The 72,089-nt window shown below is 39.4% G+C and overlaps 1 long non-coding RNA gene across 1 annotated transcript; it reads left to right on the top strand.

Annotated features, from left to right (window-relative positions):
• The first annotated feature begins 25,462 nt into the window (after positions 1-25,462).
• Positions 25,463-69,353, top strand: LOC129533028 (uncharacterized). Its single transcript, XR_010133238.1, has 4 exons — positions 25,463-25,516; positions 41,574-41,826; positions 43,334-43,428; positions 69,044-69,353. It is a non-coding gene; the product is annotated as an uncharacterized lncRNA (long non-coding RNA).
• The last annotated feature ends 2,736 nt before the right edge of the window (positions 69,354-72,089 follow it).

Genomic DNA, 72,089 nt, shown 5'->3' with positions numbered 1-72,089 from the left:
GACTTTAAACCAACAAAGATCAAAAGAGACAAAGAAGGCCATTACATAATGGTAAAGGGATCAATTCAACAAGAGGAGCTAACTATCCTAAATATATATGCACCCAATACAGGAGCACCCAGATTCATAAAGCAAGTCCTGAGTGACCTACAAAGAGACTTAGACTCCCACACATTAATAATGGGAGACTTTAACACCCCACTGTCAACATTAGACAGATCAACGAGACAGAAAGTCAACAAGGATACCCAGGAATTGAACTCAGCTCTGCACCAAGTGGACCTAATAGACATCTACAGAACTCTCCACCCCAAATCAACAGAATATACATTTTTTTCAGCACCACACCACACCTATTCCAAAATTGACCACATACTTGGAAGTAAAGCTCTCCTCAGCAAATGTAAAAGAACAGAAATTATAACAAACTATCTCTCAGACCACAGTGCAATCAAACTAGAACTCAGGATTAAAAATCTCACTCAAAGCCGCTCAACTACATGGAAACTGAACAACCTGCTCCTGAATGACTACTGGGTACATAACGAAATGAAGGCAGAAATAAAGATGTTCTTTGAAGCCAACGAGAACAAAGACACAACATACCAGAATCTCTGGGATGCATTCAAAGCAGTGTGTAGAGGGAAATTTATAGCACTAAATGCCCACAAGAGAAAGCAGGAAAGATCCAAAATTGACACCCTAACATCACAATTAAAAGAACTAGAAAAGCAAGAGCAAACACATTCAAAAGCTAGCAGAAGGCAAGAAATAACTAAAATCAGAGCAGAACTGAAGGAAATAGAGACACAAAAAACCCTTCAAAAAATCAATGAATCCAGGAGCTGGTTTTTTGAAAGGATCAACAAAATTGATAGACCGCTAGCAAGACTAATAAAGAAAAAAAGAGAGAAGAATCAAATAGACACAATGCAAAATGATAAAGGGGATATCACCACCGATCCCACAGAAATACAAACTACCATCAGAGAATACTACAAACACCTCTACGCAAATAAACTAGAAAATCTAGAAGAAATGGATACATTCCTTGACACATACACTCTCCCAAGACTAAACCAGGAAGAAGTTGAATCTCTGAATAGACCAATAACAGGAGCTGAAATTGTGGCAATAATCAATAGTTTACCAACCAAAAAGAGTCCAGGACCAGATGGATTCACAGCCGAATTCTACCAGAGGTATAAGGAGGAACTGGTACCATTCCTTCTGAAACTATTCCAATCAATAGAAAAAGAGGGAATCCTCCCTAACTCATTTTATGAGGCCAGCATCATTCTGATACCAAAGCCTGGCAGAGACACAACCAAAAAAGAGAATTTTAGACCAATATCCTTGATGAACATTGATGCAAAAATCCTCAATAAAATACTGGCAAACCGAATCCAGCAGCACATCAAAAAGCTTATCCACCACGATCAAGTGGGCTTCATCCCTGGGATGCAAGGCTGGTTCAATATACGCAAATCAATAAATGTAATCCAGCATATAAACAGAGCCAAAGACAAAAATCACATGATTATCTCAATAGATGCAGAAAAAGCCTTTGACAAAATTCAACAACCCTTCATGCTAAAAACTCTCAATAAATTAGGTATTGATGGGACGTATTTCAAAATAATAAGAGCTATCTATGACAAACCGACAGCCAATATCATACTGAATGGGCAAAAACTGGAAGCATTCCCTTTGAAAACTGGCACAAGACAGGGATGCCCTCTCTCACCGCTCCTATTCAACATAGTGTTGGAAGTTCTGGCCAGGGCAATCAGGCAGGAGAAGGAAATAAAGGGTATTCAATTAGGAAAAGAGGAAGTCAAATTGTCCCTGTTTGCAGACGACATGATTTTTTATCTAGAAAACCCCATTGTCTCAGCCCAAAATCTCCTTAAGCTGATAAGCAACTTCAGCAAAGTCTCAGGATACAAAATCAATGTACAAAAATCACAAGCATTCTTATACACCAACAACAGACAAACAGAGAGCCAAATCATGAGTGAACTCCCATTCACAGTTGCTTCAAAGAGAATAAAATACCTAGGAATCCAACTTACAAGGGATGTGAAGGACCTCTTCAAGGAGAACTACAAACCACTGCTCAAGGAAATAAAAGAGGATACAAACAATTGGAAGAACATTCCATGCTCATGGGTAGGAAGAATCAATATCGTGAAAATGGCCATACTGCCCAAGGTCATTTACAGATTCAATGCCATCCCCATCAAGCTACCAATGACTTTCTTCACAGAATTGGAAAAAACTACTTTAAAGTTCATATGGAACCAAAAAAGAGCCCGCATCGCCAAGTCAATCCTAAGCCAAAAGAACAAAGCTGGAGGCATCACACTACCTGACTTCAAACTATACTACAAGGCTACAGTAACCAAAACAGCATGGTACTGGTACCAAAACAGAGATATAGATCAATGGAACAGAACAGAGCCCTCAGAAATAACGCCGCATACCTACAACTATCTGATCTTTGACAAACCTGAGAAAAACATGCAATGGGGAAAGGATTCCCTATTTAATAAATGGTGCTGGGAAAACTGGCTAGCCATATGGAGAAAGCTGAAACTGGATCCCTTCCTTACACCTTATACAAAAATCAATTCAAGATGGATTAAAGATTTAAACGTTAGACCTAAAAGCATAAAAACCCTAGAAGAAAACCTAGGCATTACCATTCAGGACATAGGCGTGGGCAAGGACTTCATGTCCAAAACACCAAAAGCAATGGCAACAAAAGACAAAATTGACAAATGGGATCTAATTAAACTAAAGAGCTTCTGCACAGCAAAAGAAACTACCATCAGAGTGAACAGGCAACCTACAACATGGGAGAAAATTTTCGCAACCTACTCATCTGACAAAGGGCTAATATCCAGAATCTACAATGAACTCAAACAAATTTACAAGAAAAAAACAAACAACTCCATCAAAAAGTGGGCGAAGGACATGAACAGACACTTCACAAAAGAAGACATTTATGCAGCCAAAAAACACATGAAAAAATGCTCATCATCACTGGCCATCAGAGAAATGCAAATCAAAACCACTATGAGATATCATCTCACACCAGTTAGAATGGCAATCATTAAAAAGTCAGGAAACAACGGGTGCTGGAGAGGATGTGGAGAAATAGGAACACTTTTACACTGTTGGTGGGACTGTAAACTAGTTCAACCATTGTGGAAGTCGGTGTGGCGATTCCTCAGGGATCTAGAACTAGAAATACCATTTGACCCAGCCATCCCATTACTGGGTATATACCCAAAGGACTATAAATCATGCTGCTATAAAGACACATGCACACGTATGTTTATTGTGGCATTATTCACAATAGCAAAGACTTGGAACCAACCCAAATGTCCAACAAGGATAGACTGGATTAAGAAAATGTGGCACATATACACCATGGAATACTATGCAGCCATAAAAAATGATGAGTTCATGTCCTTTGTAGGGACATGGATGAAACTGGAAACCATCATTCTCAGTAAACTATCGCAAGAACAAAAAACCAAACACCGCATATTCTCACTCATAGGTGGGAATTGAACAATGAGATCACATGGACACAGGAAGGGGAATATCACACTCTGGGGACTGTTGTGGGGTGGGGGGAGGGGGGAGGGATAGCATTGGGAGATATACCTAATGCTAGATGACGAGTTAGTGGGTGCAGCACACCAGAATGGCACATGTATACATATGTAACTAACCTGCACAATGTGCACATGTACCCTAAAACTTAAAGTATAATAAAAAAAAAATAAAAAAAAAATAAAAAAAGAAAATGTGGCACATATACACCATGGAATACTATACAGCCATAAAAAAGGATGAGTTCATATCCTTTGCAGGGACATGGATGAAGCTAGAAACCATCATTCTGAGAAAACTATCGCAAGGACAGAAAACCAAACACTGCCTGTTCTCACTCATAGGTGGGAATTGAACACTGAGAACACTTGGACACAGGAAGGGGAACATCACACACTGGGCCTGTTGTGGGGTGGGGGGAGGGGGAGGGATAGCATTAGGAGATATACCTAATGTAAATAACGAGTTAATGGATGCAGCACACCAACATGGCACATGTATACATATGTAACAAACCTGCACATTGTGCACATGTACCCTAGAACTTAAAGTATAATAATAAAAAAAAAGAGATAATTTAGGGTATCTGGCAGAAAAAATTTCTAAGCAGCAAACCATTCAAGCTGTGACTTGGGTGCTCTTAAAAGCATTCATTTTTTATTCATTCACAAAGATATGGTTTGGAATTGGAAGTTATGTTTAAAAGAAAGCAAAGTATAAAATTTCAGAAAATTTGCAGCCTAACAATGCAATAGAAAAAAAAATTTCTAAGGAGAAATTCAAGCTGGCTGCAGAAATTTGCATAAGTCACAAGAAGCCAAATGTTAACCACAAAAACAATGGATAAAATGTCTCCAGGGCATGTCAAAGGTCTGCATGGCAGCCCCTCCCATCACAGGCCAAAATGCCTAGGGGGAAAAATGGTTTTGTGTGCTGGCCCCAGGGCCTGGCTGCTTTGTGCAGTCCTAGGGCATGGTGCCCCATGTCCCAGCCATGGCTAAAAGGGGCCAACATAAAGCTCAGGCAATTGCTCCAAAGGATGTGAGCCCCAAGACTTGGTGGCTTACATGTGGTGTTGGGCCTGCAGGTGCACAGAAGTAAAGAATTAAAATTTGAAAACCTCTGACTACATTTCAGATAATGTGCAGAAATGCCTGGATGTCCAGGCAGAAGTTTGCTGCAGGGGCAGAACCTTCATGTAGAACCTCTGCTAGGGCAGTGCAGAAGGGAAATGGAGTTGGAACTACCACACAGAGTCCCCACTGGGGCATTGCCTAGTGGAACTGTGAGAAAAGTGCCACTGTGCTCCAGACCCCAAAATGGTAAATCCATCAACAATTTGCACTGTGCACCTGAAAAAGCCGTAAACACTCAAAGCAGCCTATGAAAGCAGCCAGGAGGGGTGCTGTACCCTGCAAAGCCACAGGGGTGGAGCTTCCAAAGGCTGTGGAAGCCCACCTCTTGCATCAGTGTAATCTGAATGTAAGACATAAAGTCAAAGAAAATGATTTTAAAACTTTAAAGTTTAATAACTGCCATATTGGATTTTGGACTTGCATGGGGCCTATAGTCCCTTTGTTTTGGCCAATTTCTCCCATTTGGAATGGGTGTATTTACCCAATGCTTGTACCCCATTGTATCTAGAAAGTAACTAACTTGTTTTTAATTTTCTAGGGTCATAGGCAAAAGGGACTTGCTTGTCCCAAATAAGACTTTAAACTTGAACTTGTAAGTTAATGCCAGAATAAGTTAAGATTTTGGGGGACTTTTGGAAGGGCATAGTTGTGTTTTAAATTGTAAAAACATAAAATTTGGGAGGGGTCAGGGGTGGTATAATATGTTTTGGCTGTATCCCCACCCAAATCTCATCTTAAATTATAGTTCCCATTAATCCCCATGTGTCATGGGAGGGACTAGGTGAAGACAATTGAGTCTTGGGGGCAGTTTCCCCCATCGTGTTCTTGTGACAGTAAATTCTCATGAGATCTAACGGTTTTATAAGGGGCTTCCCCCTTTGCTAGGCACTCCTTCTTCTCTCTTGCCTGCTGCCATGTAAAATGTGCCTTTGCTCCTCCTTTACCTTCCACCATGATTGTGAGGTCTCCCTAGCTGTGTGGAACTGTAAGCCCATTAAACCTCCTTTTCTTTATATTACCCAGTCTTGGGTGTTTTTTCATAGCATTATACAAATAAACTAATACAGTATGGTTACTTGTACCAGAGCCATTTATTAAAATCCTATGTTTCCTAAAAAATTAAATGACTATCATTGGCATATATTAAATTTTTTTAATGTGCACTGGTGTCTAGATATGGCATATTTATTTTATTCTACCAAGCTGATTATTATAGTTTTATACTACATCTTGTTGTCTGGTAAGACCAATACTTTCCCAATATGTTCTTTTAGAAACTTTTCTTGAACATCTTCAAATAGTTATTCTTTTTTAGAAATTGAAGATGATTTTAACTGCACCTGCCACCACCAATAACCTACAAAACAACTTGGATTCTAACTGAGGTTGCATAAAGTCTATGTATCAATATTGAGATAATTTATTTCTATTAAATGTAGTCTTTATGTCCAAGAATGTTTATTTCCATTTGTTTATATATTTTTAATGTACTTTAATATGTTTTTATAATTTTATTCATATAATCCTGTGTCTATATTATTATATTTACTTCTATGTTTTCTAAAATAGGTTTTTATCACTATTGGGAATGAAATATTTTTCCATATCAATTTTTGATTGTTTATTACTAGACAGAAAAAAGGTATTAATTTAGGAATACTTTTATTATTTATTTTGATTTTTCTCTACAGTTTCTAGATTTTATAGGTATAAAGCCAAAGCATGGAAAAAATGTAGTTTTTGTAAAGCCTTTTTTGTTTGGTCTTTCTTCCTTAAAAATGAAGTCACAGCTAAAAATTTTCTTCTGACTCCCATTGTTTTTCAAAATTAGGGTGCTCCTATTTATTGCTCTCTTGATATAATTTCCAGTTTGAGTTCCTCTTTGATTCAAGAATTCTCTAGTAGCATGTTTCTTTATATTCATATAGTTAAGATTTTGGTGAGAGCCTCGTTCATTATTTGCTTCTAATTTTATTGGATTATGCTACTCAAATGTAAGCTATAAAAACCCTCTTTTTTAGCTCTTAATATTTTCTTTGTGATTAAGCACACAACTGATTATTTTCCACAGACAATATAGAAAAATGTAAATTTCTGCTGGAAGGAAACTCAGTTCCTCTACGTTTTTGCTTAATGTTTCTGGCTATCAAAACCATCCTATTCTAAAAGAAGTATGTTAAAGCCTTTAATTATCATGTTATTTTCACTACATTTTCCTTGTTTTGCTGACAGCTCAATTCAATGTATTTAGTTTCCATATTGCATGCTATAACCAGGTTTATGACATACATGACATAAATTCCACAAATCGTGCCTTTTATCATTAAATACTGTTACTCTTCATATGATTTAATAAACTGGGATTTTGAAGAGCTACTCAATAAATAGCATCTCTCTGCCCCATGTAAATAGAACAAGGTGAGAAATAAAAGCTAATGAATGGTATCCATGGCAGGAACGCTGTGATAATTTGTAGATCCCAATGTGAAAATGAAAATGTGAGCCCCCTTGTTTAATGGCCATTAAGAATTTCAAGATAATGACAGCAGAGCATTATGCCAATTCAAGGGATTTTTAAAGTATGGAACCCTGTGTGATTAGTTAGATTATAAACCCATGCAGCTGGCGCAGGATATGGAAGTCTAAATATTAATTTTGTTACTAATAAATCCAATATAGCAGAATGTATGAGAGCTAAATTGTCCTGCTAACTGCAAGTTAGATTTATAGTTAGCAGGCCAATTTGGTTGGCCTGCTTATGACTGATCAATACCACATTTTTGGTAGTCTAAGTGTAGTGTTTAAAAAGTCAGTAATTTGTCAGACACAGTGTCTCACGCCTATAATCCTAGCATTTTGGGAGGACAAGGCAGGTGGATCACTTGAGCTCAGGAGTTCGAGGCCAGTCTGGTCAACATGGTGAAACCCAGTCTCTACCAAAAATACAAAACTTACCTGGGCATGGTGGCATGTGTCTGTAGTCCCAGCTACTTGGGAGGCTGAGGTGGGAGGATCAATTGAGCCTGGGCGGTTGAGGCTGTAGTGAGCCAAGATCACATAACTGCACTCCAGCCTGGACAACAGAGTGAGGCCATGTCTCAAAAAAAACAGTCGATAATTTAAAAATCTGGTTGTATGTAATATTAAGTTAAATGATGGCATCTCATAGGTAATTTTGTATATGGAAGAAAATTCTGAATAATATCATTGAGCCTCCTTTTCCATAGTTTTAGCATATTTCACTTTCTCTTAACTTTTTCAAAAAGATTTGTGGATGAGTCATGGAGGATAAATGTCCCAGAAGATTCTCTCCTCTTCCTTCTGCAAACTTTAGGAACAACACAAGCATTGGCCATGTGCACTATCTCACACCACACTGGAACTGGACTTTAACCCTGACCTAAAGAGGCCACCCCAAGTGATGAGAAAGAGACTGTTCTTTACAGCAATTTTATTCTTGGCTTTTCTTCTGAGGAGACGCAAGTGAAGTACATAATTAGTGTCAACGATGATGGCATGTGTTTATTTTTTCATGATGTGGACACCCAACTTCTGGGACCAGCTCTGAGGTCAGTGCTTGAGAGACCACCCAAATGGTTTCATTTTTTTGCCGTCTTTGTTGTCCTATAAGATTAAGAACTAAAAAAGTTACGATCATGACATGCTGGAAATAAGGCATGTTACAAAGAGGATAAAATATAGTTCTGTGATACACCAACTGTGCATGACGCATTCCAATTCCTCACATTGAACAAACTACCAGTAGCAATATGCTATGAATAGATTCAGATATAGATATAGCCTTGAGATTTGCAGAAGCCAATCAGCTATCCTAATATTATTAAGAGTTGTGTGCTCCAATAAGTCAGGGGGAAGAAAGGAAAGTATTAGGAATCCTGTTAAAGTCTTTAGCCAGTGGATGGGAAGACAATCAATGATGGTGGTCCCATAAGATTACAAAAGAGCTGAAAAACTCCTACCACCTAGTGACATCATTGCTATCATAATGCACAACTCATTACCCTTTCTATGTTTAGAATGTTTGGATACACAAATACTTACCATTATGTTACAATTGTCTACAGTATTTACAGTAACATGCTGATCAGATTTATAGCCTGGGAGCAATAGGCTATACCACATAGCCTCGGTATGTAGTAGGCTATACCATCTAGGTTTGTAAAAAATACACTCTATGATGTTCACACAATGACCAAATCACCTAACAGTGCATTTATCAGAATGTATCCCTGTCATTAAGATACCATATATATCTTAATAGCCAATGACATGCAAACTTCAATTCAGTATGTAGTCACTGTGTGAGGGTTACAGACTATAATTTTATTTGAAATTTAGGAATAAAATGACTCAAATTTGACGGAATAGGTAATGTAACTAACTTTTCCTTTATGTTCAGAGTCACTGATAGGGCAACTATAAAGGACGTCACCATGTTCCATCAGTCTTAAACGTGATCTGGTGGCAACCTGACTGATGTTGCTGGTACTTAAAAAACAAACGAAAAACAAATCGGCATGCTAAGAATATTTTCATGGGAAAAAAAACCCAATATTATTTGGGGTGCATAATTGTTTTCTTAATGAGTATGCACATTTTAAATTTGTGAAAATTTAAATATTAAGTATAGAAATTGTAAAGTCAATTACTCATGTTTTGAATTGAGGTAGCAGCATATTTGGCATTCTAAATACTTAGAAAGTATAAGAGATTATTCTACTAGCACAGCAAATCAGCCTTGTATTTCAATATGAAGAATCAGCTTTTGGTTGTTGATTAGTTGTATCTTATGCTTGTTTTCTGTTTCATTGATTTCTATTCTTAACTTTATTATTTCCTTCCTTCTATTTCTTTAGACTCAATTTTATGTTCATTTTCCATCTTCTTGAAATGGATGATTAGATCTTCAATTTTCAGCCTTTCTTGATTTCTACCATATATATTTAAGGTTATAAATTTTAGTCTAAACACGGCTTTATATATGTATCATAAGTTTTGATAAATAGCATTTTTATTATTTTTTAGTTTACAATTTTTGATTTGTTTTAATTTTTTGACATGTATTATTTAGAAGTGTATTGCTTCCTTTTTAAACATATGATCATTTTTCAGTTTTCTTTTTGTTTTTGTTTATAGCTAATTTCTACCATGATCAGAAATGTTAATTTTGATAAATGATTCATGTGCACTTGATATGATTGTCTCTTTTAGAGTTATTGGGTGCAGTGCTTTATGTATACCAATTAGGCCAAGTTTATTACTCATGCTGTTCAAATATTCTAAATCCTTATTTTTTTCTATATGCTCTTTAAGCTATGGAGAGAGTTGTGTTAAAATCTCCTACTAAGAATATGAATTCATTTATTTCTCTTTCATATTCTGCAATTTTAAAATTCATATTATTTCAGGTTAAGTTACTAAGTCTATAAAAATTTAGAATTGCTGCATTTTCCTAATAGGTTGGTCCTTTTAGTATTATAAAAATATTCCTCTCTATAACTAGTAATGGTTTTTAACTTAAGGTCTACTTTGATATTAGTACTGCTATACCAGCTTCCTTTGAGTTAGGTTGGCATTATTTATATTTTCCAAACTTTTACTTTCAACATTTTATTTTATTTTATGTCTTCCCCTCCTTGATCTTCACTCTCAGTTCATGAGAGTTTTACTTTGCACAGAAAAAATGAAGCACTCAGAAGAAAACTGGCACAGACTTCCAATACCACACCAGCCCATACACTAGCATGTGTGCCCACGCATTCTTCCTTTCCATATGCTGCTATATATATTTATTTAAAGACAGGGTCTCTCTCTGTCCTGCAGGCTAGAGTGCAGTGGCACAATCATGGCTCAGTGTAGCCTCAACCTCCTGGGCCCAAGTGATCCTCCCACCTCAGCCTCCTGAGTAGCTAGGGCTACAGGCATGTGCCACTGTGTCAGGCTTCTATACGTCACTGGAGATGAACTTTTTGTGACGCTGTATAAGGCACACTATTATCCACCTACTCTTGGCTGCTCCAGGCACCACTCCAGCAATCCTTACCTGTCTCCTAATTCAAGAATTTCCCACTCTGCTAGATGATCCTGATGGCAGCTACCGGCCATCTGATACAGCCACTGCCATCACACCACGACTGCACAGAAAGCACAGGGAGGAGGCAAACAGCACCGCCCTACCCTCCAACCCCCTCCACCTGTGGGGAGAAGAAAGGAAGATCAGATTGTTACTGTGTCTATGTGGAAAAGGAAGACATAAGAAACTCCATTTTGATCTGTATTAAGAAAAATTGTTTTGCTTTGAGATGCTGTTAATCTGTAACTTTAGCCCCAATCCTGTGTTCACAGAAACATGTGCTGTATTGATCCAAAGTTTAAGGGATTTAGGGCTGTGCAGGATGTGCCTTGTTAACAATATGTTTGCAGGCAGTATGCCTGGCAGATGTCATCGCCATTCTCCATTCTCTATTAACCAAGGGCACAATGCACTGTGGAAAGCCGCAGGGACCTCTGCCCAAGAAAGCCTGGGTATTGTCCAAGGTTTCCCTTCACTGAGACAGCCTGAGATATGCCCTCATGGGAAAGGAAAGACTTTACATCCCCCAGCCCAACACCTGTAAAGGGTCTGTGCTGAGGAGGAGTAGTGAAAGAGGGAGGCCTCTTTGCAGTTGAGATAAGAGGAAGGCTTCAGTCTCCTGCTCGTCCCTGGGGATGAAATGTCTAGGTGTAAAGCCGACCATTCCCATTCGTTCTATTCTGAGATAGGAGAAAACTGCCCTGTGGCTGGTGGCAAGATATGCTGGCAGCAATACTGCTCTGTTACTCTTTGCTACACTGAGATGTTTGTGTAAAGTGAAACCTAAATCTGGCCTACATGCACATCTAGACACAGTACCTTTCCTTGAACTTATTCATGATACAGATTCCTTTGCTCACATGTTTCCCTGCTGACCTTCTCCCCACCTGTTGACCTGCTACACTCCCCTCGCCAAGATAGTAAAAATAATGATCAATAAATACTGAGGGAACTCAGAGACCAGTGCTGGTGCAGGTCCTTGCCTGCTGAGTGTGCCGGTCCCCTGGGCCCACTGTTCTTTCTCTATACTTTGTATCTTATTTCTTTTCTCAGTCTCTCATCCCACCCGACGAGAAATACCCACAGGTGTGGAGTGGCAGGCCCCCTTCATCCCCCCAAGCCCACCACCCTGGGAGCCACAGTGATGGAGCTCAATCCCTGAGTGCCAGGGCCAGGCCCAGCAAAGCCCTGGAGACTCCACCCCAGGCTGTAAGGGGGCACAGCCACGTGCCATGCTCCACTGAGTGGCAGGAGAGCTGCTCAAGTCATGGCTGCGATCTGGGCCTCCTGTTCCACAGAGCAAGCAGGAGCCCCATCCCCCTGGGCACAGCTGCAGCTGCCCAATCCAGCACTGCAGACCCAAGCATCCCTGCCCTCTTGGAGGGCATGAAAAGGCTCCCCATTGCCCTTGCAGGCTCAGAGATGGCTGCTCCCATTGCCTGGCCTCTCCCCACTCCCAGCACCTGCTCAGATCTCACAGCAGGGTTGGGGCCAAGCCCAGGTGCTGTCACAACCTGGCTGGGTGTGTGCACACTCAAGGCAGCATTGACAGGCCAGCCCCCTGCTACTTAGGCTCCCTCCATTCTTTGGGCACAAAATAGTGTGGGAGGGGAAGCTGAGGGGGTTGCTGAGGGTGACTGAGCACTGGCCTGCAGGTGCCCCTCAGTGCTAGCAGCCTGGCTGCCATGGATGGCCTAGGGAGGCAGATAGGCTCCTGAGCACAGGGGGTGGGTCCCCAGTGAAGCCCCGCCTTCAGACTGGGGCAGACCTGAAGCCTGTTGGCTGGGCTGCCAGTCCTGCAGACCAGAGGTGGAACTCATGGTGCTTTTTCCTGGGCCCACCCATTGCTTCCCATGGACCAATTAGCATGCACTTCCCTCCTCCCAGGCCCATAAAAGCCCTGGGCTCAGCCAGAGCAGAGCAGAGAATGAAGAAAGGACTGAACAGGATGGTCAACTGCAGAGAAGAGCTACCCTCTTTGCTAATAGCAGGAGAGGAGCTACCCTCCCCGTTGATAGCAGGAGACAACAATAGGACAGGCTGCAGAGAGGAGCTACCCTCTCTGCTGAGAGCTTCAGAGACCTGCAGAGGCATTGGGACTACTGGCTACAGAGAGGAGCAACTCTATCCAGGGCCTTCTGTCTCCTGAGAGCAGCAGACATCCAGACGACCAGTAGCAGAGAGGAGCTACCCTCTCTGCTGAGAGCTTCAGAGACCTGCAGAGGCATTGGGACTACTGGCTACAGAGAGGAGCAACTCTATCCAGGGCCTTCTGTCTGCTGAGAGCAGCAGACGTCCAGACGACCAGTAGCAGAGAGGAGCTGCCCTCTCCAGGACCTCTTCTCTGCTGAGACAGCTGAACACTCAACTGGATGACCTGCCTGCAGAGAGGATCTACCCACTGCAGGTCTCCTCTGAGCTGTGCTAACACTTAATAAACACTTAATAAAGCTCATCTTTGTCTTCTTCACCCTTCAATTGTCTGTGTACCTCATTCTTCCCAATGCAGGACAAGAACTTGGGCAAAGGCACCGCCAGCCATGAAGGTTTCCAGCCAGAAAATCAACACCCCAAAGATCTCCATAACAATTCCCAGTAGTATATAAACAGGCAGTTTTCCCCCAACTATTTCGAAAAAAACATACAACCAGACTCATACTGGTAACATGTAAATTAAGTGCTTATTCATGGGGGGGATATATGGAACAAATTATGGGAAACATTTGCCACTCACGTCACTCATATTGCAGACAAAGAGCTTCTATCTACATTATACACAGTTTCTACAAATTAATAAAAACACAATCACTTTACAACATGGGTAAAGGATAGAAACAACTCAGGAAACTGTAAATTATAATTTCAGTCTAATCATGTAACATGCTATCCACTACCATGAGAGAAATGAAAAACACATCCAGATGCCATTTTTACCTCTCATATAGGCATAAGACAACAAGTTGGTTAAGGAGACTCTGTGGAGTACTGGTGAAGAGCCTGTGTCTGGAGGTGGAGTACATGGGCTCTGAGTCCTAGGCATAGAGTGACCTTGAACATGTCTTGACCTGTCTTTTCTTAGTTTCCTCATTAGTGAAATGGGAATCATAATTATACCTAACTCATACTGGGGTTATTTTAAGTATTCAATGTATAAATTTATGTTACATACTTAAAATAGTTCCTGGCACAGAGAAAAAAAAGCTGTTACCATTAAAGCAGTATTTTGGGATGGGAAGGCTGTGAGAAAATAGTTGACTTCATCCATTGTTGGCGGAAATAAAAATTATTACAACTCCCATGAAGGGCATTTTGGCACAACCTAGCAAAATTACAAATGAAGATGTCCTTTCACTAAGCAATTTCACTTTTGTGAATTTATCTTAACAAATATACTTGAACATTTGAAATGATATACATACGAGTTTAGTCACTGCAGCACTGTTTGCAAATGCTCATCAGTAGGTAGTGGTCAAATAAGTTAGATGCATTCATTCATTAAAATATTAATACTATTCACCTCAGCTGATCTGAGTGCAATGGTGTTTACAACTGATTGATCACAACAAGTTACAGATGTCTTTGTTCCTTCTCCATTCCCACTGCTTTTCTTGATTAGCCTTAAAAAAATTTTTAAAAATGAAATACTATTCACCTAACTCTCTGCATACTGACCACATCACCTCTTGCCATTCCTTGAAAATGTTAAACATGCTTCTATTTCGGACTCATTGCTACGGTTCTTTTGCTTTCAGTGCATTTCCTTAGATATACTTGTGGCTTGCACTATCATTTCTTTCAGGTATGTGTTTACTTTATCAGAAAATCTTTTTGTGCCCACCCTATAAAAGAGTATGCCTCCATCTCAGTCATTCTTTAACAACCCTCCCTCCCCCGCCACCCTTCACATACATTATTTTTCTTCATGGCATTTACCACCACCTGAGATTATAATGCATGCAGGCAGGCAGGCATGCGTCCACACACACACATATACACACACCACGTTAATTTACAGGTTAGTTTCTGGATCTTGTCTCTTCCATAGAGAATGAGCGCCATGAAAGCAGGGGCACGATTGCTTTTGTTCGCTATTTTATCCTTTGTGCCTAGAACAGTGATTGAAAATGTATCAGGAATTCAAACACTGTTAATAGGGTTCTCTCTTGACAACAAGATAATCCATTCATTGGCTCTGCTTCTCTTTGTGGTTTGGCCTCATTCTCTTCTATTGCAGACAAGCTCTCAAGAGCTAGCTGCCAACAAATTCATATTCATTTTCCCATTTTAGGAACCCCAAGTCAAGTAAGGGAGCTGATTTGAATACAATCACTTTAGAGACAGGGGATGTTTACATGCATGGGAAAGCAGCATTTAGTTCTCCTGATGTTTAACCAGTGGATTTAGTTCCCCCTCTGCTTAACCAGTGGATTTAGTTCCCCCTCTGCTTAACCAGTGGATTTGCTATTTATACATTTTAGATGAATGATAGCCTGGAATACACATTTCTACACCTTCTATTGATTAAAATGTTGAAGTATTGAAGCCTCCAAGACATTGGGAATTTTCTATTTCTCTTTTCAGTTCTGTAAGTTTTTACTTCATACATTTTGAAACTCTGTTAGGTACATACACATTTAAAGTTGTTATGTCTTCCTGGCAAATTGTCCTATTATTATGTAATGCTTCTCTTTTTTCCTGGTGGTATTCCTTGCCCTGAAGTCTACATTTTCTGATGTTAATACAGCCAATCAAGGTTTTTTAAAATTACCTTTGGAATGGTATACCTCTTCCACCCTTTTACTTTTAACTTCTCTGTCTTTATATTAAAAGCAGATTTCCTGTTGACAGCATATAGTTGTGTCTTGCTTTTTTAAAAAAAATCTAGTCTGATGACCTCTGTTATTTAATTTATATGTTTATACCACTTTACACTTAATATAATTATTTGTATGGTTGAAATGTAATCTATTAATTTGCTAGCAGTTTTCTATTTGTTCTATTTGTTTTTTCTTTTCCCCTGTTTTTCTGCATTCTTTTGGATGGAGTTTATTTTATCACTCCATTTTAATCTAATGTATTTGCTTATTATTATATTTTAAATAAAAAGTTTAATACTTGTCCTAGGATTTATAGTAGACATCTTTATTTAATTGCAGCCTGTCTAATTCATAATATTACATAGCATCACATGTTACATAAGGGCCTTACAACAGTGTATTCTCAATATCTTTCTCCCATCCTTTGTGTTATTTTTAATCATACATACTTTTGCATATGCTATAAACATAATACATTGCTACTAATTTTACTTTAGACAGTCTACTATGTTTTAGAGTCAATTATAAATAAGAATATAATAAATATATTTACTTCCATTCATGCCATTTTCAGCATTTTTTATTTCTTTATATAGATTCAAAATTCTTTCTGGTATCTTTTTTTCTGAAGAATTTACTGTAACAATAATTATAGTACACATCTGCTGGAAATGAATTCTTTCAGTTTTTGTTTTTAATCTGAAAACGCATTTCTCTTTTATTTTTGAAATCTTTTTTCTTTTTTCTTTTTCTTCTTTAAAATTTTTTTTAAAAATTTGAGATGGGGTCTCACTTTGTTACCCAGGCTGGTCTTGAACTCTTGGGTTCAAGTGATCCTCCTGCCTTGGCCTCCCAAACTGTTGGGGTTACTGGTGTGAGTCATCACACCCGGCCTTGAAAGATTTTAAAATTTGAGTAAAGAATTCTGGGTTAACAGTTTTTTTCTTTCAATATGTTAAAAGGTCACTCTACTGTCTTTTGGTTTGCATGGTTTATGAAGAAAAGTCTATTGTAATCTTATCTTTGTTTCTATGTGTGCAATGTGTCTTTTCTGCCTCTTTCTGCCTTCAAGATTTTCTCTCTATCTTTGGTTTTAACAGTTTGAATATGATGTACCTAAGTGTATTTTCTATTTGTTATTTATCCTACTTGATGTCCTCTGAGCTTGATGTCCTGGAGCTTATGATTTGGTATCTTTTATTAATTTTACTGTTTGAAAAAAATACATGGCCATTTTCTCTTTAAATATTTCTTTTGCCTCATTCTCGCTTCTTCTTCTGGGGTTTGAATTACATGCATATTACACTTTTTGATATTGTTTTACAACACTTGAATACTCTGTTCTTTTTTATCACTTTTTTTGTGTATCTCAGTTTGGGCAAATTTAGTTGGCCTGTCTTTAAACTTGCTGCTTCTTTCTTCAGCTGTGTTGAGTCTGCTGGTGAGCCTGTCACAGGTATTCTTCATTTCTGTTACTTTTGTTATTTGATTTGTTAGCTTAAGTTTCATTCTGTTATTTCCAAATGTGACAGATGTAGAAGTCAGAATACGAATTTGACTATAAATCTTTTATTTCTTCTTTTGCCTCTCAATTTTTTAGTTATCTCATTTCTACATTATCAGAACACACAATATTTACATTCCATAATTATTCTTAGTCTCCACTTTTATTTGTTTTAATTCATTTAGTTTTAATTTAGTCTTAATTTATGAATTCAGTCAATGCTCACTACTAATCATTTGTTTCTGTGTTCCAATCATCTTTAGTTGGGCTATAGTTTGTTATGTATGAATTTTTCAAAAAGACTTTAAGGAACATCTCCTTGAGGAATATGTGTTCTTGCATTCTGGCATTTTTAAAACAGTTGATCTTTTTTCTTTACACACAAGTTACAGTTTGGCAATCTATAAAATGTTTGGGTCATATTTTCTTTCTTTGAGAATTTGATAGTTATTATTACATTATTTTCTGAGATGCAATTTTGTTGCCAATAAGTCTGAGATTAGCCTGATTTTATTTTCCTTTATAAGTTAGCTGATCTTTTTTGCCTAGATATCCAGAAGATTCTTTATTTTCGAAGTCCAATAAATTTAATATTCTTCGGGTTAATCATTTTTAATCAACTTCTTATGACTCATGATGTGACTTTTCAATACTAGGTCAAGTTTCCTTTGAAATAAAAAACGCTTTCTGAAATGTTTTTGTTTCTGTTCCACATTTCGCTTTCTTCTTTGTTCCCCCTGATTATGAGTATTTTAAGGCTCTATTGCCTACTTTTTGTATCTATCATAGTTTCTTTACTCTTTCTAAGGTTTTTATTTTCAGTTCAATTTGCCTATTTTTTCATTTTTATCTTCTGTGTCACTTATTGTGTTTTCTACAGTATTTCTTCTCTTTTCAGGTCCTTTTAATTTTACCATGATTGTTTTAATTATTATTTCTTTCACTTTTTCCATGTGCTGTGCCAGCTAATTTCATATCCTTATGCCATTTCTTCCATGGGTTTTTGCATGTTTATTTTGTATCTTGCCTTATAAAAGCAATTAGCTCATCGTATTTGTTTAAAATCATGGCAAAATATGTGTTCACAATATCTATCTGTTCCATAGCAATAATTTTCTGATGAGTGCTCTTCATCAATTACCTTTTTTTGCTTTTCCTTTCTGATTTTTTAAAGAATCTCTGTGTAGAATACTGGCAAGGATGTTGGGAAGTGGGAACCCTTGTATCCTGGTGGTGGGAATGCAAATTAGTATAGCTACTATGGAGAACAGCATGGGGGTTACTCAAAAACTAAAAATAAGACTACCATATGATCCATCAGTCTCACTGCTAGATCTATACCCAAAGAAAGGAAATCAGTGCATCAAAGAGTTATCTGTACTCCCATGTTTACTTCAGCACTGTTCACAAGAGCCAAGGTTTGCGAGCAACCTAAGTGTCCATTAACAGATGAATGGATAAAGAAAATTTGGTACTTACACACAATGGAATACTATCCCATCATAAAAAAATCTGATCTCATCATTTACAAAAACATGGATGGAACTGGAAGATGTTATGTTAAGTGAGATAAGCCAGGCACACAACGACAAACTTCATATGTTCTCATTCATTTGTGGAAGCTAAATGTTAAAACAATTGAATTTATGGAGATAGAGAGTAAAATGATGGTTACCAGAGCCTGGATAGGGTAGTGAGGAACAGGAGGAAAAGTGGGGATTATTACTGGGTACACAAATATAGTTAGATAGAATGAATAAGATCTAGTGTTTGATAGAACAACAGATTGACTACAGTCAAAAATAATTTATTGTACATTTTAAGATAACTACAAGAGTATAATGGGAACATTTGTAACACAAAGAAATAATAAATACTTTAGGTACTGGATATCCCATTTACCCTGATGTGATGATTACAGATTGTATGCCTGTATCAAAATATCTCATGTGCCCCATAAATATATATAGCTACTATGTACCCATAAAACTGCAAAGTAAAAAATTAAAAAAGACTTCCCATATAGGTTCTGTACTAGTCCCTTTCAATTATTTATTATTAAAGTGTTTTCTTTCTTTGCTGGATTTCTGAACCAGCTCTTTGAAGGAAGTTTATGGGAAAGGTAGAGGCCAGGACCTTGTTCCAGGATATCCGGGATTTTTCTTATGATCTAGGAATTTATGAGAGAGTTTATACAGCTTTTACTATTTCCCAAACAGTTGAGATGAGTGGTATTCCCTTCCCCCAACACCCAACACACACACACACAACTCAAATACTGTTCTCTTTCCTACTGCCCCAGAGAAGCACTACTTCCTGGAAACATGGCTTGTCTATGTGACATTCCATTTGGCCATACTTCTGCTTCTAGAAACAAGTAAAGCTGTAGCTCACCACTGCCTCCTACATCCTTGCAAACAGGAAACACTGTTTTTGTCCTTCAAGACATTCATATCAATTTTGTAAAGTGTAAAATTTTCAGTTTTTTTCTAATATGTATAGCAATTGGGTCCTATCACCAGTTCATTCTCTCACTGTGCTATCTTCTCTCAGTATCCTCCCTTGTGAAACTGGTTTTCATTCACCTTGTTGCCTTCAGATGACTTTTTGGCAGACATGAAAAACATGCTGATTTTATGTCAACCTACATACATTTTAAATTTCTTGGACTATAACTTTCTTGAAGCATTCTGTAAAATATGGCAATCCAAAAAGATAAGGATAAAAATGAAGCATAGTTAATAGGCCTATTCGTTGTGTGCCAGCTACTCTGCTAGTACAGGAGATAAAATATTGTGCTAGACAGACACTGTCTGTTATATTCCAGTTATAGAGACCAAAAGAAAAAGAATAAGAAGATCTAAATATAACAGTTGAAAGTTATAGTAAGTGGACTGAAGAAAAGAACATACCGGCAGGGCACAGTGGCTCACGCCTGTAATCCCAGCACTTTGGGAGGCCGAGGTGGGCAGATCACGAGGTCAAGAGATCGAGGCCATCTTGGCCAACGTGGTGAAACCCCGTCTGTACTAAAAATACAAAAAGTAGCGGGGCATGGTGGTGTGTGCCTGTAATCCCAGCTACTCGGGAGGCTGAGGCAGGAAAATTGCTTGAACCCGGGAGGCGGAGGTTGCAGTGAGCCGAGATTGCACCACTGGACTCCAGCCTGGTGACAGAGGGAGACTCCATCCCCTGCCCTCCCCCAAAAAAGAATATGCAAATCACATGATAGATATGACAGCTACTGGTGTCAGGTTTAGGTTACATTGGCCTTTGTTTTTACTTTAGAAATTTAGCCACAAATGGTTTTTAAAACTTCAGGCAACATCTTTCTTTACTTGGCAAACTTGGAAATGTAGGTTCTATCCATTTGCCAGGGCTGGCTTTGTGGCTAACCAGAGATTTATGAGAAGGTTTGAGTAGCTCAGTTTTTTTTCCATGGAATGTCACAAAGTTAATGTTATCTTTCTCTTCATGGGACCTTACTTCTTAGTTTAAAAAATTAAAACACAATGTTTCTTATTGGATAAAAATACATATATTTGACTTAATAAAACGTTAATAAGTCTTAAAATAAAAAACTAGACATGTCCCTGATCTTAGTGAGCCAATGTTAAATGCCTTTCTTTTCTTCTTTGGGCACTGGAAATTTTAGCTAGAGTTTAATTGTGTCTAAGGCATCATGCCCATTCCTGATATAGATTAGAGCAATGAATATAATAATCTATAGGTTAGGCCAGCAACCTTATGCCAAAAGATGTTTGGATGTTAGGAAAAAATTTAGAAAAATCAGTCAAAGGCATTTGAAGAAAACAATGTAAATGTGCGAAAGAATGCAAAGATGAAAATTCTAAGTTAATGGAGAATATGAGTGCTTTCTTTTATTCAATGAACAAAGGAGTTTTGTAAATTTGTTTTCACCTATGATCTTTTACAAAGTCAAATAATTAAGGATACGTTACAACCTCTTACTAGTTCTCAGGAAGAATTTATAGAACACTAGAATAACTGTTTCCATCCATTTTCTATTAAAGTTTGTTTATTTTGCAAAAAAGTACAGATAATAATAGAAAATATCTTGCACAGCATACCTTTTTGCCCTCTTTTAAGAAAGCAATTTTTTCTTTTCCTTTTTTTTTTTTTAGAGATGGATATCTCACTATGTTTCCCAGGTTGGCCTGGAACTCCTGGGCTCAGGCAATCCTCCCTCTTCAGCCTCCCAAAGTGCTGGGATTTCAGGCATGAGCCACTGCACCCAGCAAGAAAGCAAATTTATTTTCATTTTACCTGCACAGGGTAACTATTTAAATTTCTTGGACTGTAACTTTCTTTAAGCATTCTATAAAAATGGTCAAAGAGTTACCCATACAGAGCACTAAAGAGTGAGTATTGCAGCGGGTTATAAAAACTAGTTAAGGGATTCCAAAGAATTAGGCTACATTCTATTACTTATATTATTCTTTGACCCTTCTGTCCTGCAGACTCCTTTATTTATGAACTCACATGATAAACTAAGACACTTTTAATCTAGTTTCATATTGTTAATAGCCAATCATACCCCGACGTCCAAAATGTAACTTCCTAAACTAAAAATGTTGAGGTACTCTAACTATACTCTGATGATCTTGAAACTATTCATTTGTTTTTCTCTCATATACTTAGAGAAATGTAGAATATATTTAAATGTAAAACATTATGATTTGTTTTTCATTAGGTTAGATAGTATAAATCTCCCTTAGCATCACGAAAATCTAATCTAGTATTTTTCTTTTTCCCTGAAATATTTATTCATCTTTAAACAACATAACAAGGATGTGGTGATGCTTTTAATGCTGCTATGTTACATTCAAACCTCTCTCTATGTTAGTGCTGAAGACGAATAAATAGCTCCTGGTGGCTCTTGGAAGCTGAAAAACCATGTATGATAAAATATGGCTGGAATAGAGTCTTATCCTGTAGGCCTTAATGGCAAGGAAACAGAATGATTTTAATGTCATGAATCTCAGGGAATTTTGCAGTTTTAGTTAGTTTAGCCTCACAGAACTCTAATTTAATTCAGTTAAGGAGGAACTAAAAGGAAAATAGCGTATACTACTTCATGTAGATATATAAACACACAGAGTCTCTGTCTGACCTCAAGATTAATTATGTAGCTATTTTTCATTATAACCTACACTATTTGATCTGATCATATAATCATCTCGAAGGGGTAAAAGGGAACTTTTTCTCTTAGCTGTGGCATGAAGACATTTTTAAAACATTGATCCTCTCTTTCCAATTTCTCTCAAATTTCCATTTGAGGATCTAGGCTCTCTGAACTTGTCTCCTCAGAGAATGATACAATATGAAGTAGAAGGAAAAACAGAGTCTTCCTTGCTTTGGTTTTTAAAATCCAAAGCCTTAGGGGAAACAAGGATAATCCTGGCACAGAAAAAAAAAAAAAAAAAAAAAAAAAAAGCAGATTGGGAGCCTATTCCACAAGCCACATAGAGGGAAGAGGGCAGGAGTTAGATGAAGGAGAGTGGATTTGTGGGTAGGAACCAGAGAGCTGAGCCTTGCTCCACCCATTTTATGGGGTTGGAGTCCCTAAAAGATGGCAGGATCCTGGAGAGGTTTTGGAGAGACTGGATGAGAAACTGTCTCCCAGTTCCTGGTATACAGCCTTGGCAGAAATTTGAGGTGCCTGGGAGCAGAGGTCATGAACTACCTCTCTCCCTTAGTAGAGTCCTGATGAGAATGGAGGGCTGCACATTGAGTCCAGGCCCACAGAGCCAAAGGCAGACCTAGATTCCTGTGCTTCAGACCTTGACAGAAGCAGCAGAATAATTGTTGTCTCTCAAGTGTGATGAGAAAGAAACAAAAAGAGTTGCCACACCTGAAGGGGTCATGTGGACAGGAAGAGGGATATCTCCTTACAACCTGAGTGGACTGATGACTCAGGACTAGATAACTGTGCAGACAGATGACTGAAGATCTTGTGCCTCCCCACAGGGTGGTGGCACCACTCAAGACTTCCATTTAGACACAGGTCTCGAGAAATTCCTAGGTCTCCAACTGACTGTGGTTAAGTTTGGGCCACCTAGTATATTGGGGACTCAAAATAGAAATCGCTGGAAAGGAAGAAAGTATGACACATTAGGCCAGTTTGTCCATCTCTTTCCCAGGGACTAGCTCTGCAATTTGGGGGCTATAGTCAGACCACAAAATACTCACTCCCTTACATCTTTCCCTCAGGGCAATGGATGCCTGAATGCCTGATATTTATATGATTCTTTTCTGCACCATCAGCCCATATGCTCCACTGAGCACTGGACATTTTCACTTGGATGTCTCAAAAGTACCTTACAGTCAAAATATTCAAAATCAGTTCTCTTCAGTGTGTGGTCTCATGAGTGAGAGCCTTTGTAACCATACTAGTGACAAAGTCAGCAACCTGCCCTGGTCTTCAATAGCCCCCTTTCTGTCACCACCCATTTTCAATCTATCACTTCTCTCCATTTCTACAAATTATCACTTAAGCCCAAGCTACCATGACCCTTCCCTCTGATGGGGTCTACCTGCATTCACTCTGTGCTTCTTAGTCATTCTCTACACTGCAACCTGAATGATTTTCAAAACGAAACTCTGAGCATGTTGTTCCTCACAACTCACCCCCAATACCTCACTCAGATTCCATTATGCCAAATAATTAGCAAGGTGACAAAAGCTCTGCATGAGCTGTCTGCCGTGTCTTTGCTCAGCCTCACCTTGAGCCATGCTCCTCTCACTTGCTGCACCCCAGGCACACTGGCCTCCTTTCCCTTCTATAAACAGGAAAAGCTCCTACTGCCTCAGGGCTCCTACCCATTCATTCCTCCAGGAATACTGTTCTTCCCATCCTCAGTAGGCAATTCCTACTCATATCTGAGATCTCAACTCATTCTCCCTGACCTTGCATATCAGTTAAGTCCTCCATCAGTGGTCTCCAAGCACTAGGTATCTCTCCTTCATAGCAATGATCACACCTGCACTGTTTGTTTATTTATTTGTAATTATTTTGTTACTCTTTGCTTTCCCCATTAGACTGTCAACCCAATGAGCAGTGAGACAATTCTGGACCCTCATTTCATCCACAGTGACCCAGGCACCCAAATTATTGAATGCCTTTCGAAGTCTTCTCAAGTGAATCTCTATGAACAGCAGTAATAATGGTTAGTACTCTTTAAGAACTCTCTCAAGGCCAGCATTATTTGAAGCATTCATTCTATGTGTTAGCTCTCACAACATCATGTGAGGTAGGCAGTGCCATTTTTATCTCTGGTTTTTGGGTGGAAAACAGGCACAAGCTTCCCATAGCAGGCAAGGAGCTCTGAGATCATGCTCATCCCCAACAAACCTCACTGTTTCAGAATATGTGTTCCACCAAAGAGGGACAGCTGCCAATGCCCCATTTCATGATAAGTTATGAATTTCATCTATATCAAATTACATTAATTATAAGACCATAGGAAACTTGCACACATTAAATTCTCATGGAATTTATATGCATTCTCCATCTATTTAATTAACACATATTGAGCACTTACCAAGTGCAGGTTATGTGCTAGAAATTAAAACACAGGAAGGAGAATGAGATGGTCCCTCATTGAGATAGATGGTGAGGGAGAGATAGATGAAGACAGAAATAAATCACTCGGTACAGTTTGATGGAGCCAATACGATTTGACTCTGCGTCCCCATGCAAATCTCATCTCGAATTGTAATCTCCACAAGTCAAGTGAGGGACCTGGTGGGAGGTGATTAGATCATGGGAATCGTTTTCCCCATGCTGTTCTCGTGTTAGTGAGAGAGTTCTCACGAGATCTGATGTTTTAAAAGTGGCAGTTTCCTCTGAACTCTCTCCCTCCTGCCACCATGTAAAAAGATGCTTCTCCTTCACCTTCCGCCATGATTGTAAGTTTCCTGAGGCCTCCCAAGCCATGCGGAACTGTGAGTCAATTTAACCTCTTTTGTTTATATATTACCCAGTCTCAGGTAGTATCTTTATAGCAATGTGAAAACAGGTTAAAACAGGAGCCATTATGGAGATGTCTACAAAGTGCTGGGGAGAGGGAAGGAGGGGGAACCAGCAATCAGGTTTTCCTAGTAGGTGAGGGTGGTCAAGAAAATCATCTGTTACCTCTTGGTTTCCCTATGTGAAAAATGACTCATGGAATCCTGTGAAGGATTCCCAATACCCCTTATGCCCCTCCGTAATCTTCATAACCCCAGTATTTGTTTGCTAGGGCTGCTATAACAAAATGCCATCAAGAGAGCGGCTTAAGAAACAAAAATTCATTGTGTCGTGGTTCTAGAGGCGGTAAGTCTGAACTCCGAAGGGCAGGGTTGGTTCCTTCTGTGGGCTGTGAGAGGGACCATCCCACGCCTCTCTCCTAGCTTCTGGTGGTTGCTGGCAAACTTTAGTGTTCCTTGACTTACAGATTCATCACCCAGTCTCTGCCTTTATGTTCACATGGCATTCTTCCGGTGTGAGACTCTGCTTCTCCCTGTCCAAATTTCCGTTTTTTATAAGGACACTAGTCATACTGGATTAGGGCCCACCCAGATGACTTCATCTTAACTTCACAGTAATATCTGCAACAACCTTATTTCCAAATGTCACATTCTGAGGAAGTGGGTGTTAGAATTTCAACATACGAATTTTGGAGTGGAGAACACAATTTAATGCATAACAGCTCTTTTCATCTCTCAGCAAACTAGGTAACATTTATTTTTAATGTTTATTATTAAATTTATTATATTTATCATAAAGGATAAATGTTTAAATTTATAATAAGTAAATTAATTTAATTGATAGTTAATTAATATTAATATTTATTTTAATAAGTAGTAATTTAATTATTTTTATTTATTTTTGCTTATTGTTACCGTTTTTGCTTATTTTTTGTTCTTTTGGTTTTTGACCCTGACTATAATATAAGCTCCTTGGGGGAAATAATGTATGATTATTTGTTCACTGATGTATACTGCACACCCACAACAGCACTTGGCTAATCAGAGGCAATCAGTAGATTTTTTTTTTTTGAGACAGAGTTTCACTCTGTCATCCAGACTAGGGTGCAACAGTGTGGTCATGGCTCACTGCAGCCTTAAACTCCTGTGCTCAACAGATCCTCCCTCCTCAGCCTCCCCAGTAGCTAGGACTACAGACATGTAAAACCACACCCAACTAATTTTTATTTTTATAGAGATGGGCTCTTGCTATGTTGCCTAAGCCAGTCTCAAACTCCGGGCTTCAAATGATCCTCCTACCCTGTCCTCCCAAAGTGCTGTAATTACCGGCATGAGCCATTGTGCCCAGCCAGTAAATATTTTTTAAATGAACGAATGAATCAACAAGAAAGAAACAGGTAGAATGGAAAGGGTTTGTTTGTCTGTCTCCTACCCTCATTGTACTTCTGGGTTGCAAAGAAATGCTGCAACTAGATATAAACTATGCAAACAGATGATAAACAAAAATAAAATAGTTCAGGGTAGGGGGGATGTCTGTGTTGGGAAAGATGAGAAGACAAAAAGAATGACAATTTATAGCCTTAATTTTCCCTCTTCTCATTCTTAGAGGTTCTCCCATAAGAATTTTTGAGAATTAAGAGGTGCTTCCCAACCTCTAATCTTGTGGCTTTGAATCCTGCTAGGTGGCCCATTTACTCCTGATCTTCTCCTATGAGCAGCTGACCTCTTTGGATTTTACATTTAAAGTATCCAAGACCAGAATTTCACTTTCTGGGCTGAAACAAAAGCATCCCTATGGTGTATCTGGTATAGAGCTGCAGACAAAGACAACTAGATGGATTTTTTTTTTTAAATGCCACCCACAGAAAAGCATTTTTGAGGAAAATTCTTCAAAGAATCAAAACCATCATTCTCCACCCTCTTCGAGTTTGTCTCTGTGCAGTGGTCGCATTGTATCACATAAATGTTGCTTTGCTCGTGTGATAGATCATCTCTTCTGAAACTCATTCTTCAGCAATATAACATGAATGGGATTGAATGTCTTTGTACAGAATCCTATTTTATGGGTTTGTGTGGTTGGTGGGTGTCCATCAAAAACCATTTTTAAAATAAGCACATCTGCATTTTTCCCACCTCTGCTAGGAAATGACCAGGACTGTACTCTTCTCTGGGGGCCAGTACTGGGACGAAGCCACACAAGGTTTCTCTCCCTGCCACATAGGTCTGCTTTTGTCGACTGCAGTCCTGATTCTTATATTTGCTCCCTTGTATTTTTTAGAGATAAATAGGCAATCTCTTTCTTAGATCGTTTTTATCTCTCTGACCCTCATTTCCTCCTCTTTTCAATCCATTCATAAACCCAAAACCTGCTTCAGCATACTTCTATTAAAGTATCTATAAAAGCAGGAGGGAGGCTGCCCCCATGTCAGCAACCTGCGGGAGTCTCGAGCTCTCAGGCTGCATGGTCCTCAGCCAGGGCACAACCTAATGGCGTTTTGGAAGGTGCTGCCTGTCACCTCTCCTGGGGCCAACAGATGACAAAGTCTCCATCCATCATTGCAAGCTCTCAGGTCTGAAGTCCACTGCAGTCAGCCTTCCCTGGTGGTGAGCTGCTGTCAGAACCTCCCCACTACTCCTCTGGGTGGCCCCAGTCTTGTGCCTATTTCCCTCTCGTGGTCATCAGGTCTCGCCCAGGTAAGTGACCTGCCCACAAGGGACATTCTGCTTGAGAGCCTTTTAAAAAGTCAGGTTTATTATGGCATAACTTAAACAGTAAAGTACAGTTGGATGGGTTTTGACAAATGCATGCAGCCCTGAAACCAGTACCACAATTTAGATACAGTATTTTTGTCACCTTAGAAAGTCCCATTGGGCCCCTTGGAACTCAATTCCCTTCTCCACCCTCAGCCATATACAGTAGGTAATGAATATTTGATTAGCAAATATTTAGTCACCTATTAGACAAAGAGAGTTCTAATGTCCAGTAACAAGAACTCAGTCCAAATGCCACAGGAACAAAGAAACCAGCCATTTAACCTACCAAACACAAAATATACCAGGAAAAAACAGGACAAAAAAAAAAGCAAGAGGGAAACAAATGTTTTAATAAAATAATTGCATTTTGCAAAACTGTAAACTCCTAAGCCTTCTGAAAAAGTCTGGAAGTTCCCTTCAGAATATCTATAGAAGATCCTGTCTCTTCATTTCACTCTAATAGTAAACATTTTTTTCCCAAGCAGTGATATTTACAATAAAAATTTAAAAACATTTATTGATTTGTTTGATAATTACTAGTATAGTCAGTCTTTAATTTACAAATGGGTTGTGATTTGAAAGTTCACTAGTAAATCAAATGCTTCTTAATATTTTTTCATAACTATGTTGTCAAAAATGAGTACACAAGTATTGTATAAGAGTATTATAATATTTATTAGTTGCCTGAATTCTAGATTCCAGAACCTGGGAACCAAGTAGTGCAGAATCAAGGTACATATACGATAAATTTTTAGGAAGTAACAGGACTTGACATGGATCAGAATATAAAAGTGACCTCTATGGAAGAATAAAATAACTACTCCTATGATTTAGATTTGGATAACTAGGTGGATGGCAATGTTACAAATTGAGAGATAGAATGAGGAGTGGAACTGGGGTGAGAGGATAGCAAGTTACATTTGACATTTGTCCCTACATGGGACATTTAGGTAGGAAAGTCTAGTTGGAGTTGGATATATAATCTGAAGTTTGGGGAAGATGTCATCTGCATAGAGGCAATTGTTGAAACCACAAGACTAGATGAGATTTCCTAAAAGAGTATGTGGTATGAAAAATGCAGTTGACCAAAACACTGATGAAACCTAAATATACAATGTATGGTTCCATAAAGAGTGAGAAAAAAATCAAAAAGACTTTTTGGAATATCATTATATTATTCTCCAAAAAATTAAAGCATGCAAAGTAAATCTGAGTTAAGTATCACATAAACCTGAATCTCAAAAAGGTTATGGAACAAAAGTGTCAAGCTTTCATAAATATCCGCTGGCCTCTACAGTCTGCCAATCTACCAGTTGCGTTATAATTACCTGAGAAACTTTTTAAAGATAAAAATTCTAAGCCTGCTCCTGTGTATTTTGATTTAGGAGGTATTTCACAAGACTCAAAACTGACCATTTGTAAAAGATTCTAAATCTGACATCATGCCAGCTTTGGAAACTTCTTCTTCATAAAACTTTCACTCCTCACTGCCTCAAGTTGCACACAACGTTTTTTTCTTATAGAAGAAAATAAGTCTGGATGTATTTATTGAACATGGGAATGCATAGCTAATGACAGAAAGTACCTTCCATTTTCCTACTAGCACAAACCTTTGTGACTAAGAGAAACGTATAATTGCCAAGCTAAGAAACACCTGTAAATAAAAGAGATAGTTATTATAAAAATGAGCACCTGTACACAGTGTTTATTTTATTGAAAAGATAATGGTTTAGAGGAAGAATCCAAGCTATAATAAAATTAATTATTGTTCTGCAAGCCACCCTAAAGAAGGGTTTCCAATGAAAGGAATTCATTGTCACTATTCAGCTATGCACATGACTGCCCGTATGTCAACTGCTATGACTGCTTTTTGACCTGCAACATTTGATACTTGGATGGTTTCACACAGTTTTAGCTACTCAGTATTCCACAGAATGCTGATTTTCCTCAAGATGTTACTAAGTGGTGCACTAAGTAAGTATTTGTCACATAATTTTAAAAATTGCTAATTACTTTATCTTTTGGAGTTTCACAAAGAATATTAGCAATATTAAAGGCCTTGAAAAGTCATGCAATCAAGATCCAGTTAATTTTGTTTATTCTGTTGTTTCCTGCTATGGTTTGAATGTGTCATTCAAAAGCTCATGTGTTGGAAGTTTAATTCCCAATGCAGTAGCATTGGGAGATGGGGCCTAATAAGAGATGATTGGGTCATGAGGGCAGATCCCTCATCGATTAACATCATTATTGCAAGAGCAGCTTAGTTATTTCCAGAGCGGGTTGTTATAAAGCAAGTACAGCCCCTGGTGCCTCCTTCTCTGTATTGTGTGCTCACTTCTGCTTCTGCCCTTCGCTATGGAATAATGCAGCACAAGGTCCTCACCAGACACCAGCACCATGCTCTTGGACTTCCCAGGTTCCATAACTGTAAGAAATAAATCTCTTTTCTCCATAAAATACTCAGCCTGTCTGTTAAAGCAACATAAAACAGACTAAGATATTTCCCAAATTTCTTATGACCACATTTTGCTTTTTACATGAAACACAGTGTTAGAAATGTTGCTCCATATAATACCATGAAAAAATTTTAAATTCCAATGAGATCAAGAAAAAGAATAATTGGTGGTCATTTGTTGAATATGAAATGAACAGAGCCTTAATATAATTTGGAATAATAGCATTTGACTGTAAATCTTGATAGTACACAGTTTCTAGGCTAAGATAGAGTATCTAAGCATATTAGTAGTGTAAATAACAATTTCAAAGGAAATATTTTAGAAATTTAAGGCAGCCTACTAACTTCAAATCTTTTAGAAATATTCATCTCTCTAAACTTATTAGTCTAATTAAGAATATTACTTCCTATTTATTGAAGTAATTCCTAGGAGCTTTTTCTTACTAATGCTATTCAATATCCAACCTACCTTTCTGGTTGCATTTCCCCAAACCACGATCACTACTCCAGACTCCACAGCACTTTCAAACACAAAATGAATTTTCAAAATCTTCACACCCTTGCTCACACTGTCACATTGGCCTAGAATTTCTTCATGATTCCTATTGCAAAACTCCACTCAAGTACTTGTTTTTCTGTGATCTCCTCCACAAACCACTAATGACCCTTACACATCATATCAGGTTTTGTATAAATTTATCTCCCCTCCAAAGTTGTGAATCCCAAGAGAAAAAGAACTAAGTCACATTTACTTGAGTAACATGTAAGAAAGTAGGGTTTTAATATATTTTTACCATAATTAAATGTAGAATATTCTATAATTCATTCTTTTTCCTAATTAAAATTAATATCCTCCATTGGTCTGAATAAAAGAAATTTAGCAGAAGGCATAAAACAAATTCTAACCCCAACAAAATTCTTCCCTTAAAGTTTGGGCCTACTTGGAGATCTAATTTATAATAGTTTGTTGAAGGCTGGCAAAAAAGTATTGAGGAGGCTCACCATATAAATCCTTTAAACACAGTGGAGTTGATTAGGGATGCAGAAGCTTTGGACCAGCAATAAAGCATTTTGTCCTGATGCAAAACCTAAAATTTGACAATATAAGTGTATTAATCTGTTCTCACACTGCTAATAAAGACATACCAAAAACTGAGTAATTTAGAAAGAAAGGGGGTTGAATTGACTCATAGTTTAGCATGGCTGAGGGGGCCTCACAATCATAGCAGACAGTGAATAGGGGCAAAGTAACCTCTCACATTGTGGCAGGCAAGAGCACATGTGCAGGGGAACTGCCCTTTATAAAACCATCAAATCTCATGAGACTTATTCACTGTCATGAGAACAGCACATCCACCATGACTCAATCACCTCCCACTGGGTCCCTCCCATGATGCGTGGGGACTATGGGAGCTAAAATTCAAGATGAGACTTGGGTGGGGACACAGCCAAACAATATATTTCCATCTGGCCCCTCCCAAGTCTTACGTCCTCACATTTCAAAACCAATTATGACTTCCCAAGGGTCCCCCAAAGTCTTAATTTATCTCAGCATTAACTTGAAAGTCCACGGTCCAAAGTCTTATCTGAGAAAAGGCAAGTCCCTTCTGCCTAGGAACCTGTAAAATCAAAAGCAAATTAGTTACTTCCTAGATAAAATGGAGGTACAGGCATTGGGTAAATACAGCCATTCCAAATGGGAGAAATTGGCCAAAATGAAGGGACTACAGGCCCCATGCAATCTGAAATCCAGCAGGGCAGTCAAATCTTAAAGCTCCAAAATGATCTCCTTTGACTCTATGTCTCACATCCAGGTCATGCTGATGCAAGAGATGGGTTCCCATGGTCTTGGGCAGCTCCACCTCTGTGGCTTTGCAGGGTATAACCTCCCCCTGGCTGCTTTCATGGGCTGACATTGAGTGTCTGTGGGTTTTCCAGGCACACGGTGCAAGCTGTTCGTGGACCTACCATTCTGGTGTCTGGAGGATAGTGGCCCTCTTCTCATAGCTTCACTAGGCAATGCCTCAGTGGGAATTCTGTGTGGAGGCTTCAACCCCACATTTCCCTTTCACACTGCCCTAGCAGAGGTTCTCCATGGAGGCCCTGCCCCTGCATCACACTTCTGCCTGGACATCCAGGCATTTCCATACATCCTCTGAAATCTAGGCAGAGGTTCCCAAACCTCAATTCTTGACTTCTGTGCACCTGAAGGCCCAACACCTCATGTAAGCTGCCAAGACTTGGGGCTTGCACCCTCTGAAACCATGGCCTGAGCTGTACCTTGGCCACTTTTAGCCACAGTTGGAGTGGCTGGGATGCAGGTCACCAAGGCTGCACAGAGGAGGGGGGCCCTGGGCCTAGCACATTAAACCATTTTTTCCTCCTAGGCCTCTGGGTCTGTGATGGGAGGGGCTGCTGTGAAGGTCCCTGACATGCCCTGAGACATTTTCCCCATCCCATCGTCTTGCCAATTAACATTTGGCTCCTCACTACTTATGCAAATTTCTGGAGCCAACTTGAATTTCTCCACAGAAAATGGGTTTTTCTTTTCTATTGAATCATCAGGCTGCAAATTTTTCAAACTTTTATGCTCTGCCTCTCTTTTAAACTCAAGTTCCAATTCCAAACCATACCTTTGTCAACACAAAAAAACTCAATGCTTTTAACAGCGCCCAAGTCACATCTTGAGCACTTTGCTACTTAGAAATTTTTTCTGCCAGATGCCTAAATCATCTCTCTCAAGTTCAAAGTTCCACAGATCTCTAGGGCAGGGGCAAAATGCCTCCAGTCTCTTTGCTAAAACATAGCAAGAGTCACCTTTACTCCAGGTCCGAACAAGTTTCTCATCTCCATCTGAGACCACTTCTGCCTGGACTTTATTGTCCATATCACTATCAGCATTTTGGTCAAAGCCATTCAACAAATCTCTAGGAAGTTCTTAACTTTCCCGTGTCTTCCTGTCTTTTGAGCCCTCCAAGTTGCTAGGGAGTTCCAATCTTTCCCACACTTTCCTGTCTTCTTCTGAGCCCTCTAAAGTGTTGCAACCTCTGCCTGTTACCCAATTTCAACATCGATTCCACATTTTGGGGTGTCCTTATAGCAGCACTGCATTCTGTCAGTACCAATTTACTGTATTAGTCAGTTCTCATGCTGCTAATAAAGACATACCTGAGACTGGGTAATTTATAAAGGAAAGACGTTTAATTGGCTCACAGTCCCACATGGCTAGGGAGGCCTCACAATCATGGCAGAAGGCTAATGAGGAGCAAAGTAACATCTTACATGGCAGCAGGCAGGAGCGTGTGTGCAGGGGAACTTCCCTCTATAAAACTATCAGATCTTATGAGACTTATTCACTATCATAACAGCACAAGAAAAACCTGCCCCCATGATTCAATTACCTCCCACCAGATTTCTCCCATGACATGTGGGGATTATGGGAACTACAATTCAAGATGACATTTGGGTAGGGACGCAGCCAAACCACATCAATAAGTAACACCAGCAACAACAGAGTAGAAGTACCAAGCATTAGCCTAAGGGCTTTACATGCATTTATTCATATAATCCTTATAATTACTCCATAAGGTAGTCAATATTATTATCTTTCCCACTTTAAAAAGAGGAAACTGAGGCCCAAGGAGGTTAAGTAACTTGTCTAATATTACACATCATATGAATAGTAGAACCAGGATTTGTCTTCTAGATTAATCTTGATGGGAAAAATAGAACCAGTAAATGCCATAGGTATGAGGTTTCCAGAACTAAGATATCTATGTTTATAGCTCAGTTTTAATAGTTTTGTGGTCTTGGATAAGATATTTTCTTTTTTCTGTTTGTGTTTTCATTGTTAAAAATACCATATGACAGTTTTTAGAGTCGAGTGAGTTCTTTGCTGAGATCATCTGGTTGTCTCAGGTTCTAGCCTGCAACTAAGAGTTCCTTATCCAGACTTTCAGAGTTGTTCCTGAGAATAAAGGATTTTTCCGTGGGAGGGCCATTCTACCTTAATAGTCCATGTACTGTCAGTTCCTGGAGGTTGCTTTTGGATTAAGAAATTTCAGTATCTTATGGGCAAGGCTTGACTTTTTTTTTTGCAATACAACTCCCTTAACTGTAGTAAGCTGCTGGATTATCTTATTTTTTGGACAATACCCGTGACAGAAGGGTTTGCCATCCATACTCTGAATCTGTAGTTGAAGCAGGGCCCCACACTGTTGGCTTCTTTGAAACATAAATGAATACTCTGCCCTTTCTGCTAGCTTTGAACTTTATACAATTGGCCTCAGGATTCTGTAATAGGGTAGGGTGGTAGTGAAGCCAGTCAATACGTTCTGGAATGCCATGCCTATCCCCAGGCTATATTCTGGCCCATGTGCTGGTCAATGAGAAACACTGAGTCTTTTGACAGGGAGTGAATTTGCAGCAGACGATTTTTGAAAGAAAATCAGTGCTTCCTGATTCTTTTAGTTTCCACCAAATATCTTTGTTACAATTGCCAAAGACCCCTCGTTTTGTTTAACAAAGCACTTAGTTTTTTAGCTAGTTTTTTAAGCTGCAGCAAATTTGCTGGTTGCAATACAGCAAGGCTCTGATCATCTCATGCTTTGTAACTTCTAACATCTTGCTTCAGCTAGAAAATGGCTTTTCTTCACAAGATTACACACTTATTCCTCATGCCTGTAACCCCAGCACTTTGGGAGGCCAAGGCAGGTGGATCACGAGGTCAGGAGATCGAGACCATCTTGGCTAACACGGTGAAACCCCATCTCTACTAAAAATACAAAAAAATTAGCTGGGCATGGTGGCGGGCACCTGTAGTCCCAGCTACTCGGGACGCTGAGGCAGGAGAATGGCGTGAACCCGGGAGGTGGAGCTTGCAGTGAGCTGAGATCGCGCCACTGCACTCCAGCCTGGGTGACAGAGCGAGACTCTATCTCAAAAAAAAAAAAAAAAAAAAAAAAAAGATTACACACTTATTCTGATATCCCTTATCTGCCTTCCAATGGGCCCACCTAAAGGGAGCTAGTCTCTTTTTATTGTCATTGAATGCCACATTTCCTATAGCTTCTAAACACACAAGCATTCTGCTAAGTTGTCCCAAAGCCTCCTTGCTCCAGCTTCAGTGAGCATGAGGCCTGAATCCCAACAGACAAAGGAGATGGTTTAGCTGCCTGCTTTGGTACAGCACAACATCTGCAGTTTCCCATCCTAGCAGCAGAATTCCCAAGTCTCATATAAATTTCTCAAGCCTCACATGCTAGAATCTATCTTTTGCAGTATCCCGGTTCTTCCATATTCGTTTCTAATTAGTAATTTTCAGTCTCAAGTAACTAACCCAAATCTAGCTAGTGCAAGAAGAAAATGAGAAATTTATTGGAAAGATATTAGGATAGTTGATAAAATCCAATGATAGTAATAGGTTTCAGGAACAAGTTGAAACCAGAACTGATATTTTCTGGTTAGCTTCATTTGTCTTTCTCCCTTCATCCCAGCTTTCTGTTTCCCAATTTGCATTTAAAGAAAAAAAGAAATTTAACTAGTGATAACTTTGTTTTATGAGTGATAAGCCTGAGCACCTTCATTTACTCTTGCAGTTGCTGGTGAAAAAACAGTTAGACCCAGGTTGGGTCACATGACTCAGTAAACCAATCAGCTATGACCAAGGGCCACAGTATAGAAGTGGGACAGAAATTATGTGACTGGAGAGAGAGATTTAAGGCGTGATTCTCAGAAGACAGGTGCTGAGTAGTCGAAGTAATATGTGTCCAGTTGCTGTAGCCAATGTTATCAAAACAGGTAGAGGAATCTTATATAGATTCATCTCCATTCAACTGATTCATTCAATGGTGATATGGCTTCTTACAGTGTGTTTAGAATCATGGAAATAGGCAGACACAGTGATTCACAAATACGTATTTAATTAGTTTAAAAATAAACAAATTAATAGAAATCTCTATCAATTCAACAGAAGTTAATTTTAAAGAACTTCAATTAGGTGTACTAAAGAAAAAGAAACAAAAACAAAAACAAAAAACCTCCACTTAATTACCAAAGAGAAGTACCTTAAATCTTAAATATTTGCTCTGGCTAGGCATGGTGCCTCTACCTGTTATCCCAGCACTTTGGGAGGCTGAGGCAGGTGAATCATTTGAGGCCAAGAGTTCAAGACTACCCTGAGCAACATAGCAAGACCCTGTCTCTACAAAAAAAATTTTTTTAAATTAGCCTGGTGGCACATGCCTGTAGTTTCAGCTATTTGGGAAGCTGAGGAGAGAGGATAGCTTAAGCCCAGAAGTTCCAGGTTACAGTGAGCTATCATCTCTCGGCACTCCAGCCTGAGTGACAGAGCCAGATCCTGTCTCAAAAAATAATTGCTCAGAAATTTATTTTCTTCATGAACTGCAGATCTGAATATGTATTCCAACATCTGGGAAGTACAGGGAAGGTATTTCTCATTATATTCAATGATGAGACAATGTATTGTTGCCTTCTTGCTCTATCTGGCTCAATCCCAATACATCTATGCAAAGGAGGATCATGCTAAGTACTGACACAATTATTGTTTCTCTAACAAAAGTAGGGAATCCTGTAATCCCAGCACTTTTGGGGCAGATCACTTGAGCTGAGGAGTTCAAGACCAGCCTGGGCAACATGGCAAAATCCTGGCTCTAGAAAAAAAATACAAAAATTAGGTGGATATGGTGGCATACACCTGTGGTCCCAGCTACTTGGGAGGCTGAGGTGGGAGGATTGCTTGAGCCTGGGAGGTTGAGGCTACAGTGAACTGAGATTGTAGTGAGCCACTGCACTCCAGCCTGGGTGACAGAGTGAGACCCTGCCTCAAAAAAAAGAAAGAAAAAGTAAAAGAGGAAGGGAGGGAGGGAGGGAGGGAAGGAGAAAGGAAGGAAGGAAAGAAGGAAGGAAGAAAGGAAGGAAGGAAAGGAAATTAGGGAATTTCTAGATATTGTAAGCTGTATTAACCTCCTGCTTCTTACATACTAATATCCTTGTATAAAAGGATAGCTGTTATTTATTATCAAAAGATGTTGACAAAAATTCTCATGCCTATAAATTCAAGCATGTACCATGGTGTCCCTCATGATCCCTACCTTTCCTTCTTTCAACTTAGTTTAAAAATAGCCATGAAATTTCTCACTTGTTTTGGAAAAACATTTGGGAAGGAGATTCATCCTCAGTATCAATAGTGACATCAGGTAGTTCTCTTGTAGCTATTCAAAATGAAAATACTACTCAACCAGGCTAGAGTTTAGCTGGAGCTCTGGTACCTATTGTTCAATTTGGCTCTATGGTCCTTATGTAGTAGTGCAATGCTGCTGTCCATGGGACTACCCACCACCAAGGAGAGACTCTTTAAAAGGAAAAAGGGGTGGATAAAGTTTACATAATTGTGCCTTGATTCTTTAATCATTTACTCTTAAAAACTGTTTAATTTGAAACAATTTCAAGCTTGCAGAAAAGTTACACAAATGGTGCAAGAAAGACTGTTTTACCCTGAACCATTCGAGAATAAGTTGCCAGTATGCCCCATGACCTCTGAATCCTTTAGTGTGTAATTCCTACTAACAAGAACACTGTCCTATATACCCACATATAGCATCAATATTATATAGGAAATTAATGTTGATATATCACTACAACTAACCTCAAGACTCCATTCAACTTTTCCAGTTGCTCCAATAATATCCTGTATAGAAAAAGTATCTAGTCCAGATCACATGCTACACTGAGTTGTCATTTCTCCATAGGCACCTTCAATCTGATACAGTTCCTCAGTCTTTCCTTGACTTTCATGACTCTGACTATATAGATGTAGATATAGATATAGATATATAGTCTCTCTCTCTCTCTCTCTCTCTATATATATATATATATATAGTCTCTCTCTCTCTCTATATATATAGTCTCTCTATATATATTTGGTCCTTACTTCAGGTTCCTGGCACAGAGCTGCTAAAACCCTTAGAATTTCTTGGATTATATAGCGGTGAGAGGAATCTTTTTTGTTGTTCATAAAAGCCTCTTTCAACCATACCTGAGTTTATGCTAATGAGGCAATTCTTGGAGGATCATGGCTGGTTGCCAGAGGAACCAGCCTTGTGATTAGAGGGTTGAAAATTTCAGCCTCATCCTCCAGTCTCCTGTGAGGGGAGAAGGGCTGGAGATTGAGTTCAATGACCCATGGTCAAAGACTTAATCAATCATGCCAACCTAATGGAAGCTCTTTAAAAGAAAAACCCTAAACAATGGGATTAAGAGAGCTTCCAGGTTGAGCAAGAACACATGTATGTGCCAGGAGAGCAGCAGACCTCAAACTCCATGGGGACAGAAGCTCCTGTGCTTGGGACTTTCCTAGACCTTGTCCTATGCATCTGTTATCTGGCTGCTCATTTGTATCCTTTAAAATGTCTTTTGTAGTAAATCAGTAATTGTTAGTAAACAGTTTCCTAGGTTCTGCGAGATGTTCTAGCAAATTATGAACCTAAGGATGGAGTTGTGGCAACCTCCAATTTGCAGCCAAGTCAGACAGAATTAGTGGGTAACCTGGGAAGCCACTGCTTTCTACTGGCATCTGAGGAAGGAGGACAATTCTGTGGGACTGAGCCTTTAGTCTCTGGGGTCTGTGCTAACTCTGGGTAGGGTCAGAATTGAGTTAAATTGTAGGACACTCAGTTGGTGTGTGGTGAAAATTAGAGAATTAGTTGATGTGGGGGGAAATCATACTTTTGGCGTCAGAAATGTTGTGAGGATAAGAAAAACTTGTTTTCTTTTTTATTGACTTTGACATTTTTAAAGGTGACAGATCCGGTTCCATATGATGGAATATCCCCGCAGTTCAGTTCATCTGATATTCCTTCAGAAGCAGAGTCAGATCATGCTTCTTTGGCAGCAACATCATAAAAGCAATTCTGTGTTCTCATTGTGTCTGTCAGGTGGCACATGGTTTTGATTTTTCTCATGATTGGTTATGTTAGCTTTGATTACTTGATTAAGGTGGTTTGCAAGGCTTCTGTACTATACTGTTTTTTTTCTTTTTAACTAATAAGTATTCCGTAATAAAGTAAGTTGAAACCATGTGAATATAACATCCCTCAACAAAATTTCAATGTATTCATTTATTCATTTATATCAGCATATCCATTTGCTTTTTTATCTTCCTTGGGTAAATAAGTCATTAGCATTCTGCAGCAGATACTGTCTGCATCTGACCAATAACTCTGATTTCTGTACTAGCCAAAGACAATGCAGCTCTCTCCCTGGGGGTTCTTTCAGGCTGTAGGAGAATGCTCTAGCCTTGCTCAGGGCAAGCAGGAAGTCCTGAGGAGTTAATGTCCCCAAGGGCAGTTCTCAACCAATGAAGGTTGAAAGCTCATATATACCACTGCCCACCCCGACCCAGCTTATTTGTTCCTTGAGTTGGACAACTCTGAGCCTGTTCCTCACTGCTTCCCGGAATTCCTCAGAAGGACTGAGCCCCAGTGACCTGCTTCAGTATCTCCTGGATGACATAATCTTTATTATTGGCTCCCTTCCGCTTTCCATCGAAATTTCCCACACTCCTACCTCTGCTTCCTGGGATGTCTTATGAATAAGGCATTTTTACTCAAATCCTTTTCTCAAGCTCTGTTTCTGGGGAGTTCAGCCTAAGACACAAGCCAGCCCACACCATGGAAACATTAAAGATTTCTCGGTGTTTGCAACAAACTCATCATCTGACTATTTGGGTATTATTTGGTCATTCCTTCAAGGTCATTCCTTTGCTTTTCTTTATCTAAATGAAGGGTTCCTCTCCATGACACCAATTTCCCACCAAAGTGTTAAGCAAAAACAGGTGGACAGAATCAATTATTTCAGAATGTCCCCCAACTCCTTATAGCAGTGGCAAACCAGCCCAAAATTGTGTTAGCAAAATATTGTTGAAACAAGGTGCACGCATGCCATCTGGGTCAATCAGCTCATTAAAGTCAGAAGATTATGCAATTCGTTTCTTACTCTTTCGTATTTCCACAGTATGTTATGGTCAGTCCCTGAGGCTGACCAAAGCATCTGTTTCCCATCCTCCACAGTGTAGTTCTACTGGGAATTACCATTTTTACTTCATAAAAGCAAATGCATACACTGCACGGCATTTTCTTTTCAAGAGAAGGTTGAAATAATAATAATGTACTTGGACTTGCTATTCTTAACCCCCCTCAAAACCACGCAGTACAAACAACCACTAGACCAACTCTGTCTGGGAAGAGCATATTTAGAAAGAAGGAAGACACTATAGACAGTACCACATACAAGAAAGAAAATATAACGTCTCAGCCTGATACACTGTGGGATGCTGCAGGATGTTGACTCACTTTGCAACTATAGTCCTTCCTGAGCTTAGAAAAAAAACTACATAGTCTTTTATGCACTAAGTACAGCTCAAACAAATCTCTCCTGACCCTGCATTGCTGCAGTACTAGATGTCGCCAATGTTAATATCTGTATTGGACACTCTGTGTAATTATTTTTCCAAAAGAGTAGACCAAACAATTTCTCAAGTATACAAAACTCTCTGTACACACAGTACTCTCCTGTACAAGCAACAAGGATAGTTTGACAAGTGAAAAGAAGCAAGAAATATTGATGAAAATTTGAAAATAAACACATAGTTTCACCCTAATAAAGAATATATTTGCAAATAACACAACCTGCTAAATCTTGCTGGCAAATAAAGTAGATCCAACCATTCCAGCAGCCTCTCCTGAGGGAACTTTGAGTTTTTATGAAGAAAGTTTCCATAGTTATAAATAAATGTTCCAAACATCCCTATAATTACTTGTTTCTCCTAAAGTATTATCTGGGCAGAAATTCATTTTACCTTACGCATATTTTATAACTGATCAGTAATAAGGAATTTAGTCCAGGAAGGTACATTTTTACTCTGGGCAGGATAAACTGTAAACAGGCTACCTCTACCTACAATGGTGTGCATTTCCTCCAGAATTCTACCTCTCATCAGAGACATGAGAGTCCTCTTGGCTGACTTCTGGACTAGGTACACATAGGATCACAGATCAAGTCAATGACTTCTCAGCAAAATCTGCAAGAAAAAAAATCTTTCCCACTCAAACAAAAGTGGCTTCTACAAAGAAACTGGTTTGTACAAACTAATAACCAAATCCTTTCTGTCTTTCAGCTCCTTATTGTTGGCCTTGGGAAGATGTGTTTGGTTCCATTGGGGAATCCTCAGAGGAAATGGAAGCCTGTTTTACTTGTTTGTTTTCACGGCCTTTGAATAGCCTGGATGCTTCTACAGTCATGTGTGCCAGGAGTAGAGTGTGCGTCATTGGTTTCCCTGGACTTTCTGGTCCTGTCCAAACCGCCAGTTCTGTTGATTTGCCTTGGTGAAAACATCCTCTCCAACTGATAGCTTTTTCATAACATTAAAAGTGAGTATGTAAAATGATTTGAATCACACTTTTAAAACCAAAGAAAAAGGCTAAGACAAGATTTTCCAAGTACTTGGTAAGATTTGAGGAAAAAAATTTCTGCAAACAAATTTTAAAAATCCATACTGGAGAAAAAATGAGGTAATATAATGAATACTAAAGTCATGTTTTAAGGAATGTTTTATCTGGAGTTTACCATCTTATAACAAATATTTTTGAAGCTGAAGTTAACACCTGTAATAGTATCTGTAGGTCAGTGGACTGATTCAGAGACAAAGGGCTGTTTTGCTTAAATATCATGCCACCTAATTAGACTCTACACTTTTTAATTTAAAAAATTCTAGTTTCTTTTTAGTTAGAATTAAAATGAACTATATAAAAGAGCTATAATATGTAACTGCTTCTTATCAGTCACTGGTTATTTATTAAATATTTATTTGTGTCCACAGTTGTGCCAAGTTCTAAGGAAATGTGAATGAAATATGAAAACATGATTTTAAACTTTCATAGACTTTCTGTTAATTAGGGGGAGGGATGCAAAACAACAATTTTGTTTTGTTCTGTTTTGAGACAAAGTCTCACTTGTTGCCCAGGCTGGAGTGCAGCAGCGCCACAATGGCTCACTGAGGCCTCGTCGGGTGATCCTCCCACCTCAGCCTCTCGAGTAGCTGGGACCACAGGCATGCACACCATGCTCAGCTCATTTTTGTATCTTTTGTAGAGACAGGGTTTTGCTGTGTTGCCCAGGCTGGTATCGAACTACTCGGCTCAAGCAAACCACCAACTTCCGCCTCCCAAAGTGTTGGGATTACAGGCGTGAGCCACTGCACCCAGCAAAAACAACAGTTCTGATTATATCATTTCAAAAATTTCCAGTGACTCCCTCTTTTAACCAGTGATACCATTACATGGTATTTAAGGACTTCCTCCATGTACACTATCCCACAGTTCTCCTCCAGACACTCTAAAGCACAGTTAGACGACAGCGGCTCATTAGTCCTTGATAGTGCCCTCACCAGACTCCACGCCTGCGTCAGGCAGTGCCTGCCAGAGTGCTCTCTCTCTCGGTATCAGAATCTTCTACCTCAGTTAAATGAATCATTATTTCTTCCTCATTCCCTTCGTGGTAGAAGTAAGCCTTCCCTCGTCTAAATTCTTTTAGCTGTCTTTATTTCTCATGGTACTTTTTAAACTCAAAACACTACTATAACTATTTGTGTATATTTCTTATTTGCCCAACTAATATTAACTTAAGGCTTTTGTAATAGCATACTTGTCTGTATATCTCCATATATGTTGCTTAACTCAGTGTCTGATTTATAATATGTATTTAAACATGTAGTAGTTGAATGAATGCACATTTGAAATAATTAGGCAATAATTAAGAATAATAATTGTGTGGCACTAAATGCAGATAACAAGAGAGTAAAAGGAATTTGAAGGAGAGGGTAAAATCACTTGTCTAAGCAGACTAAATGGAGGATTTAAGCTTGGTTTGGATCTTTAGGGCTGATGGTGCAAATTGGAACCAGAGTGGCTAAGAACAAATAGAAGTAGGAGTGTGGCTGCCAGATTAGAAGAGGAGAAGAAAGAAAACAAAAGGTAAGGATACAAGAGGAAAGTTTCGGGAATTACCTAATGGTATGGCTAGGCAGGAAACACGCAGGCCATAAGACCAGACTTGATTAGCTGGAATCCCAGAAAGTAAGCTCTGCTTCCAGGATTCAGGCTGTTTGTAGAGAAGTAGCATGTTCAAGAGGAAAAGAATGGAGTTTTGCGTTTTAAAAGGGCTGGATCTGATATCAGTTTCACTATCGTTTTTGTTAGGCATGGGATTCACTAATCCTGCGTTTTCTCATCAATAAAATGGGAGTTATAACTCCCACACAATTGGGTTGTTATGCGGGTTAAGTAAGATGCTATGTGGGAAGTTCTTGACACAGAGCTCTCAGTAAAAGATGACCATCATTAATGTTTGCTATGGGCTCCAATTTGAACACTTGTTAGGTATGTTGTCTCCAGTCCATTAGCAGCCAGTTGGTCTCTGGGACTTGTCCTCTTCCTGATTATTGCAGAAAAAGCCTTTCTCAAATTAAGATGGAGATCCTGATAGAAATGATCATGATGATGATGATGACGATGAAAATTATAACAGAACTTATAGTAGCTAATATTTATTGAGTGCTTATTATGTGATAGGAACCATGTTAATTGTCTCATAAGAATTACAGCATTTAATCCTAACAAAAATGTATATTGTAAATGAAACAACTGGGACTGATTTTTGAGCATTGTAGCAGGGGTCCTTTGGAACAAAATGTGTCTAGATCCCAGGAATCCCAGTCACTAGAAATACAGTGGAAGCCAGAACAGGGAGGCCAGGCGCAGGGAAAAGGCCCCTAGATGAAGAGGCTTACCCCACCATGGAATCCAAGACAGTAGTCAAAAGGGGTAGGAGTCTCAGATCAGACCAAGGAGGGGCTTTCTACCAGGGACTCTGATCCAGCAAGCAGGCCAGCGTTGGGGGGAGCCCAGGCAGCAGGCACTGCTTTAGGCAGGTGGTGGCACTGTGATTCCAAGCAGGGGCCTTCTCAGCAGCAGGAGATTACAGGAAGCAAGATACTGCCTCCCTGGGGAAAGAGTTTAGCAAGAGCTAGGCATGATAAGGACACCATCTCATGAACTAGGGCAAAAATGTCAAAAATCTGTGTCTCTTGTACAATTTGAGCAAGGAAATGGCCCCCGGAAGCCTGTGTTTGAGACCCAATCTAGGCCTAACAAGGAAGAATATTGTGATTGATTAGCGAAGTCTGCCTCTAGTGCTAGGGAAAGAAGCGACAATATACTGCTTGTGAATCTTGGCTGTCCTAGAACAACCTGGAAGACTTGAAGAAAAAAGGAGAGAGATTGGTATAAAAGGGGATTATTGTGAAGGGACTATGCAAAGCTTTTAGGGGATGCAGGGAAGGAGAAAAGGTAATTTTGAGCCTGTCAATTCTGCTGAAAACTGAACAGAAGGATCATGCCTGTGACAATTCTGTATACCCCCTTTCCCCAGGCTGTGGCCTTCTTAAGTACTGAGAATAGTGTCCTGATGCCCCAGCTGCCCATGTGCTCCCAAAGTAAAGGCTTGGGATCCAATGTGCCATGTTTCCAATCTGATATTTTTAAAGACTCATGAGTTTCTCAGAAAAATCCAATATGTATCTCAGAAGAAATCACATTGAGAAACAAAATATAGAAGTGGGCAAAAAAGATATACACATATTAAATTTATTATTTTTATAATAATATTAACTGGTGCTATTGTTTTGAAATAAAAAAAGAACAATTGTATTTTGCATAAAACCCTCTTCTGAGAAATATATTTAAGTTTCAATGTTTTCTACTTATTTGCTTACATAAGAAAGGACACAAATGCCAGCAAAAAGAAGGAAATATCTCAAAAACCTTTCAACATATATTATAGCAAATTATTCTTTTTTTAAGCGAGGAAGAGGGAAATGGTTATTTGAACATTTTTCCTTCTTGAAACTACATTCCTGTGGTATTACTCAAATTAAATCTCTCAGTCATATTGAAAGTGGAAAGAGAAAAAGACTATATTAAAACCAAACAAAATGAATCTGGATCTTTTCATTATATTTTTCTATGTTTGTAACCTCCCAACCTGTTCTGTTTGTGAAAATATACAAATATAACTCTCCACAAGAAGAAACACTGGTCAGTCTTACCAGCCCTGTTTTTAAAAGTAGACTTTTTTTTTGAGGGACCAAGAGTAAGGTGACTATATGTAGAAATGCCTATTTGAAAACCCTTCTTTTATTCATATAGTAACCTCTCAATTTATGTCTTACATGCTTTTTTGAAAAAAGACAAAGTTGTGTCAGAAAATATTGTTAGAATGATTGTATAGATTTCCAAATTGTGTCTTTTGCTTTAACAACTCATTTTTGAATTGTGGGATTACTTAATGTAACAGAACTCTCATCATGCACAGAGCAACAAGCATGATATATTATCTACAAAGTGAATTTACAAATAGAACGCAACAAAGATGTAAAAAAGTAATATCTCTTGTCTTCATCCTTTGTGCATGTAAATACATGTATATATACAGTTCACTTTTTAATTTACTCATTCATTTAAAAAGCATTTTTAGTGGGCTGCCTAAAGATATGTGTACTGGAACCTGTGAATGTGGCCTTCTTTGGAAAAAGGGTCTTTGCAGCAGACATAGTTAAGAGTCTTGAGATAACATCATCCTGGATTACATCTGGGCCCTAAATCCAACAACAAGTGTCTTTATAAAAGGCAGAAGAGAAGACAGAGAGACAGACAGAGAGAGACAGAGAGAGAGAGAGAGAGGGAGAGAGGGAAGAGAAGCCTGTGTGAAGATGCAGGCAGTGACTGGAGGTGTGCAGTCACAAACCAAGGAACAGCAGGTGCTGTGAGAAGCGGGCAGATGCAAGCAAGTATTCTCCCCTAGACAGAGAGTGGGAGACGCTTGAGAGCCTTGATTTCCTACTTCTAGCCTCCTGAACTAGGAGAGAATCAATTTGTGTTGTTACCAGTTTGTGGTAATTTGTTACAGCAGCCCTAGGAAACTAATACAGTGTCTTTCAGCACCTTCATGTGCCAAGTATACTATCAGGCAAGAACACATCTGTGATAAGATATCATGTTGCCCTTGAAAGGATCACAATCCAGTGCATGAAACAGGCATTTAACAATGAGTATTCTAGGTGTTGTTTAGACTAAGAGGCAGTGGGGGTCTGGAACAGGAGTCTCATTTACTGGGAGCCTTCAACTGTGCATGAGCGCACTGTAAAGGGCTCAGGTACATAAATACTCCAAGATGCCTGGAAGTACTAGGGGAAACTTCCCAGCAGAAACAGTGTTCTAGCCAGACTTGAAGTATGAACAGAAATTTTCATGATGAAATATTGGAAAGCAGGCCATGTAGGAGATATCAAGCAGAAGAAATTGGAAGTATAAAAGGCAAAAAATGTCACAAAGCAAAATAGAAAAGTTTCAGTTTGGCACAAGATGAAGCTAAAAATGCATTCATTGAATCCAAATTGTAAAAGGCATACTTTCCCTGCTGACAAGTTATGCTGTTAAGTGAAGGCGGATCTGGCTGTTCACTAGGATGTCAAGGTGATGAAGAGATGGGGCGGGGAGAAAATGGAGAACTATAACCTATGAAAGGGTATGATTTGAGGCCAGGGGCAGTGGTTCATGCCTGTAATCCCAACACTTTGGGAGGATGAGGTGGTTGGATCATTTGAGGTCAGGAGTTCAAGACCAGCCTGGCCAACATGGTGAAACCCCATCTCTACTAAAAATACAAAAAATAGCAGGTTGTGGTGGTGGTGCCTGTAGTCCCAGCTACTTGGGAGGCTGAAGTGGGAGAATCGCTTGAATCCAGGAGGTGGAGGTTGCAGTGAGCCAAGATTGTGCAACTGCACCCCAGCCTGGGTGGCAGAGCAAAACTACATTTCAAATAAAAAATAAAAAGTAAGAAAGAAAGAAAAGAAAAGGAAGAAAAAGAAAAAAAGAGAAAGAACATCATCTGAGCTGGTTTTAGGAAATCACTCTACTCTGGTGGTATTTTTCTTTTAGTTAATAATGTATGTTTTTACCCATTATTTTCCCTCTTCCCTTCCCCTATTCATATAGGTAAGAGGTTCACATGTTCCTTGCCTTGAGGAGGGTTTGAGACATGGCTTCCTGGCTTTTGTTTTTAAAACCCTAAATTCACTGAAAGAATAGTTTGAGGAGGTGGCTCTTGGAAAACAAGACATACAAAGAGAAAAAGAGAGAGAGAGAAGAAGGAGAGAGAGATTTCCCAGGCTAAAAAGAAAGTTTTCTTCTGGATTGAGAACTAGATTGAGGCTGATGGTTTGAGACCAGTACAGATAAATGGACATATGCTGCATGTGACATGCAGGATCCTAGGCTCGTGGCTGTAGCTCATTGAAGATATTGTATGCCAAGAGAGGTGAGGAGCAGCAGAGCATCAAATTGAAAGATCTCTGCAGCTCTACAGGCTGGGGCTACAATCTTAGCAGAAATCAGTGTAGCCTCATGACCAATGACTTGAGGGACTTCCCCAAAACTTGATACTCCCCTAGACACTCAGCACAATCACAGCCGGGGAAGTGGCTGCTAAGAATGAGTGAAGTTGAACTTTCCACCAGTTCAACTAGATAGAAACTTGACATCTAATTTAAATAAAAGAACAGAATATGGTATTTTACTGAGTCTTTAAGATACATATCCACTAATGAAAGTAGTGTCATGGCAGTGATACTACTTGTATTTAATATCTCTTCTTTCTTTTTTAATAAGAGAACTCCTGAGTGTTAGCTGGGACCACGGTTGTACAGAATGAAAAGTCCATTTCCCAGCCCCCATTGTAGACTAAGCTCTGGGGTTTGAGTAATGTGCTGCCTATGGCTCATGTTTTTCAAGGAAAAGGGTGTACTCTTTCCTTCTGCTTTTCTCCCTTCCAACAAATTAGAGTAAGAGCAAGGTAGTGAGCCCTCTCAGATAAGCATGATTCAAGGAGTAGTAGATCCACAAGAGAGAAGGACTTCAGACCCCTGGCAACTTTACAGAAGGAACTTCCCATTCAAGTAGGAATTTACATGGAACAGAAATAAGCTTCTGTCTTGTGGACCAACATTTTTCATGTCCTTGTCAAATAAGTTGAACCAACATTCCACTAACACCAGTCTATGAAAGGAACTGGAATGGGAAGAGATTGCTGGTGGGGAACATTTTTGAAAATCCAACTTCTGGCCCCGGACATGATGGAAGGAATAGATATTAGACTTATTCTCCCACTTTTACAGATGTGAGACTGTATAAGATATATTAATCAAGTTTTTTCAGGCTTTGGTCAACAGACAGCTAAGGGCTATAATCCTTGAGAGAGACATAAAGCATAGGTGGATGCCTTTTTTACTACAGTTTACTATCTGAGAGTAATTTCCAAACTGTGACCCCAAAAAGTGGAGTTTAAGCAGAGAGCAACAGTCTTGCTGGCCATATAAAAGGGAGATTGAAGTTTAGGACTACTGAAGGAGCTGAAATTTGCATCTCAGGTTACCAGAAATAAAGGAGCTTAGCAGACAAGAGTCCCCAGGAATCTGCATCAATATCCTCTGTTAAGTCTTTGACTGAATGCCTGTGCATGCATATGATACAATTCAAAGAGACCTAGGAAAAAGCAGATACTTTGGGCTGCTTTTTGTGGCTTAAATGGAAATACTAGAGAATACATAGTGCTGAGAGACAGGAGAATGCCAACAACCCAAAATTGAGGCCCCAGAAAGATCATGATTTAGGAGTAGGGACTACTCTAGCCCTGGCATAAGTGTACTCTAGACCTACTCTAACAAAGCTGAAAACCAAGCCCCTCAGCAGAATCAAGCTGAGCTGCCAGTAACTTAATCCTCTGCCAGAATAAGATCCAATATTCTTCATAGGAAGACAAATAAATTCAGAAGCTCAACAATATAGCATCCCATGTCAGGCTTAAAAATTAAAAATTACTAGCCATATGGAGAATTTTTTAAAAATATGAGGAAGAAATGGCAATAGAAACAAACCTAGAGATGACATTCATTGTGGAATTAGTAAACAAAGACTTCAGATGAACAGATGTGGAATCTCAGCAAATAAATAGAAACCAAAGAGACAGAAACAAATGAAAATCACAGAATTAAAAATGTGTATTATGTTAAAAATTTGCTAACTTTAACAGCAGTTTGAATACTGTAAAAGAAAAGATCTTGAAGACAGGTAAATAGAAACTATCCAAATTAAAGAACAGAATGCAAAAAGAAAAAAGACTGACTATACATATACGTAGCTTCAGTGACCTGTGGATTATTATAAAGTCCTCTAACATGTGGAATAGAAGTCCTAGAAAGAAAAAGAGATTTCGACAAGAAAAAAACATGTTAAAAGAAATAACAGTTCAAAAATTCCCCAAATTTAATGAAAAACACAAATCCACAGAGTATATTGTTCAGCACCAAATAACTAATGCCCCTGAAGACATTAATTTATTTTCTCAGCAAGAAGTGAACATTTAGAAACTTGGTTTTGAAAATCCCAACTTCTGAATCAAGCATAATTGAGGAATGAACCACAAAACTGCATAAACACAAAGAAAACCACATCTAGGCATATCATAGTACAATTGCTTTAAATTAAATTAAAAATAAACATTCCAAAACATCTAGAAGAAAAAACATATTACATATAAGAAAGTAACAATAGAATAACCATTAATTTCTCATCAGAAACAATACAACCCAGAAAACAATGGAATGGCAGTTTTAAAATGCTAAAAATAAACTATTAAATTAGAAGTCTAAATCCAGCAAAAGTTTTCTTCAAAAGTAAGGCAAATAAAGATATTTTCAGATAACAAAAGTGATGACCTGCACCAGAAGAAATGTTAAATAAGCTCATTCCAGTTAAGGGGAAATTGTACCTGGCAGAAACTCAAATCTACATGAATGAATGAGAGAGCACTACACAATTTTCTATTTCCTTCATTTCTTTAAAAAGAAACTGACTGCTTGAAGCATAAGTAATAACAATGTGTGGTGGGATTCATAATGTATAGAAGTAAAATATATGACAAATGGTACAAAGAAGAGGGGAGGGTAAATGGAATTATATTTATATATGGTTTTTACATTATATATAAAGGGGTATACTATCAATTTAAGTTACACTATGATAGGTTAATAATGTATATTGTATTCCCTATGGAAACAACTAAATAAATGAAACAATGAAATAATAAGTGAAAAAAGGAGATGAAGTGTAATACTAAGAAGTGCTTAATTAAAATGAAGGAAGGAAAAGATGGAAAAAGAAAAGGGATAAATGGGCCAATTAGAAAACAAATAGTAAAGTGGTAGACTTAAACCTAACCACATCAGGAATTACGTTAAGTGCACAGGTACTAAACAATCAATCAAAAGGCATAGAGGCAAGACCTAATTAATTAGCTGCTGTTTCAAGGAATTCTCCTCAAACATAAAGACATACGTAAGTTAAAAGTAAAAGAATGGAAAAAAAAAAGATGTACCATGTAAACATTAATCATAAAGAGCTGGAAAAGGCTATATTAATATCAGGCATAGTATCCCACTTCAGAACAAGGCATATTACCAGCACTAAAGAGACATTTTATTTTGATAAAACGGTTAATACATTTAGAAGACATAACCATGCTAAAAGTGTACGTACTTTATGATAGAACTTTAAAATAAATGAAGCAACAACTGGCAAAGGTAGTAGAAAAATAGACAAACCTACAATTGCGGTTGGATAGTGTAGCACTCCTCCCTCAGTAACTGAAGCATAAAAGACAAACAATAGTAAGCATGTTGATTTGGACCACACTATCAACCAACTTAGTCTAACTGACATTAACAGAACACTACATCCAACACCTGAGCCATGCACTGGGTCATAAAACAAGGTTTAATAAATTTTAAAGAATTGGAGTATTCCAGAGTATGCTTTATTTTTTATTTTTATTTTTTTGAAACAGAGTCTTGCTCTGTTGCCCTAGCTGGAGTGCAGTGGCATGATCTTGGCTCACTGCAACCCCCACCTCCCGAGTTCAAGCAAGTCTCAGGCCCCAGCCTCCTGAGTAGCCATGATTACAGGTGCCAACCACCACACCTGGCTAATTTTTGTATTTTTAGTAGAGATGGGATTTCACCATGTTGGCCAGGCTGCTCTCGAACTCCTGACCTCAGGTGATCCGCCCGCCTCGGCCTCCCAAAGTGCTGAGATTACAGGCGTGAGCCACCGCGCCTGGCTCTGAAGTGGGATACTATGTCTGATATAGTATTTCCCATAAATGTTTAGGGATAAATTTAACAAAAGATATGATACCTTCTTGGCTAAAAACTATGAAACATTGCTGGGAGAAAGGAAAGATCTTTCAAAACAGAGATATTAAAAATCATGTTATCTGACTAACATGGAATTAAATTAAAAGTAAATGAAAAGCATATCAGAAAGAAGTTCTTACATGTTTAGGACTTAAGCAACCACTTCTAAATACTATAATTTTAAGTAAGAGAATCCAGAAAAGAAGATTAGAAAATAATTTGAGAGATAGCTAAAAACAGTACTTAACATAAAACATACAGCTTTAAATGCTTTTGTTAAAACATAAGAAAATATTTAAAATACATGTTTTATGTTTTCACTTAGAGAAGATAAAAAACAGGCATAAACTAAACTGAAATTAAATTGAAAGAATAAAATATTTGTTCATTTATGAGCAGCAATCAATTTTTTTTTTAAAAAAAGGGACCCACAATACAGAAAATCCATGAAAACAAAAGTTGGCTTTTTGGAAACATTAATGAATTTGATAAGCCTTATACTAGACTGAAGAAAAAAGAGAGAAAATAATACAAACGACAAATATTAGAACTCAAAGAATGAACATCTCTAGATAGACATTAGATAGACATTAAGGCACATAAATGTTTAGGGATAAATTTAACAAAAGATATGATAACTTCTTGGCTAAAAACTATGAAACACTTCTGAGAGAAATGAAAGAAGGTCTTTAAAAACAGAGATCTTAAAAAACAGATTCAATCTATGAATCCCATGTGCATAGACTGAAAGATACAGATGTCAAGCAGATGCACAATGCTGGTGTCAAATCTCCTCAAATTAATCTATAGGCCCAATGCAATCCCAGTCAACTTCTAGTTGATTCTAAACTATATATGGAAATATGAATAATCTAGAAGAGTTTAAACAATCTTGTAATAGAACAAAATTGATTATACTACTTATTTCAAGATTTGCTGTCATCAAAAGATACTGTCAACATGTGAAAAGATGAGAAGATATTCACAAGACATATCTGATAAAGACTTCTATCCAGAATATATATATAGAAGTTCTACAACTCACTAATACAAACAGCACAATAAAATTAATGGGCAAAGAACTTTAACAGAAAGTTGACAAAAGAAGATATACACTGGTCGATACCCACAGAAAAAATGTTCAGCACAAAAGTTATTGATAAATGCAAATTAAAACCGCAATGAGATACCACTACAGTTGGAATGGCAGTTTTAAAATGCTAAAAAATAAATTATTAAATTAGAATTCTAAATCCAGCAAAAGTTTTCTTTAAAAGTAAAGGCAAATAAAGATATTTTCAGATATCTTTCACTGAATAACAACATCAAGTGCTGGCGACGATGTAGAATGATTATAACTCTCACACATTGTTGGATAGAGTGTAAAATGATACTAGTTTGAAAAACTATCAACTTTATAAAGTTGAACATAGGACTTAGCAATTCCACTCCTAGGTGTCTACTCAAAAGAAAGAAAACATATATCCAGTGGTATTCTGATAAATGTTTAACCACCACTTTAAAATTAATTAATAAAAGTGAAACATTTTTAAAGCCTGATTTGTAGTATTGCCAATTTCTGTGACGTAAATACTCCCACTGTGGCCAGTGTTAAGCTACCAACATAATGCCACTGAACACAGAGTTAGGAAGAGATACCCGTTATCAGCTCTACTGAGCCAGTGAGAGTTAGCTCCATCATACCTATGTATAGGGCCAAAATATATTTTTAGTCATAGTTTCATCATAATAACAAAAAACTGGAAGCAACTGAAATATTATGCAACAGAAAAGTGGACAAAGACATAGTGGAATAGTCATATAACAAATTGACAATGAAAAGGGATGAGCTACTGACACATGAAACATTATGAATGAAAAAAAGCACAGACACAAAGGAGTATACAGTGTGATTCTACTAATATGAAGTTCTAAAACAGGCAAAACTCAGCCACCATAATGCTGGCTGCAGCAGGGAGGCACAGCTGGGACTGCACACTCCAAGGAGCCAGTGGGAGCTCCGCCCCTTCTGAGTTGGAGAAGGAGCTATCCTGGTGCCACTGCAGCTGCTCAAATCCAGCTGCAGATCCAGGCCTCCTGCTCCATGGAGCAGGCAGAAGATGGGGACAAGTGGGAGCCCTGCCCCTTCCGAGTTGGTGGGGCAGAGCTCCACAGGTGCAGCTGCAGCTGCCGCTGCCCTCCCAGGCACAGGCACAGAACCTGGGCATCTCTGCAGCTTGCACCCTCAGGGGCCAGGAAGCCCCATACCCTCTGTGCCTGCAGGCTGGGGGTGTCTGCTCCACTGCTTAGCCTTTCTCCTCTCCCAGCCTGGCCTCTTTCCTCTCCCAGTGCCTGCTCCAGTCTCTGAGCAGGGTTGGGGCTGAGCCCCAGGACCATGAATGGCAGTGTGAGGCACAGAGATTCCTGGGTGGAAGGTGGGGGTGGGTTCCTGGTAAAGGCCTCTCCTTCAGGCTAGGGAGGGCCTGAAGGCTGGGGGCCAGACTGCCAGTCCCACGGACCAGAGTGGGAACTTGCGGTGCCTCCTCTGGATACCCATGGCCTCCCAAGGACCAGTGGGCACACACTTCCTCTCCTCTGAGGTCCATAAAAGCCCCGGGTTTAGCCAGAGAGGGAAGAAGATGAGACAAAGGGACAATCAGCTGCAGAGAGGAGCTATCCTCTCTGCTGAGAGCTTCAGAGCTTTGTAGAGATGTCCAAATGACCAGTGGACAGAAAGGAGCCACCCTCTCCAGGGCCTCCTCCCTGCTGGAAGCAGCAGAGGACGGGACAACCAATGGGCGAAGAGGAGCTACCCTCTTCAGGGCCTCCTCTCTGCTGAGAGCTGAACACTCCACCAGAAGGGGAGACTTGCCTTCAGAGAGGAGCTACCTGCTGCAGTTCTCCACTGAGCTGTTCTAACATTAAACAAAGCTCCTCTTTGTCTCCTTCACCCTTCGCTTGTCTGCTTACCTCATTCTTCCTGGACACAGGACAAGAACTTGTGCAAACATGCCACTGGCCACAGAGGTCTCCAGAAAGAAAATGGACACCCCAGAGATCCCGTAACACTAATTTATGGTGATAGAAATCAGAACAGCTACTGCCTCTTGTGGTGGGGGTGGGGGTGGGCAGTTGACAGTTAACTGGGTCGAAGCATAAAAGAGCTTTCTGGAGTAATGGAATGCTGTATCTTAATGGTGGTATCGGCTATATATGTGTACATATTTGTCAAATCTCATCAAACTGTGCGCTTGGGATATGTGCATTTACTCTATGAAAGTACACGTCAATTTAAAAACTTTTAAACTTTAGTTTTGCTTTTGCTATCCTGTCTCAACAAATATTTTCACCAAAATTTGTAAAAATATGTCTGGATAGATAATATATTAAAATGTTTGTAAGTAAACTAAAATCATAAAGGACTAGCCTGGAGAGAATTTTAAAAGTGTTAAGGCAATTGGAGTATGTAAAGATTTTAAACAATTTTGAAAGTTTTAGGGCTTAATTATCTTAAAAATATGAGAAAAAGTGAAAATAAGTTTGCTAGAGCTTCTATTATATGTTTTTATCCTCAGGGTTTTTATTTTATGGCTGGGTTGGATAATGTCAGTTAAGGCAATTGGAGTATGTAAAGATTTTAAACAATTTTGAAAGTTTTAGGGCTTAATTATCTTAAAAATATGGGAAAAGGTGAAAATAAGTTTGCTAGAGCTTCTATTATATGTTTTTATGCTCGGGATTTTTATTTTATGGCTGGGTTGGATAATGTCAGTTTTTAAGTAATGCCACAAATATTGAAGTATTAGAGGATAAAACAAAATGCAAGTCATGAGTTTCCCAATTGACCTATCTTTTTATAGACATTATTTGTTTACAGGGGTAACGTAATCTTTATATTTGCAAACTGGAAGTATAAAGTGGAAATGTGAAAGAAAATTTTATGTTCTCCTCAACTGCCTGAGACCTTTGGCTACTTCATATACACATTTTCTCTTTAACCTTTTCCAAATTATTCTTCCTCTCCACCTCATCAAAGTAGTGTATCTGTCAAGGTTAAAGAAAAACATCATGGGCTTATATTTAGATGATACTTTAAGAGTTACTTCCAATAAAATGTTACAATTACTATTGTTGCAAGTGGCTTTGTTGAATTACAGAGGGAGAGATTCTTGAACTGCTCTCTAAATATGAATCAAATTCAAAGCACCTTATTTTTTTCCAACTAGTATCTCTTAACTCCCTTAAACACATGATCATTTTAAGTGTGATGTGAAACCTTTCAAGTTGTTTTATATTCATTTATGCTTATCAAAACATTATTTTCAAGTAACTATATGCAAATGTTCTCCTGAGCATTTCCCTTTACAGGAAGCTAAAGTAAAAAAGTCAAATTGTAGTCAGAACATTTAATTTAGAGCTTTATCTTGATCAAATCTCATTTTAAAATATATTTTTCCTAAAGCTTTAGAATACATTTCCTTTCTCCCATCTCCCCATCCTGTATCATCATTTAACTTGTATTAATCTATCAACATTGCAGAATTTTAACCAAAAAATATTAATAGACTTTGATTAAAAAAAGGTTTAATAATGTGAGAACGTACTTAAAAGATAATCCACATTATTTTAATATATAAGAAGTAGATAGCATTTATAATGGGAAGTTTGCCTTAGCAAAATATTTCAGGTATCCATATTCTTCATTTCCTTTCACCTGGAAATGGAAGAGAGATGAGCTGTCTTAATGGATAGTCTCCACATCATCCTTGCTCCCTTATCATTTGATTTTGACCTATGGGAAATAGCAATATCAGGAGATCAGAGGTTTGGAAGGAGATGGGGATAGGGTATTAATACTCCCACTCCCTCCCTATGTTGCTATGGCTTTGACAGTCCCTGTCAGGCAGCGCTTCTTTCAGAGCTCTTTCAGAGCTCAACTTCTTCCCAGGCTTTGTTACATGATTCCCTCCTTTTGATCCTTCAGGTCTATGAGTGGTAACAACTTCTTATTGTTGTTGGAGAAAGCTGATTGCCTCACCATCAGTTTTTTTCCTTCCTTCCTCCCTTCCTCCCTCCCTCCCTTCCTCCCTCCCTCCCTTCCATCCCCCTCCCCTCCCCTCCCTTCCGTCTCCCCTCCCCTCTCTCCCTCCTCCTCCCTCCCCCTCCCTCCCTCCCTTCTTCTTTCTTTCTTTCTTTTTCTTTCTTTCTCTCTTTCTTTATTTCCTTCTTTCTTTCTCTTTCTATCTTTCTCTCTCTCTCTTTCTTTCTTTCTTTCTTTCTCTCTCTCTCTCTCTCTCTCTTTCTTTCTTTCTTTCTTTCTTTCGTTCTTTCTCTCTTTCTTTCTTTCTTTCTCTCTTTCTTTCTTTCTTTCTTGTCCTGCTCTGTTGCCCAGGCTGGAGTGCAATGGCACAATCTCAGCTCACTGCAACCTCCACCTCCTACAATTCTCCCTGCTTCCGCCTCCTGAGTAACTGGGATTACAGGCACCTATCACCATGCCTGGCTAATTTTTGTATTTGTAGTAGAGACAGGGCTTCGCCATGTTGGCCAGGCTGGTCTCGAACTTCTGACCTCAGGTGATCCGCTGGCCTCGGCCTCCCAAAGTGCTGGGATTACAAGCATGAGCCACTGCGCCTGGCCCATTTGTTTTCTTAACTGTGCCCATACCTCTGTAAAAAGTCCTTTCATTAAATTCTCTTCCATTATGTCTTTTTAGGAATGCCATGTTTTCTCTTTGGACCCTGACTGACAGAGTGATTGGTTAGGCATGACCCCAGGAAACAGATTCTCAAAGTAGATTCTGGACTGATTGTCATGAGTCCCAGATAATCTTCTTAACAAGAGAAAATATGCCATTGGTAAGCTATGGCATGAAAAGGCACTATGTTACCTCAAATTATCGGCAGTAATAGCATGAGACAGGGTCCAAGTGGAGAACAGGGTTTGGAAGATGAAGTAGCTGGACATTTGTTGTTATTGCTTTGACAGTAATAACATATCTGTAGGGGGTGATATACCTACTTCTGACTGCCTTGGAGAACTTTTTTTAAAAAAGATGAACGTAAAGCTTTATCCTCCAAAATCAAGGTTTAGGGGGAGAATCAGTATGCCTTTTTGATGTCCCTAAAGAAAATCCTTGTCTAATGTAGCTGTAAGGAAGATATGGTTAAGGTTCATGCCCAAGGCATGATTATATAGGTTACAGAGTTACAAAACCAGTTAAATAGGCAATCTGATCAAGTTAGGCTAAGCTAAGGGCCTCATTCAGAAAGTACTGGGACTCTCAAACTTAGTATAGGGAAATTTGGGCAGAAATAGCCCATGCTGAGAACTGTAAACCCCCCCCCGGACATCTCTGAATCATCTTTGCCAATTGAAGTAAACTTTCACCTTCTCTAAGGGAACAGAATTCCTCTGCATAAAATAATTTCACAGCCTTCACATTTAGCATTTTCCTTCAAGAGGGGGTACCAAATTTGGAAGGGATCCACCCTACCACTCCCCCTTGCTTCCAGATGTGTAGTACAGCACAGTCTAGATAGGGAAGGTCTGCTCTAAGAGGAGATGGTATAGACACTGAAGAAATTGTAGGGTCTTGCTAATTTATAGTGACAATTCTGGGGACCTTGAATGGAAGTAGATTCCAAGAGTGTTAGAGCAAGGAGAGTGAAATACACTGTTGGATTGGACCAGATTCATCAATATGGGTGCACATTCCTGAGATTTGGGATTTAATGTGTTGCCTCCAGCTCTTGGCAATGGGACCAACAATTTCCTGTGTTTTAAAATAAAGCCTTGGCTCAGTGGTAGCCTATATCCAATATGACTGAGATGCTAGAACTTCTCTGGCATAGTGTTGAGAAAGGAGTGTAAGGCTTAAAAATGTGAAAATATTGGAGTGAATATATTATGTTGACTATGCTTAGCCACTCTCTAATGCTACCCTCCAGAGGGACTGGTGGACCCTTCTTCTTCAAGATATTCATTGGTGAAAACAGCATTAGCATCCCTAAAAACCATTAGCATCTGGTTTGCCACTAGGGCAATGTATTAGTCCGTTTTCATGCTGCTGATAAAGACATATTGGAGACTGGGAAGAAAAAGAGGTTTAGCGGACTTAGAGTTCCACATAGCTGGGGGGGAGCCTCACAAACATGGTGAAGGTAAGGAGGAGCAAGTCACATCTTACATGGATGGCGGCAGGCAAAGAGAGAGCTTGTGCAGGGAAACTCCCATTTTTAAAACCACCAGATCTCATGAGACTCATTCAGTGTCATGAGAACAGCCCAGCAAAGACCTGACCCCATAATTCAATCACCTCCCACTGGGTTCCTCCCATGACACATGGGAATTGTGGGAGTTACAATTTAAGATGAGATTTGGGTGGAGATACAACCAAACCATATCATTCTGCCCCTGGCCCCTCCCAAATCTCATGTCCTCACATTTCAAAACAAATCATGCCCTCCCAGCAGTCCCCCAGAGGCTCAACTATTTTCAGCATTAACTCAAAAGCCCACAGTCCAACATCTCATCTGAGACAAGGCAAGTCTCTTTCATCTATAAGCCTGTAAAATCAAAAGCAGGTTAGTTACTTCCTTGATACAATGGGGGTACAGGCATTGGGTAAATATAGCCTTTCCAAATGGGAGAAATTGGCCAAAACAAAGGAGCTACAGGCCCCATGTAAGTCCAAAATCCAGTGGGGCAGTCAAATCTTAGAGCTCCAAAATGACCTCCTCTGACTCCATGTTTCACATTCAGGCCTCACTCATGCAAGAGGTGGGTTCCCATGGCCTTAGGCAGCTCCACCCCTGTGGCTCTGCAGAGTACAGCCTCCCTCCCAGCTGCTTTCATGGGCTGGTGTTGTCTGTGGCTTTTCCAGATGCAGAGTGCAAGCTGTCAGTGGATCTACCATTCTGGAGCCTGGAGAATGGTGGCCCTCTTCTCACGGTTCCACTAAACTGTAGTGGGACGCTGTGTGGGGGCTCTGACCCCACATTTCCTTCTACACTGCCCTAGCAGAGGTTCTCCATGAGATCCCTGCCCTTGCAGCGAACTTCTGCCTGGACATCCAGGCATTTCCATATATCATCTGAAATCTAGGCAGAGGTTCCCAAACCTCAATTATTGACTTCTGTGTACCTGCAGGCTCAACACCACATGGAAGCTGCCAAGGCTTGTGGCTTGCACCCTCTGAAGCCATGGCCCTAGTTCTATGTTGGTCCCTTTCAGCCATGGCTGGAGCAGCTGGGATGCAGGGTACCAAGTCCCTAGCCTGCACCCAGCATGAGGACCCTGGGCCCAGCCCATGAAACCATTTTATCCTCCTAGGCCTCTGGGCCTATGATGGAATGGGCTGCTCTGAAGACCTCTGACATGCCCTGGAGACATTTTCCCCATTATCTTGGTGATTAAAATTCAGCTCCTTGTTACTTATGCAAATTTCTGCAGCCAGCTTGACTTTCTTCTCAGAAAATGGGATTTTGTTTTCTATTGCATTGTCAGGTTGCAAATTTTATGAACTTTTATGCTCTGCTTCCCTAATAAAACTGAATGCCTTCAACAGCACCCAAGCCACATCTTGAATGCTTTGCTGCTTAAAAATTTCTTTTCATTTTTCTTTCTTTCTTTCTTTCTTTTTTTTTTGAGACAGAGTTTCACTCTTGTTGCCCAAGCTGGAGTGCAGTGGCATGATCCCAACTCAGTGCAACCTCAGCCTCCCAGGTTCAAGTGATTCTCCTGCCTCAGCCTCCTGAGTAGCCAGAATTACAGGTGCACGCGAGCACGCCCAGCTAATTTTTGTACTTTTAGTAGAGATGGGGTTTCACCATGTTAGTCAAGCTGGTCTCGAACTCCTGACCTCGTGATTCACCTGCCTCGGCCTCCCAAAGTGCTGGGATTACAGGCATGAGCCACTGTGCCCAGCCTAATTTTTGTATTTTTAGTAGAGACAGGGTTTCACCCTGTTGGCCAGGCTGGTCTCAAACTCCCAACGTCAGGTGATCTGCCTGCCTTGACTTCCCAAAGGGCCAGGATTACAGGCATAAGCCACTGCACCTGGTCACTGCTTAAAAATTTCTTCTGCCAGATACCCTAAACCATCTCTCCCAAGTTCAAAGTTCCACAGATCTCTAGGGCAGGGGCAAAATGCCATCAATCTCTTTGCTAAAACATAACAAGAGTCACCTTTGCTGCAGTTCCCAACAAGTTCCTCATCTCCATCTGAAACCCCCTCAGCCTGGATTTCATTGTCCAAATCCTTATCAGCATTTTGGTCAAAGCCATTCAACAAGTCTCTAGGAAGTTCCAAACTATTCCACATGTTTCTATCTTCTTCTGAGCCCTCCAAACTCTTCCAGCCTCTGCCTGTTACCCAGTTCCAAAGTTGCTTCCACATTTTCAGGTATCTTCTCAGTAGCACCTCGCTCCTGGTACCAATTTACTGCATTAGTCCATTTTCATGCTGCTGATAAAGACATACTCAAGACTGGAAAGAAAAAGAGGTTTAATGGACTTTCAGTTCTAGATGGCTGTGGAGGCCTCACAATCATGGTAGAAGGCAAGGAGGAACAAGTCACATTTTATATGAATGGCAGCAGGCAAAGAGAGAGTTTGTGCAGGGAAACTCCCATTTTTAAAACCATCAGATCTCATGAGACTCATTCACTATCACGAAAGTAGCCCAGGAAAGACTTGCACCCATAATTCAATCATCTCCCACCAGGTTCTTTTCACAAGATGTAGGAATTGTGGCAGTTTACAATTTAAGATGAGATTTGTGTGGGGTCAGAGCCAAACCATATCAGGTGAGTAGAGATTAAATGCCTAAGCCTGGCACACCAAGCAATTGTATAACCTGATCTGCATGTCATGAACTAGACGTTATATGTTTTACAAATCATAAAGTTGGACTTGTATAGAATTATTTTATTATTACATGGAGACGGTGTATGACAGTGGTCCCCAACCTTTTTGGCAGCAGGGACCAGTTTTGTGAAAGACAATTTTTCCATGGATGGGGTGAGGGGGTGGATGTTGCTGATGGTTTAGGATGAAACTTTTCCACCTCAGATCATCAGGCGTTAGATTCTCATAAGGAGCGCACAACCTAGATCCCTCGTATGTGCAGTTCATGACAGGGTTCACCTTCCTATGAGAGCCTAATGCTGTGGCTTATCTGACAGAAGGTGAGCTCAAGTGTTAATGCTCACTTGCCTGTATTCACCTCCTGCTGTGTGTTCCAGTTTCTAATAGGCCACAGACTGGTATGAGACAATGTGTAAGCAAGATAATAAAGAACAGGTAACTTACCTAAGTAGGTGGCTAACATCTCACCAGGCTCTTGTGACAAAATTCCCTCCCTTGGCACCTTCAGACCTAAGAGTGGCAATGGTGTCCTACTATGGCTAGTCTCTGGGTGCCTCACCATTCTGTTGGGATCCTTAGCCCCACCCATACATCTGTAGGTAATCTCTTCACTACATTCTTAAGTTAAACCCTTTTGAGTGAATGAATTATCTACTACCTACTATGACCCTGACCCTAATTTAGTGCACAAAATACATACCCACATGTACATACACACACACAAACACATAAAATATTCCCATTATCCAGGATTATGACAAAAAAAAAAAAGAAAGGAACCTGCATGAGTCCAGAGAAATAGCATGCTGTTTCAGAAAACAGATAATCTCTGGAGTTACATGCTGTGAGATTTAATACCCAAAGTCATTGTCTGACTTTGGATAAATTTATTTTCCCCTTTGAACCTCAATTTCTTAATCTGTAATGAAGAAAATAAGATTATTTCATTAAGTCATTTTGATGATTAAATGAAACAATGTGTAATAATACGTAAAGCACCTAAGATACTACATGTATAATGTGTCATCTAATTAGTTGTAGGAGTACAGTAGAGGATCATTTATCAAGGAATATAAACACTGGAAGAAGCCAAATGAACTTTTTAAGCGTTTGCTTTATGATTATGTATTCTCAAAAAAATCAGAGCAGTTTGAATAACTGAAGAACAAATCAGGCCAGGCATGGTGGCTCACGCCTGTAATTCCAGCACTTTGGGAGGCCGAGGCAGGCAAATCACGAGGTGGGGAGTTTGAGACTAGCCTGGCCAATATGGTGAAACCCCGTCTCTACTAAAAATACAAAAAATTAGCTGGGCACAGTGGCAGGTGCCTGTAATCCCAGCTACTCAGGAGGCTGAGGCAGGAGAATCACTTGAACTCAGGAGGTGGAGGTTGCAGTGAGCCAAGATCGTGCCACTGTACTCCATCCCAGGCAACAGAGTGAGACTATGTCTAAAAAAAAAAAAAAAAAAGAGCAAGTCACTATGGTGCATCTTGCTGGGTAATGGTGAATTTCCACCAGACGGCAAAAGGCTGTCCAGTGTTAGAATCCACACTGCCCTCACAGAGTGTTGGGGATCCCAGTGGATGAGTTCAGTGACATCTTGGTAATCTGGCTGGGACAGCATGACTTGTGAGAGAAGCTGTTAAAAATGTGAATATTATTTACATGTTTTATCAGATCCTCATTCTTCTGGGAGGTAAAATATCAGAACTCTGGGAATAACCATTAACTGAGAAGAGTCTGAGTCCTTGGCTTTCAAAATTAACAATTTTCTACCTCATGCACTTTGTAATTGCTGGCTACTGATAATACCTGTACTCACCTTGAAGTGCATAGTGGATTATTTTTCCTCTAATAGAATCATAGACACCTAATGGGATAATTGTATTTTCATTTAATTTAGTTTAGCTCTGTGTTGTTACTATAAAAGGATTTGAGGCAGCTTACAAAAATACACAAATGGGAAGAAACTAAATAGATGAGCAAACCTGAGTGAAGGGAAATGAGGGTAGAAAAATAAAATAAAGCCAAGGGAACTGTTAGTATGTAAAAAATCCAAGTCATAAACTACTATGCACTTATTAAAGCGAGGCCACAAGTGTGTGTTTAAACTTTCTGAAAAAGAAGAGAAACACAATTGGCTATAGGATTCACAGAGTGCATGAGTTTAAAATAGATCAGTTGCTGAGAAGACACAGCATTTCCTGGCAATGAAAACTGAGAGCAATTTCTCTATAGGTCAACATAAGAGGGACTACAGAAGGTTATGTCCTTTACAAACATTCCCTACAATAAACAAAATAGTATCCTCTCATGGGACTATTTCATGTAACTTCCCTAAATATATTTGGTAAAAGTTAGTCACTGAATCTCAAATGATACATATAGTCAAAGTTCGTAGGATATGTGTGGTCTTGTTTGGTAGGAATGGTAAAATCAAAACACCAAGAAAAAATTAACATGACGCATATCCACTGTTAGGAACTAGCAGAACACTCATTGATATTCTTATAATCTAATGTAATAACTTGGATGGTAGAGATTTGACGTTGCTCACTAAAGACATATCCATATGCATTGATCATCAATTAAATGGTGGAGGACAGGTTTAACAGTACCTATGAAAGTTAAAAGGCCCAACCAAGACACACGGCCGATCAACTGACTATCTTACCTTATAAGAGGTAGACTGAGGGTTTATAAGGAAGAGCCAGGATTTAACAAAAGAATTCCTATAATAAAGATAAGTGCTACAAATATTCTATTACTTTTTTCCATTTATGTCCAATTTATATTCTTCAAGCTTTTTAAGTGGAGGTGGAACTGACACAAAACGTTTCCAAAGTATGTCATATTTCTCTTCTCTCTTTACTCTGACATTGGTTGACAGCCTGTTACAGGTCAAGCACTGTGTTAGATACTAGAAATGCAATGATGGGAAAGATACAGTTATTGTCCTAAATGCCTAGAGAGGTAGACATATTAGGTAGCCATATTTGTAAATACCAGTTCCAATGTAGTCTACGATACTATAGCAGTAAACCAACAAAGCACTTAGCTTTTCTTGAAAAAGAAATTTAGGGAAAAATGCATAGAAGAAGAGATGACTGAAATGAATGTTCAAAGATGGGTGAGTCTGGGCACAGTGGCTCACACCCGTAATCCCAACACTTTGGGAGGCTGAGGTGGGTGGATCCCATGAGGTCAGGAGATTGAGACCAGCCTGGCTAACATGGTGAAACTCCATCTTTACTAAAAATTCAAAAATTAGCCAGCGTGGTGGTGTTCACCTGTAGTCCCAGCTACTTGGGAGGCTAAGGCAGGAGAACCGCTTGAGCCCCGGAAGTAGAAGTTGCAGTGAGCCAACATGGTGCCACTGCACTCCAGCCTGGGCAACAGAGCTAGACTCTGTCTCAAAAATAAATAAATAAATAAATAAAGATGGGTGGGAGTTGCTGAGTGGAGAAGGGGAGAGAATGTGCTTTAAATACAGAAGATAGCCCCTGGAAAAGCAGAAAGTGAGAAACAGTGCTTCAAGCACAGCCTGTGAAGAGACACAGAGTTGAGAAATGTATGACAAATATGGGTAACAGCAGGTAATTTAGCAATGAAGATGTACAGGGAGAAGTAAGGGAAGGAGGGACTGGAAGTGAGGGGCTTTTAGGCTAACTGAGGCATCCAAAGATGTTAAGTAAGGAAACAATGCCATCAGACTTGGCTTTTAGAAAGATCTCTCTGGTAATAGATTGGAGGACTGTGCATAAGTAAGTTTCACCCCTGTATGGTTTGAGATTGCTGATAATGATGGTCTGATGTATTTAGAATGTAATATTTAGAATGAAATATTTAGAATGTAAAACTGATGTGACTGTGTGGTCAATTAGATTCAATAGTCAGTGATAAAGAAAAAGTGTAATTGAGAATAACCTCCAGATTTCCAGCTTGGGCAACTGTGTGGCTAATGATACTATTCACAAAGATAAAAGAAAATGAGAAAGAATAAATCTGAATTAATGAGTTCAGATTGGCTTTATTGATGACAAAACACCTTTGGGAGATCCGATGGTGTCTTATTGGACATTGGAGAGGTAGTAAGGCTGAAGAGAAAATGGTAATTGAAACATAAGTGTGTGGATAAGATTGTGAAGGGGGAATGTATAAAATTCAGGACAGAATCATGACAAACCCATATTTAAGAAAATTAGAACTTGTAAAAGAAACCGGTCCTGTAATTCCAGAGCACTGGGAGGCCGAGGGGGGCAGATCACCTGAGGTCAGGAGTTCGAAACCAGCCTGGCCAACATGGAAACCCCATCTCTACTAAAAATACAAAAATTAGCCAGGCGTGGTGGTGGGTGCCTGTAATCCTAACTACTCAGGGAAGCTGAGGCACGAGAATCGCTTGAACTCCAGAGGCAGAGGTTGCAGTGAGCTGACATCACGCCACTGCACTCCAGCCTGGGTGACAGAGCAAGACTCCATCTCAAAATAAAAAACAAAAAGAAACCGGTCAGGACAGGTCAGGCAGGAAGAGAACAAGTTACCAGGGAAGCAGGAGAGAGAAAAATATTATAAAAGAAGAAGAGTTCTATAGCATTAAATGCTAAGTAGTAAGATTGAAAATAAAATGAGACAATGGGCTTTGGAAATTCAATTTTTGTTAACCATGTTTAATAAAGCACACCTACTCCGAGGCACTCTTATAAGAGCTAGAGATATAGCAATGAAGAAAACAGACAAAAATCCCTTTCAACATGAAGCTTACACTCTAGGCAATAACAAATAAACATATTCAATAAGTAAAAAGTAAATTTGATTTCACTTTGAAGATAAAAGTGTTATGGGGAAAAAATGGGGTAAAAAGGAAGGGGTGGCGAAAGGAGGGCATGGAGGAGGATGACTTGAGTCAACATCGTTGGCAAGGTGACCTTCAGGCAAACACATGAAAGACAAGAAAGAGTGAGCCATGAGGATAGCTGGGGAACAGATTTCAGGGGGAAGAAGTGGCTCCTGGAAAGGCTGCAGATATCCCTGGCATGTTTCAAAAATATGGAGGAGGCCAGTGAGGCTGGAGGAGGGTGAGCAAGGAAAAAGCAATGGAGTTGGGGTCAGAGGATTCTGCTCATCTAAGACCTCGTGAGCTGTTGTAGGAACTTTGATTCTCACTTTCTGTGAAATGGTGAGTCCACTGGAGGGTTTTGACAAGAAGACTGACATGACCTGACTCCTGTTTTAAAGACTCACTCTGTCTACAGGAAGGAGAATAGACTGTCGGGTGTGGGAGAGGACATATTAGGGCAAGGGTGGAAGGAGGGTGCTAAATAAGATGCTCTTACAACCCTCTAGGCAAGAGGTGCTGGTCAGACCAGGTAGCCAAGGTGCTGAGGACAGAGCAGCTTCTAGATATTTTCTCAAGATAGTGCCAGCAGAGTTTTCTGATGGAGATGATGTATGAAACCACGCATAAGCAAGTCCATAAAGAACAAGTAACTCACATCAGAACAGGGTATGAGATGAAGAGAGGAGCCACTATTTTTGGCCTGAGAAACTGGAACAATGCAGATGTTATTGGCTGAGGTGGGGAGATAATGGATAGAACAAGTTTGGGTAGGGGAGAAATCAGGAGTTCAGTTTAGGACATAGGAAGATTGACATTCTGTTAAATATCCTGGTGGAATAGGTAGTTGGTACACAAATATAGAGTCTATGCTTACTTCATGGTATTTAAAGCCATAAGACAGGTTGAGTTCATCAAATGGAAGAGAAGAGGACTAAAGACCGAACCCTGGGGCCCTCCAATATTAAGAGATGGAGAAAACAAGTCACTGAAAGAGTGGCCAATGAGGTAGAGGAAAAATCGAGTGCATGTGTTATCCTCAAAATCAAGTGACGAAAATGCAGCAAGAGGAGGCTACTGATCAACCACACCAAATCCTGCCATCAAGTCAAGTAGGCTGTGGAATGAGAATTGACCATTGAATTTAACAATGTCATTGAGGCCTTTGACAACAGCATTTCACTGAAACAGTAGAGGCAACCCACTGAGAAAGATGAGTTTAAAAGAGACATTTGAAATACTGTGGAGTTTTGTTGCAAAGAGGAGCAAATAAATGAAGATCAGTTGGTGGAGGAGTGGGTGCAGGAGAAGGAGCTGCGTTGTTGTTATTGCTACAGATGAGAGATGGCTACAAACCATATTGCAGTGGGTTGAAGAATGAATGGAAGTTGAAAAAAAGGCCGGGCACAGTGTCTCATGCCTGTCATTCCAGCACTTGAGGAGGCCAAAGTGGGCAGATCACTTGAGCCCAGTAGTTTGAGATCAACCTGGGCCATATAGCGAAACCCCACCCCTACAGAAAAAAAAAACAAAAAACAAAAACAAAACCCAAAAAATTTAGCCTGGCGTGGTGACACATGCCTGTAGTCCCAGCTATTTGGGAAACTGAGGTGGGAGGATCACCTGAGCCCAGGATATCGAGGTTACAGTGAGCTATGTTCACACTACTGCACTTCAGCATGGGCAACAGAGTGAGACCCTTTCTCAAGACAAAAAAAAAAGGGAAACAAAAAAAGAAAAAGAAAAAACAAATGATTCCTTCAGAAAGCTTGGTTGTAAAGGGATGGAATAAGAGAAGATACAAACCAAAGGATTATTCAGGGCAGAAGAAATGTTTGCTTCCTGTCTTTTTAAAGAAAAATAATGATGAATTGTGGCCCTGAGAAGGTAGAAGAATTTGGGCCCCAGTGCACAGGTAGATGGTGCTGCCTGGACAGAATACAGGCAGTCCTTAAATCAGGACGCAGTAAGGATAAAGATGGAGGGAGTTGGAGATGTTTGTAGATGTGAGCATTGAGTGATCAGGGAGATTGTGCTCACTGGTTTCTATTTTCTTTGCAAAATGGAAGAAAAAGTCATTTCCTGAGAGTTGGGAGAAGAGCAGAGATGTAAGAAGAGCAGAGATCCTGGGCTCAGGTGATGAGGGAAACTCATGAGAGGGCATATGATTTGGAATGGTTGTTATTTGCTCTCTCCTGCTGGCTGAACACAAACTACTCTTCTCTAAGCACCCAAACATAGACACATAGCCACACACAAACGTAGGTATGCAAATAGGAAAAAATGCAGCTGAACATAATCTCTCAAATGCCCCACTAGGATTGTAACATTCTTTCTTTTATTTACTATATAGCATGTGCTAGGTGTGGGGTAAAATTCAAAGATAGCCTCCTGTGATCCTCACTTCCTGACGGTCATGGCTTTGTGTAATCCCCTCCTCTTAAGTGTAAGCTGGATCTAAAAACTTGCTATCAACGAACAGAATACAGCAAAAAGATGAGATGTCACTTCTGAGATTAGGTTATGGAAGACTATGACTTGTCTTGCTCACTCTCTTGCTTTCTCCCTCCAGTGGAAATTGACTTCCTTGTTCTGAGCTGCCCCATGGAGAGGCCATGTGGCAAAGAATTGAGGGTGGCCTCCAGCCAACAGCCAGCAAGGAACTGTGGCCTTCGGTGGGAGGAACAGAATCCAACTAACAACCATATGACTGAGCTTGGAAGCAGATGCTTCCCCGGTTGAGACCTGAGATGACTATAGACGCAGTTGACACCTTGATTGCAGCCTATGAAAGGCCCTAAAGCAGGGGACCCAGCTAAGCCAAGGCCAGGTTCCTGACCCATAGGAACTGTGAGATAATAAAATTTTTTTTTTGTAAACCACTAAGTTTTGGGATAATTTGTTACACAGCAACAGATGACTAATACACTCACAGATTTTACACTTCTGTTTCTCAAGTACACAGTCCCCTTCAAATAACTAAAACTTTCCCTGTCCCTGAGTATTTACCATGACAATAACAAAATAAATACATTGTATAGAATGGGCAAGAATTGAGTAGGAGGTGGAAGAGAAGTTTAAAGGAAAAGTGGGGAAATTGATCAGGATATGAGTCAGTAATTTCACCTGTATGGGAGCAGACATAGGATACAAGACAACCCAGAGGAATGAAAAAGTGAAGGAGAAAAAGAAAAGGATTTTGAACAAAAGGAGTGGAGGCATGAAGGAGACAAGCCCTCCCCAAACTTGCTTTAAATGAGCACTAAATAAACTCAGTGTTTAAGGAATGGATAAATGAGTAGCCTTTGCCATAGATCAGCCAAGATTCCTCAGTGTAGATAACTGATTTTAGACTGTGAAATAGCAAATTGTGATATAGAAGCAAGTCAGTTGCCCAAGATAGCTCAGTGCCTATCTAGTGTGATAGGGCATTGGATTAAGTTCTTTAGGTTCCATGGCACAGGACAGCATTACCTCATGTCTAGGCCTCAATAATTACCAGGCACAATATCAGGTCTGTGCAGCCCCAGCTTTATCTCCCAGAAACCAACCTGCTTCTCCCATCTGCATGGTTAGGAGACATCCATTTTGAACAACTTGATCGCATTCCACTGGTCACAGATGATCCACCCAAATTAGGCTAGTCAAAATTCGCCTTTGTTCTCCCAAATCACAGATCTTTTAATGCAACAGTGACAATATCATCAATCCTCTGGATTTTAGAAGAGTAGAAAGAGCATGTAGTGTACCTATACATTCCGTCTAGTTATAATCCTTTTCTATTTCTTATTGGTTGTCTAGTCTGAGTAATATGGATAACATTTCTTTAATCAAATAAAAATAATACAGAGGTCCTAGTTAAATGGAGCTCAAATTAGACTTGAATCAAGAACTCCTGAATTTAGTCTCCCACACTGTTTTTGCCTTTTAAGAAAAAGGCACATTATTTGGACTGGGATCCTGATTTCATTATGTTTTCAATATTTAAAAGGATCCTACTAATGTCTCCTCTGAGTGTTAAATATGTTTATGATTCAAGTCCCCATTTTTGGTGTTGGGTATAAGGAAAATTACATGTCAGAAATAGAATCCGTACTCCCAGAAAGAAAATTGCTACTCTTGGGTGTCTTTTTAAAGGTTCCGAGATTCATGATGGTGCTTCTGCCAAAATAGAGAAGCCAGTTCAGATCTGACTCTTATGAAAGTAAATTTTCAAAACTTAAAGCAATTCATTGAGTTATTAATTTGAGAATATAAGAACTAAATTTAAATCCTTCTTGACCTATATTACGATCTGCCACAAAAATCCTGGTGGATGTTCTAAGCCAGTTCAAAACCATCTGCATCTTCAAATCACTCGATTGCATTCATGTCATCCCCTCATGGTTCCACCTTTTCCCTTTTCTTGTTTTGATTTATAGTACTGGGAGTTCTTTGATGCTTTCTTTCACCTTTTATCTAATCATTCTCCATGTTGTACAAATTCTTTCCCCCAAATGTCTCCTATGTATGTCCTCTTTTTATTGTTCCTTCAACATCACTGTGGCACAGTACAGCATTACCTCACGTCTAGGCCTCAATATGTACGGGGCACATTGTCAAGTCTTTGCAACCGCAGCCTCATCTTCCAGGAACTGATCTGCTTCTCCCATCTGCATGGTTAGGACACAACCATTTTGAACAACTTGATCGTATTCCACTGGTCACAAATGATCAGTCCGAATTAGGCTAATCAAAATCCTTCCCTAAGACTAACAAAAGAATCCTTTTCTGTGATGATGGAAAATGTAGAATCTGGGTTGATGGTCATCTTCTCCCCGTGTGTACCAAAAAAAGAGGCCGAGTGCAGTGGCTCATGCCTGTAATCCCAGCACTTTGGGAGGCCGAGGCAGGCAGATCACTTGAGTTTGGGAGTTCGAGACCAGCCTGATCAACATGGAGAAACCCCGTCTCTACTAAAAATTCAAAAAAATTAGCCAGATGTGGTGGCACATGCCTGTAATTCCAGCTACTCAAGAGGCTGAGGCGGGAGAAACGTTTGAACCCGGGAGGCGGGGTGGGAGTGAGCCGAGATTGTGCCACTGCACTCCAGCCTGGGCAACAAGAGCGAAACTCCGTCTAAAAAAATAGAAAGAGAAAGAGAAAGTGCCTGTCTTCAAGAGAGAGAAGGAAACAAATACATAGATAAGAGCAAAGACAGAAATTAGAGGCAGAGGTCTGATACTGGTCACCTTTCCTGTTGATATTATTCCTCGGGCCTGCTGCATTCCAATTCTTTATAATGAACTCCTTTTTAAATTTCAGTAATTTAAATAGCTCTAACTAAAACACTGCGGGAATCTCCTAATTGTTCTCCCTGCTTCCTGTCTTTCCCTATTTGTATCCATCCTCTATGCCACTGCAGGAGAGGCCAAATTTACCCCTACTCACTTAGAGATTTTTGGCTGCGCCTGAGACTGAAATTGGCATTAAGACAGACTACTTGGAGAAAAGTATACACATTTCTTTAATACAAGTTTTGCATGGCACAAGAGCCCTCATAAAAAATGAAGACCCCAAGATGCAGTTACAGTTGAAGATTTAGATAGTGAATTGGACAAAGAGCAGTAAATTGTGAA

The sequence above is a fragment of the Gorilla gorilla genome, chromosome 3, assembly GCF_029281585.2.
Source record: "Gorilla gorilla gorilla isolate KB3781 chromosome 3, NHGRI_mGorGor1-v2.1_pri, whole genome shotgun sequence".
Lineage (NCBI taxonomy): Eukaryota > Metazoa > Chordata > Mammalia > Primates > Hominidae > Gorilla > Gorilla gorilla.
The sequence above is the reverse complement of the archived record's forward strand: the minus strand, read 5'-3'. Positions and strand labels throughout refer to the sequence as shown.